Below are 71,309 nucleotides of genomic sequence, written 5' to 3'. Positions count from 1 at the left end.
TCCAAGACATCAGTGCTTGAGAGATGCTTTAAGAGTCACTTAAGAGGCCCTAAGTTCCTTCTGTGTGGCCAAGGTGTATGGTAAAGAATACTGAAAGGTATTCTTTCAAAACCAGAAACCATTCAACAGCAAGTCGCTTTTGTAACTTACTTATTTACTTGTTTGGGGGGAGGGGTGCACATGCCGTGCCATGCACATGGAAGCCAGAGGACAAACTTCAAGAGTCGGTTCTCACCTCCCATCTTATTAAAGCACGGTCTCTCTTTTGTCTGCTGCAGAGCATACCCCATCTCACTGTAGAAGAGCCGGGATTACAAATGTGAGCTACCACATCTGGCTTTTCATGTGTCTCTGAGAATCAGACTCAGAGTATCAGGCTGTATGGCAAGTGCTCTTAACCCTTGAGCCACCCGCTAGCTCAAACTGCTTTTTGTTGTCTCTAAAGCGCCGATGCTGACTAGAAACAGAATGATCTTTTTCAGTCTGTTTAATGTGTCCTAGAAAGCAGAATAGCAGGCAGGGGAGGACCTAGAAAGGATGTCTTCAGGGGGACTATCTCCTTAGCTCTTCCCAGATACATGTGGATAAAGAACATCTTTACTCAACAAGGACAAATCTGTGGCTAGTCAGAAGGTATGTTAGCTAGCTTCTCATAACTAGAATGAAATGCCAGAGACAATTAACATTTAAAGCAAAAGGTTTATTTTGATTCATGGTTTACAGGACTTTGCCTTAGACCTCTGGTGAGTCAGGACACTATGGTGGGAACATACGTCAAATCAAATTGTTTATATCATGAGCCAAGAAAGCAAAGAGAGGATGTAGGGGACTGGAGGGGCGGCTCAGTGGTTAAAAGCACTGCTCTTGCAGAAGACCTGGGTTCCATTCCCAGCACCCACACCAGGCATCTCACAACCACCTAGAACTCTAGTTACAGTGGACCTGACACACTCTTCTGGCCTCCATGAGTATCTGCATGCATGGTACACATATAAACACTAAGGCACAAACACGTAAAAGTAAACAAATCTTTTTATGGGAAGAAGATGGTCTAGGATCTAAAATCTTCTTCGAGGACATGTCTCACAGTGACCTAGCAACCTCCCACTGGGTCCTAGCTCCTGAAGGTTTCACCACCTCCCAACAGCACTGTGCTAGGAACACAGCCACCAACATGGGGATCTTTGGGAACATTTAATACCTAAACTGTGGCCAGAAGTGTTAATCTCAATCATCAACTTGACTGGATTTGGAATGTTCTGAACATATCTGTGAGGGTGTTTTCAGAACGTTCTACCTAAGGAACACCTATATGAGTGTGAGCAGCATACCCCACAGGTGGGACCCTGGTAAGCACGGAAGTCATCTCTTTCTGCATCCTGACCTCAGATGCTCATGTGCCTGCTGTCACGCATTCCCCTCCGTGATGAACGGGTCCCTCAAAGCAGGACCAGAAAGAAGCCCTGCTTCCCTGAGTTGCTTTAGTCGGGTATTTTACTCCATGGATGTGAAAGGCAATCAGTACAGAGGGTGGTCACGGCATAGATCTGTGGTTCTGATCTATGGCATCAGAGGGCTTAAGAACATCTCCCATTCTTTCAGAACTTGGGAATTATGTCTCACAACTGTTCCAATCTGCATCACATCAAATATTACCTGATTAATTAAAGAGGTAACAAAATAGAAAACTGCATATAGATACATGTGTGTGTGTGTCTGCGTGTATATGTGTGTATCTGTTTGTATGTGTGTGTCTGTCTGTATCTGTGTGTCTGTGTGTGTTGGGGAAGGCAGCCTTGTTCACTTAATTGACATTCTTTCAAGTCTCCAACAGATAAGCAGTGATGGAAGGTGGAAGGTAGGATGGAGGAGGTTCAGAGGTAGGTCAGCTTTGGTTCCTGCCTTCCAGATGCTACAAGTCCACAGGAGGAATAGCCATGAACAGAAATAAATGAGCTCACAAATGAGCTACACAAGGTCACTTTCACACTGAGATTTTATTCTTCTAGTCTATTTATCTATTCAATAAATACATATTCAAGGCAGGAAAATTGAAGCAGAGGTCCACATGGAGTATAGAGAAGGACAGAATTACTTTTAAATGTGGGTCTCCAGAAGGTTATGGTGTAGAGGTGTCTAAACCAAATCTTACTTAAATGATGAGCAGAGATTTGGGGGACCAATGCCTGCAAGTGTGCACATCATAGTAGCGCCATAATTTAGGGGCCGTAAAGTACAGCAACAGACATGGCGGTGGTTCAATAGCTTTTACGCAGGTCTGTACATTCTCCACCATCTTCACCAAAGTCTTCTTGTGGATATGGGCCCCAGAACGACAGGCTCAAATAACAGTGTGACTCCCACTGCCAGAAGAGAGTGGTGGCCAGAAGAGAAAGGTGGCTTTCTTTCTCGGGGCATGTGTGTCAGGAATCCACATGTGATGAGCTATCCTGAAGCCACTGGACAAGACAGGCTGCATAAAGACTCCGTATGGAGAGACAAATGCTGTGTGTTTCCCCAGCATCAAGCACAGACACAAATATCGGCACTTCTCAGCAGTTTATAGTTTCTGCCTTTAAGTCTTTGCACCGAGGCCCCAGACATTGTAGGGCAGTGATAACACCCTCCCCACTGAGTCTTGCTCAAATTTCTCACACACCAGAATATCTGCACATCATCAAAGGTCGTTTTATGCCATTGTTTTGAGGGTGATTTGTTACACAGTCATACTAACTAGTAAACGTTTTCTGAGATATAAAGCAGGATTGATGGCTTTCCTATCAATATGAACCTCAAAATGCATGTGAGAATTTCTGACTTACTTAGGGGCAGTAGGGGAGCCAGTGATTGGGTTTTGTTTGTAGGCTATTGAGACAGAGCCACATGTAGCCCAGGCTAGCCTCAAACTCACCATGTAGCTCAGAATTAACTTAAGTTTCTGGTCTCTTTGCCTCCCCTAACTAGTGATGAGATTACAGTCATGAGCGACCATGGTTTATACCGTCTGGAGACAGAACATGCATGCTAGGCAAGCACTCTCCCGGTGGGGGCCCATCCCAGCCCTCACTGACAGTTCTGGAGTAAGGCCAAGCCATCGTGATGACGCTTCCTAAATTGCTCTCCGATATTTTGTGAGCTTAACAATGTCTTCTTGAAGTCATTTTGTCATTGGCTAAGGGCAGAGGAAGTGTACCGCCTCTGAAGTTCATGACAGAAAAGTCTGGAAACACATGCCCATCTCTGTAGGTCTCTCTTACTTTCTAGGAAGACCTGGAAAATGTGGAAACAGCAGCCTGACAAGTGGGAATTTTTGAGATTTATCACTATGTAAATATCCATTGTTTGGGGATATGCATACTTTACCATTTCTTTATCCCACTTGTTTATCCTGTAGGATAAACAGAAAGTGGATTGTGAGTCCTACACGAACAGAGAATAACTCAATGATATGAAATGTAGCCCTCAAACTTTTTAAGTGTAGCTCTGCGCCCCCATACCTGCTATTTCTTACCTCTGAACCTTTTGTCAAGTTGCCCTATCTAATCATTTTCCTCTTCTAGAAAACTCAAAACACAGTTTCAAGCCATCTCATTCATTAATCAATTTACAAAATGTGGATGACAACTGGAATATTGTACCAAATGCCCATCTTGTAGTGGATAGACAGCCATGTAGAGAATGGATGCCCTACTGGACAAGGGCCCCTGGGAGGGATAGATATATCCAGATGTGCAAATGACATAAAAAAGAAATCTGCCATCCCAAGAAAGCGGGTGACAACTGTTCCCAACATCCGGAAAGAGATCAGACTATGTAGATAGACTGGTACACGAGGTGATCAAAATTCAGCCCTCTGGCTCTTGGCTCCTCGCCCAATCACAGGTAAGAGGATTAAATGTGGAGAAACACAGAGCACAGAGTGATAGAATTCATGAGAAAGGACTAGGGTACCTGGGTAGAGTAGAAGACAGAAGACGTTGGCAAGTTGAGAACAAAAGAGGAATAAGTAATACCTTTCAAAAACTCTAAAGGGCTTTCTTCTAAACTCAGCCGGTGGGGAAGAGGTTGAGATGAGTGGCTGGAAGAGTCAAGAAAACTCAAGAAGATATGCTGTGCAGAAACATACCAAAGGGGGTGTGTGTGATGGCGAGGTCAGTGTCCGAACAATACAAAGATCACAGAGACTGAGGACTGGGGATTCCGCCCTGCATTTACCAATAGGGACGTTTTCTGGGAGCTTCCTGTTGTTCTCAAATTAGCCTAGATATACTTCTTCCACAGTCCCTGAATCCTTAGGCATTTAAAATCATACTCTAATGAAATCGTCTCTGTGTGCCGACTCTGGCTACTTAAATTCAGGTATTTAATTAAAGTGAAATTAAACCAATGCTGCATTCTTTGGTTTCCCTTGGCCACATTTCTAGTATCAGCAGGCATATGTGTGACGAGCCTATTGGAAGCACAGATTGTAGAACCATCTCCACAGTCGGAGAAAGTCCCGTCACACAACGCAGCTCTGTCTGAGACAATGGCTGTGCCGGCAGGAAGTACACAAACCAAGCAGCCCGTTCTTAGAGGATTACTCCCATCCCTCCTCTTCTCCCACCATCCCCATTCCAACAAATCTTCATTCCTTGAGCAGCTAAAGCCCACTGTCTTGACCTGCACAGTCGAGACACAGACCTCACATAGGGAGCATGGCCGGCTATGAGGAGTGCTTACCAAAAGGCATAGGAAGGCTGGCTGGGGAAGGCCAGAGGAAGGAACGGTGGGGCTGCTGCTGATGGGCTACGCCTATGGAGCAGGGCCTCCTGCTCTCTCTAGCCCTGAAGTCTCGAATCCTCCACTCACTCGGAAGCAAGGGAGAAAGGCAAATAGCAGAGTCTTGGCCTCAGCATCACAGAGCAGAGCACTGGACGGAGGGATAGGGACACAACCAGCTGACCACTGAGAGGCCTCCACACCCACCCCCCTCCTCACCGCACCCAGCCTCTCTTCCCATAGCACCCAACTGCCACCTAAAGTCATTACACACATTTATTCATGATTTTACCTGTTTTCCCTCCTAAACTGTAAAACTCCCTGGAGCCTGAGACCCTGACTATCTTATGTCCCTAGTGTCCGGGACAGTGCCTGCCTCATGGAAGCTGCTCACTATAAACGCATGCTGTGGTGCTAGGGGGATGCTCAGCCGGTGAGGTGCTTTCTGCACAAGCACAGGGGCCCGAGTCCCCATCCCAAGCAGCCTTGTAGGGATGGCGGCATACGCCTGCAGTTCCAGCACTGTGGAGGTAAATACAAGAGGATCCTGGGACACGCTGGGATCCGGGTTTCTTTTGTCTCATGAATTTTATTCTCTAGGACAACCTTGGCTAGAGAGAATAATGTCTAAGGACCAGGAAGTGGTGCCTGTCACCTTCTTCCTGTGCATTTGGCCAGAAATCACCCACCCTGAGGCTATGTCAAGAGAAAAAGATACTGGATTTGATAACACATGTTCCTATGTATATACATCACACACACATCACACACACACACACACACACACACACACACGCACACGCACACGCACACGCACACGCGTGCGCACGTGCAAACACACACACACACCAGGTTTCCGTTAAGCATTTGCCATCCCATTTTATAGGCAGGTTAACTGAGGCTCTGAAAGACTAAGCCGCTCACCTGAACCAGCAGACAGGCCGTAGAACCGCAGTGCCCGTCAGATCAACGTGACTAGAGTCTCTCTCGTTCTTCTCGTCTGTGCTCCTTTCTCTCTCCCTTCTCACCACCTCCAAAGGATGCTTAGATCACTACGCGTCTTTACAACTAATTATCATCATCAGAACCACTGCCCAGTCAAGCTCGGGGCTTCACTCTGTGCTGGGAAACTAACTAACCCCTCATCTGTTTCGGTTTGCCCGGAAGGTGCTGCCGCTCATCCTGGCCCTGGACGCTCTGTCCAGGGCAGAAACCTGTGTTCTAAGCTGATCTGTAAAGACAGTTGAGCGACTCCTCACAATTTAGAAAGACATACAGGACTGAGTTTCCTCCTCAGTCTTCATGTTAGTGGTCTGGTTACTGTGCGAACTTCCTATTTCAAGACGAAGCAGGAAGAAAGAAAAGAAAAAGAAAGCCTGCTTCAGTCGATTCCGCTCTCGGTCAGTAACTCCCTGCCGATCGACTCTGTACTCCCAGACAGTATTTGTAAATTTCCCTTTCATTTCTTGTGGTCAATCAGACAGTATAAAATTATAACATACAGTTTGCATATAGTCGCATAATCCTCTCCTTTACATCATCCCTAGAGCACAGCTTCTTAAACTGTGAGCCAACACCCCACATAGAGTCACGTGGGTGGGCACTTGTGTGCATGTGTGCATGTGTGTGCAGGTATGTAGAAGCCAAAGACTGACACATTGGCTGTCTTCCCCGGTCTCTCTCCACGTCCTATTTATTTAGAGCGAGAACCTCACTGTGTAACATGGCTGGCCTGGAACTCACTATGTGGGCCGGTTGGGCTCACACGTACAGGATCGGCTTGCCTGTGCCTCCCGAGGGCTGGGGTTAGCGGCGTGCACCACTCTATGTTCTGGGGTAAAATTTTGACTCAACTGGAGCTCACCACTTTGGCAAGCTTAGCCAGCCAACAAGCCAAGGGCTGCTCCTCACGCTGCGTCCCCGGTGCTGGGATGACAGGCATGTGCTGGGGTGACAGGCGTGTGCTGGGGTGACAGGCATGTGCTGGGATGACAGGCGTGTGCTGGGGTGACAGGCGTGTGTTGGGGTGACAGGTGTGTTTTGGGGTAACAGGCGTGTGTTGGGGTGACAGGCGTGTGTTGGGGTGACAGGCGTGTGCTGGGGTGACAGGCGTGTGCTGGGGTGACAGGCGTGTACTGGGATGACAGGCGTGTGCTGGGGTGACAGGCGTGTGCTGGGGTGACAGGTATGTGTTGGGGTGACAGGCGTGTGCTGGGGTGACAGGCGTACACCACTTCACTCAGCTTTTGCGTCCAGATTCACGCCCTCATGCTCTTACCGTGAACACTCTACCTGCCGACTGGGGCCAACCTGTGCAGATCATGTCTGCTGGACCTGGGATCTGAGGCCCTGAGAGAACAAGGGGACCACAGTCTGATGCTGCAGACAGCCTACGTCAGTGTCAGTGGACCTTTGTACACAGATGTAACGGAGAAAGCAATGGTCCAAGGAAGGTTGTTTGAGTTTAGAAAAACATGTAAATAAACATCAGTAAGCATGTGCTAAACATTAATGGAGTAGCCCTTTCCCAGGACTTTCTCAGGACAGACCAATTAAAACACAATGCCCGGCATGTACTATATCTGGGGAAGCATGGCAGAAGACTGTACCCTGCCTCAGGGCACGCTGACCAGATGGGTTCTGACACCCAACAAGAATGAACTTGTCTGATAAACTGAATGTGAATGTGTGTCACAGGAGGCAGGAAATTATGTCCAACAGCACTCCAGGGAACTAGTGCACCTGAGGTAAAGGCCTTTCTTCCTGGAGCCTCTCTCAGTTACCCGGGCGTTGTGCCCCAGGGGTCATTCTCTCCACCGTATTCTGACATTGACCAGCCTTTCACATCGCATTCTTTAGAGAAGGACAAGAAGGCATCTGTGTGTGTTCAGCACACACATTTTTCCCTCTGACGTGTTTGATGCCAGACTTCCAGAGACGGAGGCTGACTGCAGGTAGCATTGACAGTCTACTGTGTCGCAGATACTGTGTAAAGGATTCATTCAAAGGTGAACATAACATGCGCCGACAAGGTTTGAGGCAAACAGCATTCACCATGGATGGCTCACTGTAGATTGTACTACACGGTTGGAAGGAGCCGCGATTGGCCGAGGGCAGAGGGGGTCGTGTGCATGAGGGTGAGGGCGTGTGCTTGAGGGCAAGGCGTGTGCATCTGAGCGGTGGTGCAGAGGAGAACCCTCACCTCTGGCTCTCCCACTCCATGAGCCAGCACGACAGCAACTTTGCTGGCAGACCTGTGCACTCAAGCACCAGCAGTCCTCAAGGAAGAGGCAGCTATGAGGGAGTCGCGGGAACCCTCACACAACACCCGGAGACTGGACACTCAAGAGACGCTAATTTCTGGCATGGCCCCTCCTGCTAGTGGGGAACAAACTCTCCAAATCCATCAGCCTGGAGTTAAGCAACCTTAAGTGAGACTTGGACCATCAGAGCGTTCATCACCATGGTCGTGGAGGTGAATTAGTCGTCCAACCCAACGAACTCACAGCCTCAGTGAGCAGCTTCCATGTACTTCCAACACCCAGGGCATGTGTGCTGCATGCTCCATATTTATCAGCCTGCCTTAAGTCTGTAGTTTATTGATCCACACCATGTACCTAGGACTCTGATCAACTCCTTTATGCATCATCTCTTTGAATTCCCTGACAAAATGCAAGGTATTCTTTTTTCCTAGTCAAAGTTCTTAGTGTTGATGATAGACATCTATTCTGAGTAGATCAGCAGATCTTTGTAGCTGATGGAATTGAATCACAGTCTTGATAGTGTTGTGCCCATGTCACAAGACCCCCAAGCAAGACCACCGCAGAGCCAATAACCGATGCAAAACACAAAGGGGTTTATTGATAACAAACAAGGTCGGGCTTGGTCCGTGTCCTACATCCGTGGAGGAGGACGGCCCTGAGCCCTCACTTTAAGAGGTTTATATAGGAAAGGTTTACATGCAGCTTGGGATTGGATGAGGGGGCTAGAGGTGAGGTAGTTCTTTGAAGTTATTGGCTGAACTATAAGCATGAGGTTACTGATGGCTAATAGGATTCAGGGTATCTACAGAGACACAATTTTTTTACTCCCTATGTCCTGCTTTTGTTGAACCCAGGATACATACATTCAGATTTATTGTTCCAGTCCTACTCTCCTCTGAGGTCAACTTCTGGTCAGTTGAGCCCATCACTCCCCATATCTTGTCTTGCCAAGTCCAGGATATATAGATTTATTGCCCCAGCCTTATAAGTTCAATGTCTGGTCACTTCTAAAACTGCTGGTCAGCAAAAACCTTTGGAGGAGGGGAGGGGGAAGTGTCTCTCAAGATGGCTACTAATTTTTCCCTTTCAGTAGCTCATGGACATAGCTGTGTGAAGACAGCATCTTTGAGGCTTGAGGAAGAACTAAAGAAAGGCAGGCATTGCTGAGATCAGGACACAGCTGACTGGCTAAGGATGTGATGGCTGGTACCATGGTTTTGGGTCCCTTGTCCTTTGCAGGGTCTGTGAGACTCATCCCTACCTTCCTGGGCTGGTCAGCATCTAATAGCACCTGCTTAGGTTTTGTGTCCGTGCAGTGGATGTCAGAGTCTGTGAAGAAAGAACCTTCCCATCCCAGCAGAACAATATTAGCCAGCTTGCCATATCATACCCATTTTGGTATGATGATGATTTCTATAATAAACGAATAAGTGAATCTTTGTGTGATGTTAATATTGTCAACTTTGTGAGATTTAGAATCACCATGGAAACAAATCTCTGGGCATGTTTGTGAGGAACTTTCTAGATTATGTTCATTGAAGTGGGAAGACCCACCCTTAATGTGGACAGCACCATTCTGTGGCCTGTACTGAATAAAAAGGAGATCGAAAGCTGAATACAAGCGAGTCCCCCCCACAACTGTAGCTGCCATGTGCCACCATACCTTCCCGGCCACGGCGGACTGTGCCTCCTAAAACTGTAAGCCAGAATCCACCCTTCCTTCCTTCCTTCCTTATCTGGGCTCAGCCCTGTGTGGAATAACTGCACACTGAGGGGAGCTGGTTACCTTCCCTGGTTTGGAGACGGCGTAAGCATGTCTGTAAAGGTGAAATAGAACGAGACAGAAAAGACCAATTTTTAGATACTGATTTATTAACTTATTTAATGATTTACTTAAAGTGTTGCTGTACTGTTCACTTCCAAACAGAAGACCTGAAGAAATAGCTGAAACGGTGGGCCATTACCTGTAGATGTAACCAACCATCTTATTAAAATAAGAAACACAGAACCAATGTAAAAGAGAAAGCCGAGAGGTCAGAGCTCAGAGCTAAAATCATACCTCCTGCAGTGGTCCTAGCTTCCCTGAAAGAGAACTACTTCCTGTGTGTCTGTCTTTAAATAGTCTTTCTGTTCTGCCTTCTCATTGGTTGTAAACCCAAACACATGACTGCCTCGTCACTGCCTGTAAGTACCGCCCTCCAGGTCTTAAAGGTATATGTCTCCAATGCTGGCTGTATCCCTGAACACACAGAGATCTACCTAGCTCTTCTACCAAGTGCTGGGATTAAAGGCGTGCGCCGCCGCTGCCGCTGCCGCCGCCGCCGCCGCCACCACCACAATATTGCTATGGCTCTAATAGCTCTGACCCCCGGGCAACTTTATTTATTAACATACAATGAAAATCACATTTCAGTACAAATAAAATACCACCATAGTTGCCCCTAACAACCTGACTGTAAAAGCTTACTCCTGTCAACGATAATATATGCCTTTAGAAACAAAAGACTGACTGCTGTGTACGCATCTGTAAAATCTCCCTTGCTTGCTCACCCCACCTTGTGGCTTTACTGTATAAAATGAGGATGCAAACTGGAGCCAGGACCAAGGCCTTTCAGGAGCTATGGCTTTGGTCCACCAGCAACATCTCCTCTCTTCCACTCCCACTGGGGCTGGAGTGTTTGTTCCACAAAGATTCCCACAACAAAGGTTTTGTGTATGAGAATGTAATCCCTACTGTGATGCTTAAGAACATGGGAACTTCACCAGACTATGGTGTTTAGGAGTGAGGAGCTTTGGCAGCTAATTAAGATTAAAGTCACTGGAGTGGAGCCTTTGTGAGTGGATTCGGGTGCCAGGAAGAGAGCATGGGGAACACTTTGGCTGTCTGATTTTGTATTTGAAGAAATGTGAACTAAAGTAAGCCTCCTTTGCAGCCCGTCCAGCCTGTGGTGTGGGGTTATCGGAAACAGAAAATAGACTGAAGTAGCACATGCGCCCTGAGACCATGCTCCATGCAGTCTGACGCCTGTGGAGATCAGGGCACCCAGACAGTGAGTGGCTGCGAACTCTGCATGCAAGACCTCACCTTAGCCCCCCACAAGCACTTCCTTCTCATTGATCTGTTCTTTGAAAACAACTGGTTAGCTGGGTGTATAAATTTTAACAAGTCATTCATCATTCAATAAAGAATTGGGCTTGAGTTTTAAACTTGGCGTGTAACTGAGCCCCAAGGCACAGGCTTATAACCCACCTTCTCAGGGAAGCTAAGGCCGGAGGCGCCTGTCTGAGGTGATTTCCGTTACTGTGAAAATACTGACCAACAATGTGGACAGAGAAAGGTTTATGTGGCTTACCTCCCTGAATCAATAGTCCACCACTAGGGAAGTCAGGGCAGGAACTCAAGGCAGAAACCTGGAGGCAGACACTGAAGCAGAACCACTGAAGAACGTTGCTTTCCAGCTTTCCTCCCAGCTCACTTTCAGTTACCCTCCTCACCCCTCCCAGGACCTACCCAGACACAGCACTGACCCACATCAATCATCAGTCAGGAAAATGCTCCCACAGACTTACCCACAGGCCAACCGGATGGAGGTGTTTTCTCATTTGAAGTTCTATCTTAGTTAGGGTTTTTATTGCTGTGAAGAGACACCAGGACCATGGCAACTCTTATAGTTGGGGTGGCGGCTACAGTTTCAGAGGTTCAGTCCATTATCACCAAGGTGGGGAGCATGGTGGCATGCAGGCAGACATGGTGCTGGAGAAGAAGCTGGAAGGCCTCCATCTTGCAGGCAACAGGAAGTTGACTGAGGCACTGGGCCGTATCCTGAACAAAGGAAACCTCAAAGCCCACCCCACAGTGACACACTTCCTCCAACAAAGCCACGCCTCCTAATAATGTAAATCTCCCTATGAAATTATGGGGGCCAATTACATTCAAACTACCACAAGTTCCCTCTTCCAAGATAACTCTAGTTTGTGTCTAGTTGGCAAAAAATTAACCAGCACAAAACTCAAGTTTAAGGTTAGCCTGGGCTCCAGAATGAGTTCAAGGTCAGCACAGATAATTTGAGACCCTGTCTCAAAATAGAAAATTAAAGAAGAGGGCCAGCTACACAGAATAGTTGTACAACACAAGCCTAGCAGATATGAAGCCTTGATTCCAATCCCCACTACTGGGAAAAAAAAGAAAGAAAAGAAAAACAAAACCATTTGTACAATTGTGTTGTGGTCTGTTGCATGAACCATGTGGAGGCCTCAAATCTTTCTCCAGGAACCATTCTGAAAGGCCTCCTTCTCTACTTCATATGTACACATACTGACATAATACAAATGTGCATACATATGTGTATAGGTACATTATGTGTATATTTGTGTTATGAGAGAAGCATAGACAGTCTCACACTGTAGGCTAGTTAAGAGCATTCCATTCTCCTTGCTTTCTTGGAAGGCATGGCCACCCAGGTACCAGGGCCAGGCACTCTACTAAGTAATGGAATGTGGCCATAAATATTCCAAGCACTCAGTTGGTGCCTAGGCTGCGTGCTGTTTTCATGTTGCTATGGAAACATGATCACCAGGTAAAGCTCTCTGCGTGTGACACCGCACACGTGTTTGTGTGTGTGTGTGGAGAAGCCGTGCAATGAGTCCTTCTGGTTTCTATTTTTGACCTGCCAACTCGGTGAGTCACCACGGAGGATGTTTCTGTTCAGCCGTAGCCTCACTGCCCTGGTGCGTCTGCTCCCCGTGTGCCCAGGAGCTCTGGGCAGAACCACTGTGAGGGGCTGAAGGGTCAGGGCTCTCTACTGTCACCTCAGAAACTGGGGGGTTACTGAAGTGGTGTAATGACTGAGCCACCGCTGGACAACCTGCAATTGTGTTCCAAGTGCTTTATGCCACTTTGGGAAAGGATATTTGTCAAATTTATCACCAAAGAAATGAGGGCAAAAGTTGCTTGAAATGAAAGAAAACTCCATCACGGCAACAAACTAAAGAATAGGGATCAATGGCCCCCTGCCCGGAATGAAGAACTGTAACACACCATACAGAGGGACCTTCCTCTACAGGGAAAGCTCCATTTGTTTTCATGTCTTTCAAAAACATGAATGAAGAGGAGACAGGAAAGCCATCTTTTGTACTGTGTTAATAGCCTATCTCTAGTCAGGCATAGTTTGGGGGACTTGAGATGGTGAGGGTAGTATTGTTGTATAGCAGTGTGAATGAACACACACTCACTGAAAACAAACGAGCTGCCGAAATGTGTAGCCAATCAATCTGCCCCTCTCCCCACCCCCGCCCTGACCAAGGTACCTCCTCATCAACCAGGTCTTTTGGGATGTGTTTCTTAAGTAAATGACTCGTGCAGACTGTCCCCAGGGTAAACCCTCTCGGGCAAAAAACGGCAACACCTTGCGATTGCTGCTCTGTGACTTGTGTTGGGAAGTTGGGTGTTATCCGGTGAGTCACATTTCTCAATGTTTCCCTTTCCTTGTCTAGGCTTTACATTTTATTTTAGAAGCTCTTGGGTGCCACTGGGTCTTCCATTTGATTTAAAAAGTGAAGGCCTTCACGTTTACTCACAGGAACATCTAGAAAACCAATGCCCAGTGGGCCAGAGCTGTGCAGGAGCGGAATGTCCTGGTCAGGAAACTGAGCCAGGCACCTCTTCCACCAGGTTTTCCGTGGCCCAGCGCACCTCAGACCCTGCTGGCCACAGCTCTCTCTTCACGCTGCCTCTCCTTCGAGTCCCACAGTATTGTCCAGGTAAGTGGAAAGAGATGCCGGAGCCGAGGGGGAAGCTCTGAAGTTGTTCGTGTTTTCAGTGTTTGTCAGGGTCAGGATCAGGTTGTGTCAAATGTGAACGGAGAACATTTGGTATGAAACATGACTATACTGATTCAGTTCAGTGGAATCCAGAGAAAACTGGTTTTGAAGTTTAGAAAACCGACGAAGCATCAGTTCATGGTCAAAACTTAAATCTTACCTAATCTTCAAAGCCAGGGGAAAAATACAAAAAAAAGTACCAATAAGGGGAGAGTGATTAATTTTTTAATAGACTTTATTTTTTAGAGCAGTTTTAGATTTGAAATAATTTGAACAGAAGGTATGTGGTTGCTGTTTGAACATCCAGTGCCTTATTTTCCAGTGTCTGTATGAGTCAGCTTGTTTTCTCTCCTCTGCTCTCAATCACGTGTCCCCTCAGTTGTTGACTTGTTCTCCTGTCCCTTAAGATGGATAAGGGACAAAAAAGAGATCTGAGTCCATTTAGCTTTTCTTCTTCTTATAATGAAATCACATCTTATGTAAGTCTACAAAAGTGAGGACATAAGGCCAAAATTTTTGTAGTCAAAATTTTCCTTAGAAATGGTTTAAATGACCTATTATAAAACCCAAGACACACACAGTTGTTGGGTTTTTGTCTGGTTGGTCTTCCCTCCAGTACTGAAATAGATATAGATTTCTTCAACTGACTACTGGATGAAATAGTAGATTTGCATTGCGGAGCAGGTTAAGGAGGGAGGTGGTCATGTAAACACTAGACTCTGAGGCAGGAAGATAGCAAGTTCAAGGTCTTCCTGGACCACAGAGCATGTTCAAGGCCAGCCTCGAAAACCTATCGAGACCCTATATCAGAAATAAAATACAAATAAATGAAGATCTGGAGATATAGGTCTGGGGTAGAGCACTTGCTTAGCATGCATGCAAGACCCTAGGCTCAATCCGCAGGACTGGAAAGCAGAACTCATATTCTTTGTGGGGAGACCAGAATCAGGTACATGACTTACGGGGTTCAGTGCAAAATGAAATCGCAGGAACCCCTTGTTCAGGAAGTCTTAGGAATGTCAAGATTGCTGCAGTGGGACATTAAACCAAGTGAGTGGTGATGGCCGGCTTTAGTCTTCAAGAATAGAGCCTTGCGCAAATGCATAGGTAGCAGCCTCAGGAAACTGAGAAGACCGAGAAGCTTGGAAGGCAGTTCAACCCCAGAAGAGAAGCCTCCCAACACCTGCAGGGGAAAACGGGGCTGACTCACTGACAGTGTTTCGTCATCCTTTGGGGTCTCTACCCCTTCTCCAAATTCTGCCCCAACCAGCTGTGAGTGTGTTACAGTTGAATTGGGGATTTTTTGATTTTCTGATTGCCCGCCCCCAGAATTCATTGTAACTTAGAACTCAGATTTCAGAGGTTCAGGACTTAGCTAGTTGTTTGTTCATGGCTTCTGGCCCCTAGCAGCATTAGGGAAAAAAACAACAACAACAAAACAAAAAGCAAAAAAAAAAAAAAAAACTCACAAAAAGGATCCCACCACTACCACCAAAAAGTGGGCAGGGACTAAAAACTTTTCAGAGGTGTAAAAAAGGAAGTATGGTCATTCAAGCAAAAATCTTGATCTGCTTTTAGTTGATGTTTTTGTTTGTTTTTCCAAGAATAAAATGTGTAATCTCTAAAACAAATTGTACTTTGGGGGAAAACAAAGTTATTACCATGAGTCTTCCTAATGGTTCAAAGCAGGTAATTTACAAATATGAGGTTCAAAGCTGGGTGTAATGGCACATGCTTGTAAACACAGCACTCCAGAGGCCGAGGCAGAAAAACCAGAAGTTTGTGGCCAGCCCAGGATACATAGCAAGGCCCTGTCTCAAATAAACAAATACAAGCCCCACATTAGGTGCAATTATAAGATTTCTTCAAATAAAGTTTTAATTATTTTACTTGCTAATGTGGTTTCCTTCTCGGATATTTGCTCCAAGAAGGTCATGAACATAATCTCAGCAGCTAGGACTTTATGGTGTGGTCTGTGATACAAGGCTTTTTGGGGGAGGGCAGGGTGTGTGTGTGTGTGTGTGTGTGTGTGTGTGTGTGTGTGTGTGTGTGTGAGAGAGAGAGAGAGAGAGAGAGAGAGAGAGAGAGAGAGAGAGAGAGAGAGAGAGAGAGAGAGAGAGACTGCCTTCTATTTAACAGCACAACCTAGGCAAGACAGCAGCTGGTCAGAAATTCTCCAACAGGCTTAAGGATAACAAGTTATTTAAATTAAAGAGACAGAAGATTTATTTCCTGTATCTTTTCTCTTCCTGGCTTCGCTCCTGAAGTTAGTACCCTACTCTATTCCACTTCAAGATTCTCACCCCACAACAGGCTGAATTGACTCACCCGCTTTGACAAAAAATTGCTCCCTTGTGTCTGTGAGAGTTACATGTTTGAGCTTTAAAAGAAGTGTCAAAGTCAGTTGGTCACCCAGGTAGACAGGACAGCTGTGCTGACTCATGCTCACCTGTCCCTGGTTAATGGCACAGCACGACACTGAGCACATTAATGCAAAGCTTGCAAAGCACACACTGTTTTTACATGTTATTGTCACATGCTTACCAGGAATTGAGATATTTTGGGTTAATCTTTTTATTGTGGTGTTTTTAGGGCAGTTGTGTGGTGGTGGTTATTTGGCAAGCCTTGAGACTAGAGGCTGCCATCTGCTCATTCCAACAAGAGATATAAATAACGGTGGGTCCATAGGAAAGAACCTGGGTACCAACAACATTTTCTCTTCAATTTCCTGATCAGTAACAGGTTGTATGATTTATTACTTTTTAGATTTTTTTATTTATGTGTATGTCTCTGCATGTTCGAGAGTGTACGTGTGCATATGTGTGTATGTGCACGTGTGTGTGTGCAGGTGCTTGAGGAGTCCAGGAGAGATCATTGCATCCCTCAGAGCTAGAGTTACAAGTGTTTGTGAGCCACCCAACGTGGATGCTGAGATCCATACTAGCTGTGGGCCTCTGGATAGAGCAGCCAGGGCTCTCACCTGCCATGGCTCCAGCTTTAGGTTGCGTGGTTTAGGAGAGTGACAGGTACATATTTATACAAATTACTAGGTAGGTTTGTTCAGAATGATTTGCCAACTAGTGTTAGTAGCTACCACTGAGTACTGCTGTGTAGACTGCTGTGGATCCCTCCATTCTCACAGCACCTCAGGGAAACAGAACTATTGCTGTCTCACTGAACAGGAGCTCCTGGGTAGGTGAATGTTAGGGACTGGGTTTTGAACCTGTGACCAGTCCATGCTGTACAACTGTCTTTCTACCTTGTTTTAAAATATTGCCTGCTTTTGTTTTTCTTCTCTCTAGAATGATGGTGGCCAATTTGCCTCCACAATCTAGATATGATTTCAGGCCTAAACAAAAATATTTCAGCTTACATAAAATTTATTTATTTATTTATATGAATACCGATTTATTTTTATGAATACAAGTAATGCCGATCTGTACCTGGTAGAATAGTGGTTCTCTGTGCTAAGGGGAAGACCGTTTCTTTACATCCAAAAGCAAAAACTCACAAGAAGTTATGCTTAGTAAGCCTGACCACACAGAGCCCCTCCCAGCACGTATTTACATTAACCCAGGTCGAAACTTCTCCCCAAGATAAGCGCTGCCAAAAAGCCCTTACTTAACTTTATCTTTGCATGCCAGCGAAGCCTTCGGAGAACTTGGGTAGGTGTGGCTCCTAGAAGCCAATCACTTGATTCAAGGGGCAAATCAGGACCCGTGTTTACGAGAAAAAAAATGTAGACACCTGTGGATGACGCGATTGGTCGCTGATGTGCGTGGGACAGCCAGTTTGGAACGCTGTTGGCTCCCTGGACCCCGTGTGTGTGGACAGTGTGAAGTTGGGCATCCAGCTTTCACAGCATAGAGCGAGCGGGCACTACACGTTTGTCCGCTCTGTTGGAGCTAGCCAGCGTCTAGCCAGCCGGCGAACTAAAAGAAGTAGGATTGGGGCTCCACCTGCTCCCCCGCCGGCCGGGCCCTTAGACAGTGGCCCCGCCCCTAGACATCAGGCCCCGCCCCCAACGCTTTAGGCCCCAGCTCGGCCGGGACACCCCCGGCCATAGGCTCCCCCAGTTCCGTGTACACTCCTCGCCCCGCCCCCGGCAGGCTCGGGTTGTACCACCCGAGAGCACGGGGGAGTCTGTCTTCCCGTGGCCAAACGGCATTCGATCCGAGCCGTCCCCGGCCTTCGCGATGCAAGCCTGAGGAAGTTTAAGTTGCTGTAGCACACTCTGAGGGTTCAGCGATCTCAGCTCTGACTGGATCCTCTGGATCCCCGAGCCGCGGCGCCCTCGTCCCCCCTCCAGTCCCTTCACGGATGGTCTCGCCCAGGGAGTACCTCGGGACCCTTTAAATACCGCGTGGGGCTGCAGGAAGGCTCCAGAGTTGACAGGCCGGCCAGTCCCCCCGTGTGTGCCGTGCTGGGTGAGGGGATACGCAGAGCCCCGCGACCCCGGCCACCCAGCCCTCCTCAAGCCTCTGCGCGGGATCCGGGGGTGCGTACCCATCCCAGGGGAGGGGCCGTGGGATCTGAGGGGACCGCCTCTCCTCAGGGCGGCGGGAGGACTCCTTGTGCCATCCGAGGTCGGGGCACTGGACCCCCGGGGCCGCGGTGGCGGTGGCGCCCAGGCGGGGCCGGGGCGCTGGGCCGCGATGACATCCCTTTGGGTGCGTGCCAGCGACTGCGCTCGGGGCGCGAGGCGCTCCGGGCTCCCCGAGTGCGGCGGTGCCCGCTCCCCCGGCCCTGCAGAGTTGGGCTGAGCCGTGGTGGGGCCGGGCCGGGCCGAGCCGCGGCCTGTGTTTGCCGCTTGTTGCCGGGTTTCTCGGGCGCTGGGCTCTGTCCGGGCAGTCCCCTCCCCCAAGCGTTTGTTTTGACAGGAAACGTGGTGCTGCTGGAGGGCGGGGCGAGCGGGGAACGTGGGCGAGCGGGCGGGACTCCGGGGACTTCCGTTGGGCTGGACGGTCCCGGAGGCTAGCTCAGGTCACATCTGGGTCAGACCCTTGCCTTCTCAAGGATGACTTTGTGCCCAGGGTGGCACCACAACACATAGCAGCGAGATTTGGTGGCACGTGGATGACACAGTTACGTGTGTTTACGTTAGTAGGGGAGGAAAAACTTCCATTAAAACGAACGATTTCGCAACGACGTGACGTTTCCTTTAAAAATGACTGGGAATGAAGTTTTATGGGAGAGCACTTTCTTGGCATGTCCAGGACTATAAGGTTCTGTCCACCCCCGACCACTTGAAGCCCAGATCATGTGTTTTAATGCAAAAATCCTGTCAACCAAGAAGTGTCTGTTAAACTACAATACAAGCAGAGGAGAGGAAACACTTAAGAGTGGTTCCCCCTGCGACTGAAGTGAAACATACTCTCTCATCGTTGTCTTGGTACCCTAACGTGAAGAAACCAGACAACTTGCCCTTCTCCCTAGAGAGCCGCTCAGCACTCAGGGTGTCTAGCTCAGAGGTCTTGGTTTTCCTATGTCAACTGATAATGTTCTTATGCTGGTTCCTGAGCTAAGAGGCTCCCTGCCTACCCGCCTTTTCTTCCCTTGGATTTCATACATTGCCCCATTTGACGTGGCCCAGGGCTGAACACCCAGTCATGTGTACAGGCAGCTAACTTGAGGCCCCCGGAGTGTGTTTAATTAGGAGCAGGGATGGGCAGAGAGTGCTTTCCAGGATGAAAAGTGCCTAGAAACCTTCCCTGGTGCTGTAATGACATGTGACTCTTGGATCATGGGCACTGCCTTGTAGACAGTGGCCAGCTTGTTGGCTTTTGTCTAGTTCTCTGTAGGCTCTGATTTGATGAGGACCAGTATTGTTGCAGGAACTTTCCCTCAGTCCTATGGTTTTTCTTTGCTTTGGGCTGGTGCTGAAGCACCATTTGGTAGAAGATGGAAATTTTCTAGCATCTGCAATTTTTTTCATCAGAGTTCAGTGTTATATCCCACCCCCTCCCCCTGTCCTGTGGCAGGCCAGCTCCTACCATTATTTTCACTAGGGCCTCGAGGAATGAGGGATAAGAGACTTAGTTAGAAAGAGAGGGGAGAGAAACAGAGAGAAAACACAGGATAGACTCTGGTGGGCCTGGATCCTTATCCACCAGCCCTGAACTTTATTCCAAAGGTCTATTTATAACAATGCCAAGGGGTGGAGCAAAAGACCTCCCCCTTGCTAGTTACCATCAAGTGCAGACCCTTAGAAACTCCTGCTACTCAGGCCCGTGGTCCGATCAACCTTTTATGCAGCCCTGCTGGGTACAGCCACTAGGAAACGTAGTGGGCTCCAACACTGTCTTATGGGTGCCTTGTGCCTGACTTCAGTATGGTCTTGAAGGAGGGTAGCTACTAAGTGTCTCTTGACATCTCTTTTTTCCACAACCTAGCCTTAGCTGCATGGATTTCATTCTTCAGGGCCCTGTTGGATAACCTGAACAGTTTACTTCAAAATGTTTATGACTTGGCTAGCTGTAAGCAGTTAACCCTTTGGGTAGTGCCTGGGTTTTAACAAGGATTTTGCAATACATAAGGAATGGCATAGAGGGCTTTCGTCACTATAGTGGGGTGGTTGAATGTTACTGTGCTGAATGATCTCTTTCAGTGATGTCCTTCACGGTATAGAGCTTGAACAGCTGTCCCAGGATAAGGTCATCTTGCTTCCACATGTGCAAGTGCCCATGTGATGATAGACAGATCAATTTGGCAGAGAGGGAATGGAAAGAATGAGCAGCACACTGATTTCCTCCAGCCGCCCTGGAGCAGTAGAATGTGTGGGCTTCGGGGTTCCAGGCTGCTGTGGCTGGAGCTGAGCCTCTGCTCTGCTGTAAACCTTTGGGGGAGTAATACTGTCTCTCTGACCCATACGTTCTTATTTTAAACAAGAGTAACACCTACATAACACAGTTACGATGCAGATTTGAGGAAATCAATTCTTTTAAGCACCCACAGAGTATTATTGAGGTCATGCTAAACGTCCATAACTGTTGGTTGTAGCTTACTCTTTAGTATTGGTAGGGTCTGAAGAGGATAGTGGTACAATGTGCATGTTCTTTAGGCTCCTGGGACTTTGAAGCTTCGCTAGCCTTTGAATTGTGTGGATATAGGAACTGGAGACTGGAAAAGGAAATACTTCCTTTTCTACATCCATTTTAAAAGTTACTGGGAAGGCAGAAATGCATACTGTTAAACTAACTACATTAAGTGACTTCTTGATGAGCAATATGATCCAGGCGGACAGATTGAAAACTCCAGTTGTTTTCTGAGTAGACATGGGGCCAGATTTGTTCATATGAGGATACTCACTTGGTGAGCAGTGTTCTGACTGCCTCGGGGACATGTATGTCAGTGCTAGTGTCTTTTTATAATCCTGCACCAGGACAGGTTATTTATAGAAATAGTTTTCTGTAGAAAGGAAATAAGGACATGAAGTCAAATATAAACTGAAGAATCACAAATTAATAACTGATCTCCCTGTTCTCTGTGCTGAGACACATGGCTGGCTCCTTTAGGTTCCTGTATCTATTTCTTTGTCTCTAAAATGTTAGCAGTAAACTGTCATTACTCATCAATGTATTTAATTCGGCAATAAATCTTTACCTGTTGACTGGTCCTGAGAAGGAGTGGCATGATGCTGAATGTTAGAAAAGAATGGAATGATACATACAATCTGCAGTTTCTTCAAATAGTGACCCGTTGTAATAATGTTGGAAACTTTGCTTGGAGGTATCGACTGTCTTTACCTTTGGCCAGTGAGTCCTCAGGGTGGTGTTCCTGCCGGATCACTTGATTTAACTGGGAGTTGCTTTGGTGGCCAGCAAGGTGGATCTAAGTTTGTCAGTAGGAAAAGCAGTGTGCTTCTTTGAAACAAACAGCTTTATTATCACCAGTCTAAGAATCTGAAATAGTTGAAGCAGTCTAGTTACCCTCAATGTCTTCTCGGTCAAGTTGGTTGTCCCAGAGGACCCATGTGGAAACTCAAGATGGAGGAAGGGAAGGATTGGTATGAGGGCGCCTGCAGACGATCTCTCTCACTGGGACAGGCCATTTGATAGTTTCATATTTCAGAAAAGCATGTAGTTCTGTCCTGGGGTCACTGCCAGGCTTGTTTTTCTGCAGGGGAAACATGATTTTGTTCTCCTGTCTTAATGGCCAAGGTGATTGGACAGAAGCACACAGTCACCCGTGTCCTGTTGTCTGTGTCCAACACTGTCCCAGCCCCTCTCCTTAGTCACCAGGTGAAGTTGCACTCCAGCTCCACATGTTAGGCATTTGGGGTTTACCTACATACAAAATAGACAACTCTTAACAAAGTGGTTAGCGCCTTGCTTCAAAGACAAGCTTCTGCTTGCTTCTGCTTGGATACAGTAAGTCCCGGTTGTAACATGGATGCTTCTGCCCACTAAAGAGCTTCTAAACAGTGTGATACTTTTCAATTTTCTGTTATAGCTGAGTGCCTCAGATTCTACCTCCAGTGACAGGTTGATACAAAACTTAGTTGCATACAATTAAACATGCTTGCTGTATGTTTGCTTTTTTTAAAACATCTCATACTGTTTCATGGAACTCTGGTTTGGAGGAGCATCTTATCAATTTCTGGCTGAAAGAATCTGGAATTAGTCCACCTCATGGTCTCCTGCCCCCGAGAAAACAGCTGTGCATGAAGTCACACAGTAAGCTAGTGACAGACTGGGTTTTAGCTCTTAACCTCGTGCTTCTTACTTTTTAAGTCTTGTACCTGACTTCCTTGTTCAAGTAATTATAACACCTACCGAATGCGCTGTCCAGCTGGAATATAAAATGAACCGGTTCATAAATTCCCATAGATGAAAGCTTTTATTCATTTTTACTGAAATACCCTGTTGGTGTAAGGCCACTGCAGTAGAGAAAGCAGGAGCCAGCCCAGGCATGACAAGACCTGGGGTTTGGATTCAGTAAAGAAGCTGGCATAGATGGTAGTGTCTCTGCTCTAGGGCTGCACTTGGCAGCAGCGGGCATGTGAACGTGTAGGGCTGTTTGTTTGCAGATGTTCTCCTTGAATCTGTTCCAAATAGGATCCAGTGACTGTGATGTAGCTGACCCTGAATATTTGTCGTGAACTTGGTGCTGGATGAGGCACTGTGTCTCCCTTACCAAGGAGAATCAAAAGCAGTCACTGCAAGAAAACAGCTGCAGATGCTTTTTGGGGGTGTGAGCATGCTGAAAGCCTGCTTCGTCACCCCACCCTAGTTCCTTGAGACAGGGTCTCCCACTGCACTTGGAGCTAGGTAGAGGCCAGCAAGCCCCAGAAGTCCCGCTGTCCCTCCCCGCGGCCATGGGATTACAGGTTTAATCTGGGCTTTGGGGACTTGAATTGAGTTCCTCATGCCTGGTACACAGATGTTTGTATTCACTGGCCCATCATCAAGTCCTTTTGTGGAGATGAAGGGGACGTGCTACAGAGCTGCTGAGCAGAGTGCCATGTGGTGGAGGACAGCGGGAGGCCTCCTTGGAATGAAGCATTTTCAAGTAGTGCCAGCAATGGGAAGTGAACTCATGGCAGAGAGTGACAGCAGCTCATTCTCTCCTGTCCTCCCTGCCTCCCCCCAGGACACTGTAGTAAATGCTCAGGTAAAAACCAGTTTTCACGGGACAGAAGAACTTGCCACCGAGGAGCCAAGAGTTCGGGACTATTTTATAGCCCATGTCTATGGTAGTCAGCTTTGGGATTCTAAGATAGGGTGAATGCTTCCAAGTGGCAGTTCCCCACTGCTCAGTGCCTTTCTATCTGCAGAAACAATTCACAATTCTCTGCCTGCTCAAGTTTTGACCTGAGCCAATGTGCATCTCTGTGAGGGTCAAGACTGAAGAAAGTTTTGGTTGAGACCAGGTGGAAATGCCCTTTGGCCTTTTTCCCTTTTCACGACCTCCCCCCACCCCCACTCCCAGGCTCATCCTTGTTACTGTCAGCACCCAAGAGATGCAGTTTGCCCTATATCTCACAATGATGTCTGGGTCTCTCCTCTGTACCCCTTAGTGCTTCTCAGCAATACCTTGTCTCCAGATGGCTCACACAGCTTTATGTAACCATACTTGAGAACAGGACAATGTCTATTTTGTTCAGTTACTTTTCCCAGTGCCTGGTGCACAGTAGGCTGTAAATATGAACAGATAGATTCATTTAAGAACTTGTAGAGGCATTCCCAGTCATATTATGCATTATTGATGGCTTCTCCTTTTTTTTTTTTTTTTTTTGGCATTTGTGAAAAGTATCCCATCCCTCACTGAAGTGAACTCTATTTTTGTTGCCTATCCAGGTTGGAAGTGCCTTCTCCCTTGGGCAAAATCCCTTTTAGTGTCAACGATACTATGTTCCTATCAAGGCTGATTTCCTCATAGCCCTGGCTGGTGTTATGGGCCCAGGGCTGGCATTCATATGCCATAGTCTTTCTTGGTTGTGCTAGGCCTGTCCCCTTCCTTGGGATGCTCTGTGATGTCCCAGAGAAAGCACTTGACTTACCGTCCAGGGGCTGGTTCCATGGTGGAGTAAATAAATCTTGTCCCTCTGAGTCTGTTTATCTTCCTAGGTGTTGGGTAAGTTGTGCTAGGGGCTTTGTGAATTGTTAGGTCCAAACCAAACAACAGGTCTTGGTCTTCGTGCTGGGACAGTTCTTATGGAAATGGAGAGACCAGGTAGTCCAGGAAGTTTCTTCAGTCTTTCATTCCCTTGAGAGGCTCACAGAGGTGCCAAGAGTGTGTTGAGCATCCTTATTTTCTTTGTAAGTTTCATTCTTTAAATTTACCCTGTGTATGTGTATAGGTACATTCATGCTCACAGCACCTGTAGAGGTCAGAGGACAGTCTGTGGAATTGGTTATCTCCTTCTATCATGTGGATTGCAGGGATTGAACTCAGGTCACTGGGCTTGGCAGCAAGTGCCCTTACCCAAGCCATCTCACCAGCTAAACCTAATTTATTTAAAACAAAGCGGTAAGAACAGTAACTGTGTTTGCGTGCTGTGTGAAGAAGCCCCGTGACGCAATTAATCCTCTTCAGTCTTGACCAAGGCCTGGAAGGTCAGTCTTTGAGCCTTGCTTTCCCAGAGTCAGGTGGTTAAGTGACTTCCCAGAACAGAGTAAGAGTCTGCCAAGGAACCCACAGAGCCTTACCTCACCAACCCAGGAGAGAGCATCTGCGCTCTGTGTGCATTTTAAAAGGATTTGTCATCACTTAGAGCTGCTCCACATTTGCACTGGATATGGAAGGAAGTCTTGATGATCTTGCAACAGTGTTGGTCAGGGTGCTGAGGGAAGGGGGAAGTAATTTCTTGGGGACCTTTGTTCCCCTCTACTGTCACACCTGTGGGCATTATATTATCCATGTTGGAAAAAGCATGTTAGAAACCATGTTGATTCAGGGTCTCTCTGTCTGGGCAGGTTCTCGCTGTCTCTGTCTCTCTCACGCTCCCCCCCATCTCTCTCCCCTCCCTCCCTCCCTCCCTCCCTCCCTCCTTCCCTCCTTCCCTCCCTCCCACCCCCTTCCCTCTTTTTCTCTCTCTCTCCATACCCAAGGTGATACAAGATGCCTTTGAATGATGAGAAGCAGTGTGTGAACGAGGACCAGCAGAGTGATTCAGAGTCTTCTCGGTTCTCCGAAAGCATGGCTTCGCTCAGTGACTATGAGTGTTCCAGGCAGAGCTTCACCAGCGATTTCTCCAGCAAATCCAGCTCTCCTGCCTGTGAGCAACAGGGAGCAAGGCAGGGGGTGGCGGGTGCTGGCAGTGCAGGATGGTTTTGAAAACTCAGAAGTGTCTCCCCCTCCTTTCTAGAGCCCCCAGAATAGCGTGTCGAAGGCACTGTAGCTGTCTGCGTGTGTTCTTAGGAATAAGCCTGGAGCCTGCTCACTATTTTATGTTGAGCCTTGTCTCCTGGAGCCTGCTCGTTTTATTTGAGCCTTGTTGTCTCTAACCTGAGACTGAACCCCATCCTTAGCCCTGCCTGTTTTGTCTCCCAAATGGTGGCAACACCCCTTCTTGAGATTATCTTGTGCAGATTATGATGAAGCCAAATCAGTCTTTTCTGTTTCACATTGAAGGAAATTTGCCTTTCCGGAAGGGTTGGACAGGAAGTGAAATAATCTAAAGAGAATTTCCTTGCTGATTTTAAACACTGTTGTGCAAATCCCCCCAGATCAACCCACAGGGAGAATTACTACACTGTGGGTTGTGGGAGAGCCAGAAGAGTGGCTGTCACTGGGGAGACAAACACACACACACCCCACCTCCGGTCTGTGGACACAGGACGTGTGTCAAGCAGGCTCTTTTTTTCCTTCCCCTTCCTTCCACAAGATTTCACTCTGTAGCCCAGGCTGGCTTTGAACCTGTGGCACTTTCCTCCTTAGCTCCCCCACCACCACCAGGGCTACAGATACAGGTATGAACTACTTGACTTTGCCTTTTGTTTTTTTAAGTTTTGAATTAGCATTTTGTCTAGAAAGTACAGAACATCTAAAACTACCAAAGCTAAGGTAGGAAAAAGCAACTGATGTTCAATATGATCAGATGCCCACTTCAAAACAATTAGTTTGTTTATTTCAATTTTTACATTTCCAGCTTTAAAACTTGGAAAATGTATAGTATAGAGAAAAGAAGAGATGGCCTGCAGCATCACCCAGACATGACAGCCAGCTGCCAGCACTGCCAGACCATCGTCCCTCACACTGATGTGGACTCTTGCCCTTAGTATCGTAACCCAAACACATACCTACTCATGATAAACACTGTCCTCAGGACCACCTACTATGTCGTAGAGTAACAGACATTTGTACGTGTTCACTGATTTGTCATTGGGCAGTCATTTCCTACCTTGTGTTGCTCTTTTATAAATGGGGTTTTATGAGCATCCTGATGCACTGAGACTTTCTGGATGTCACTGGTGATTGGACCAAAGACTACAGGTGTTTTTAAGGAGAATCTTGAGGTAGAGAATCCAGAGCAGCCATGCACTTCTGCATCTTTCCTCATTCTTGACACCATGTCCAGGGTCTCTACATCTGATATCATGGTACCCAGGCATTCCGAAGAAGGACTTGGCCAGTTCCCAGGCATCATCTTTCTCACCTTCCTCCACTTAAGCACTTCCTCTCCCACCCGCCCCTAGAACAAACAGTTACAACAAATGGAAACAATGGAAAGTATTGCCTATCTGTGCCTTTATTTGAGGTCATGTCTTCTAATTAACTGAAGCTGAGATTTTTTCCAACAATGATTTTGTAAACTTGATTTATTAGAACAATTTCTTAGTATAATATCTAGAAATAACTCTAATTCTTCACTATTTTCCTATTGAGTAGATAATCTACCCTCTCAAATATATTTTGTTATGATTTAATTATGTATTGAGTTCCTCCTATGTTCTTACTTAAATTGCTCAACAGTGGTGGTGCACACTTTTAATCCCAGCACTCAGGAGGTAGAGGCAGGCGGAACTCTGAGTTCAAGACCAGCCTGTAATCTACAGAGCAAGATCCAGGACAGCCAGGGCTACACAGAGAAACCCTGTCATGAAAAAACTAAAAAGAAAAAAATTAATTGTCTTAATTAATTGCCTCAGAGAGAGCCTGTTAAGAGGCTAATATATGTGTCAGTGAAGTCAAATGAACTAACAAATGGCAGAAATGGGAATGAACTTCAGCCTTACACTAAACTGTATATACAGTGAGGAAGTACACAACCTCATCTGTCAATCTACTGTTAGTACATGTAAACACATATGTCAATAAACATGGAAAAGAAATTGGATTAAGTTTTTAAAAGTTATAATAGGCCTATATTAAGGAGTTTGTCTCAGGAACATTTGAAAATTCATTATAAATATGGAAACTAAAGCTGAAGAGGGAGCACTTCGATACTGAAATCTTTGCCAAGCCCACCTTTCTTTAGTGTGTGCTCTCTGACTTGTAGAACCGTGATATTTACCTGAGAAAGAGCCTGCCTGGCACTGGGGACATTGGATGTCAGCTTCTCTCCTACCGCATCAGCTGACTTCGCTTTCCTTTCAGCAACAAGCCCTCCCGGGGGTGTGACGTTTGATGACGTGATGGCTGCTGCGAAGAACTTATCAGACATGACTCTTGCTCATGAAATAGCTGTGAACGAGAACTTCCAGTTGAAGCAAAATGCCCTCCCAGAGAACAGGTAACCTGGAATCCTGTGTGTATGTGAAGGATGCTAAAGATTGTGTGTGTGTGTGTGTGTGTGTGTGTGTGTGTGTGTGTGTGTGTGTGTGTGTGTGTGTGTGTGTATGATTAAATGTAGCGAAGAGTTCAGTGGGAATGCACTGATTCTTGTGAGTGCTTCCTGGGAAGTCTCCTATTTCAGCAGTTTATTCCTGGCTGGCTTTAAATGGGACATCTGAGTAGAATGTGGCAGCCATTCAAAGGCATGTCTCCTTGGGACCAACCTGTTCTGTCCCTTCCATGCACGCTCAGCTATTGAAGAAAGAGCAATGCTGTTGATATCTTACCCTAACTACAGAGCAGCTGTATAGAAGACTGTCTACTAAGTCATGATGTGCCTTCTTAGGACAGAATTTTTTGAAGTTATTAAAAGATATGCTAAGGAAACATTTTAGAGTTTAGGGCAAAACATGAATCTCTAAATGAAAAAAATGTATTATATTGTGCATATTGGTATTTTTTTAGTATTGATTTTTATTTGTGTGCATGTGTCTATCTGTTTGACTATGTGTGTGCATGGAGGCCACAAGAGGACTTTTGATTCTTCCAAATCCCCAGGTATTTGTAGGACACCTGGTTTGTTAAGAGGGTTCTGAGAGCCTGTCCTTGTGATTCCACAAGTCTTACTCACTAAGACATCTCTCCAGCTCAGTGTTTTTATTGTCTGAAAACATTGTTCATGCTCTGAACAAGGAAAATAGGCTAAGAGATTAATCATGGGCTTAAGGGTAAGCTAAGTTCTGGGTTTTTTAAATGTATTTTCTAAATATCTATAGTGAACATGTATCTTTCAATGCTCATTAAAACTAAATAGTCCATTTTTTTCCCTATAGCCTTGCTGGTCAAGTGAAGCGTGTTGTTCACCAGGCCTTCTGGGATGTCTTGGAAGCAGATCTCAGTGCCGAGCCCCCCCAATATGAATATGCCATCAGACTGTTTGAAGAAATCAGAGAGGCAAGTTGATGTTGTTCCATTAGTGCCTTAATCCCTGGGGTCTGTGTGATGGATACCGTAGATGGATAGCTTATAAACAGTAGAAATTCCTCAGTATTAGAGGCTGAGAAGTCTAAGACCAAGACACCAGCACTTTTGCTGCCTGTTGAAGGCCTATTTAGAATCCTTCTTTCTTTATCCTCACATGATGGGGGGCGGGCAGGCAAAGGAGCCTTCTTGGGTCCCTTTCATAAAGGCATTAATCCCATTGCTGATGAATCTGCTCCCATGACCTAATAATTACCTGTCAGAATTGGCTTTCAACATAGGAACAGGAATGGGTGTGTGTATGCAATACATTGTAGCAGTTGGTTTCCTCTCCGAAGACTGTTTGGTATCTTTGTATCATCTTTCACTTTAAAAGACTGTCAGATTCCAGTAGATTCTTCTGTGAACCTCCTATCGGTGGGTGGAATTAGGGAAACAGCAGCAGATAGAGCTCAGGGTAGATAGAGCTTTGAGCACAAAACAAGACCTTGGAGTTAGACCTGGCTTTGGAATAGGCTCACCCTCTAAAAATGTCAGCTTTTTGAGTGTTCACAGGGTAGTTACAGGAACTCAGTGAGAAGATGGCAGTTCTTTTCAGTGACATTGACAAGATGCTTGCTCTTTACCGTACACTGTTGTATTTTATGTGCACAGTTCTCTAACTCACCCCGGTTCACAAAGCTTTGAGGTCAGAGGGATCTGAATTGAGACTGTCAGGCTCAGGGCTTGTTCCCCAGCCATTACAGTGTACATGAGCTTGGAGCCAACCCGTGATGAGTACTCAGTTAACCACTGGCTTGTATAGTATTTGTGTGTAGCGTATTCTTCATGGACTTCCCAGGGCTTTTCCGTCTACTCCTGAGTGGTTTTGGAGCCACGGTGTGCAAGCCGTTCCTCCTTCCTCGCGGAAGGCTTTGGAAGTGTTCAGGTTCTGCGTCCTTGTCAGTTGTGTTCTTCTGAAATGTCAGTCAGTCACCACAGTGGTGGCTTTGCATCAGCAGAGGGAGCTTTCTTCTCAAGGTGGAGACACTGAGTGTTTCTGACCCAGTACTTCCTAGGCAACATCGGGACACTCGGGTGTGAATGAATGGGGAGCACCTCCTTTGGTAACTGTGCTGCTGACTCTTCTTTCCCGCGCAGACTCTCCTCTCTTTTCTCACTCCTGGTGGGAACAGGCTTCACAATCAGATCTGTGAAGTTTTGGACATTGACCTCATTAGACAGCAGGCCGAGCACAGTGCTGTTGACATTCAAGGTCTGGCCAACTATGTCATCAACACGATGGGAAAGATGTGTGCTCCTGTGAGAGACGAAGATATCAGAGAGCTGAAGGCTACTACCAACATCGTGGAGATGCTGAGGTTAGCCCTTTTGCTGCATCCATTTTCTTACAGTGTCTTCACGTTCATTCAGAGACCTGGGAGCGTGGGGGAGCATAGATAACTGGCCTTCCAGAGGAGTTTGTGACACAGAGAAAAACAAAAAAGCAGGGATCCAGTCAGTCCTTGACAGAGTGTATAGAATTTTCTAGCCAGGTTATTAGTCTGCCTTCAGTGGACCCTGAGGATACAGTAATAAAAACTGAATTCCTGGCCCCAGGGGTTTAGAGGGAGAGAGACTTTGAACAATGCACTGTGCTAATTAAACAGTTGTTATTGGTGCTATTGAAGGAGGCTTATAAGGTTGTAGAACTTCCGGCAAGTGGATTCTAATGTAGTCAGGGTTAGAGGAAGCCATCTGCATTGGGAAGAGTCATTAGCTGCTATTGAATTCTCAGGGATTTTGTTAATAAAAAAATTGTTTTGTACTAGTGTCTGACTCTGGGAGTATTGGTCAGCGGCTCTCCACTTCCCTTTTGGGAAGCCAGGCTCTCCTGTTCTTGGTTGTCCCTCACCAGCTGGTGATATTGCCTCCATTCAGCTACAAGAGGAAAGAGACTGTGAGACATCAGTGTGAGAACGCAGCACCAGAGGGGCAGGTGCCCTTGACTTTGTCTCACCAGACTGAAGCAGGGCTGCAGAAGGGAGATCCTGTCTGGAGATACTTGCCATAGCCTCAAATCTCCAGCTCTGCTGCAGTTCCTCCTAGGGTGGGAGGTTCCCATTGATGTGTGAGCATCTTGTTTATCTCTGGTGGCAGTCACTTCCTCCTAATCCCAGAGGACATACTGAGAACCAAGTTTCATGTTATAGTTTTAGAAAACAAGGAGATGGAAACTGGTCTATATATAGAATACAGAAAGTAATTTCATTTGTAGCCTGTGGTAAATTGACAGTTTGTCAAGGTGATGCTTCACCTGTCTGTAAAATTGGCTTTATATGTCTTTAGAAATGTCCTGAGTTCTGGAAGATTACAGAAGCTCTTCTTCTAGCCACCAATATTACTGGCATATGATGTCAGATCTCTAGTGTTTATCTTGGTCATGGGTACCTACTGGATGCCACTTTTTTTTTTTAATCCACTGAGTTTAGAGTTGCTTGTATAAACATGGTGGAGGCTGTTTGCTGGAGCATGTGTAACTCACGAGTGGCAATAGCCACTGAAGAAAATGTCACCCCCTTTCCCAGCAACCATTAACTGCTAGTCGCTCTTAGGCAGGGGTGGAACTTCATGGATACCTCCTCTATCCATGATAGAGTATTGAAAGGTCCAGTCTCGTGCCCTTCACTCACTGTAAAAAGGGACATCTCTGTCTGAGGTTGAGAGCAGCACTGATCTATGAGTATAAACATAAATACTTAGAAGGAAGATTGACAATGTGTATTTAGCCAAACAACAATAGTAGGTCCCCTCTATGGCCTATGGCCTCCTAAGTCACAGGATGTTGATTTAGCTTACAGTATCAGGTGTGTATTCCTTTCTGTGATGTAGGCCTTAAATGCAATCAGAATGTAGTTGGTTACCCCACAAATAGCCATGCCACTGTTGCCCAGAAGGTCTGTTTTGTAGCCCACAGGGTTCACAGCTAGATAAAACCATTGGTGGATTATCCACACCCCCAGCAGCCTGAATAGCACTTTCTGACACTACATACGCTAGCAGCCAGGGGAGCTGCCCTCTGAGATCCAGATTGATTTCTCTATGTCTGACAATCAATAATGTGTAGCATCTTGAGCAGTAAGCCTAGTTTTCCTTTCTTATTCTGGTGGGCAACAAAGAACAGTGGCAACTGCTGACGTTGTTTTGGAGAAAATTTTGGGACCTCTCTGGGCAACAACTCAGAGGAGATGTCCTATTCCTGACACTGATATTTTTGTTTAGAGACCCATGACTTCTGGGAGCGGCATTACTCACTCATGTAGGGTTTCTTCACTCCTAGCTTTTTAAAAAAAAAAATTAGGGGTTTTTAGTTAGCTTTAAAGAAGTGGGTTTTTATATGGATTTTTTCATGCATCTTTTGTTTTTGTTATACACCCCCGCCCCATCCCTGTCTAAACCTTTTCACACATCGTATCTCCCCCTCGTCAGCTTTCATATTCCATGCATCTTACTGTCTCCTGTGTCTTGGCCTTTACAGACACTTTACAACACAGACATGCACCTCTCAGAAGTCCAAGCTGGGGTCCTCACATGAGAGAAGACATGGAAGTCTGTCTCTCTAGGTCTCAGTCACTTCACTCAGTAGAATGTTTTCCAGTTCCATGCATTTTTCCACTTGCCTGTACATTTCATAATTCTGGTTTTTAACATTTGATAAGATACTATAGTATAAATCAGTGTTTCTCAACCTCTGGGTCAAACTCCCTTTTTCACAGGGGTCACCTAAGACCATCAGAAAACACAAATGTTTACATTGATTCTTTGGGGGAGGGGTGTTTGTTTTTGACAAGGTTTCTCTATGTAGCCCTGGCTGTCCTTGAACTTACTCTGTAGACCAGGCTGGCCAGGAACTCAGAGATCCTCCAGTCTCTGCCTCCCGAGTGCTTAAAGACATGCACCACCACTGTCCACCTACATTATGATTGATAACAGCGAAATTACAGTTATGAAGTAGCAAAAAAATAATGTTATGGTTGGAGGTGACCACCACATGGAGAGCTGTATTAAAGGGCCACAGCACTAGGAGTGTCGACAACCAGTGGGCTAAGTGGACTGTATTTTCATCCACCCATCAGTTGACAGATAACCAGGCTGTCCATTTCCTGGCTATTATACAAAGAGCAGCGATGAACACGATTGCTTCCTGAACTTCTGTCTCCATTATCTCACTACTGTTCATGACACACTTCAAAAGGGATGTCCTCTCATTTGGTCATGGAAATCGGAGGCATAAGGACCCCGAGGAAGTGTGCATGAGCGTAGGCCTGGTGAGTGGAGAGGCTGGGTTTGAGCAGGGCGGCTTTCTTCTCAGTGCCTCACCTTCTGTCCTTTGATTTACACAGATGCTCTCCTCCTTTCCTTAGAAGTGGAGTCCTACGCACTGTGTTCAGGCTCCTTGAAGTTACAGCAGGCTGTGGGGGATGGGCGGCTGGTGTACAAATACTGCCACAGTAGGTGACTTTGCAATGTGTGGAGGAGACCTGTGGAACACACGTGTATAACTTCCTTGAAAAGTGACCCTGGGGAATGACAGTTGGTGCCTCAGCACCGTTTTCAGGAGGTTTATCTTATCCAGCCTGTGACACATAGGTAGTAGTCCTCAGTTTCAACTGAACTTCCTAACTAACCACTTCTCGTTTCAATTCTGAAATTTTTAGACAAATATTCCGTGTTTTGGACCTCATGAGACTGGACATGACGAATTTTGTCATTAGGAATATTAGACCTTACATTCAACGTGATTTGGTGGAATATGAGAGAAACAAATTTCAGGAAATTTTGGAAGAAACTCCAAGTATGTATAATACAGTGTGTGCTTATGTCAAAATTAGGTCAAAATATGGCAATGTAACTTTCGCCTGTTTGTGTTGTGTTAATGTTAAAACATTTTAAGCCTCTTAAAAGTTGAAATCACAAACTTGTGGTTATTTTTGTTTTGTCCCAGGAGATGTGCTGAGCACCTTTTAATTTTTCCATTTATTTATTCCATAAAGGTTTATTGAGCATCTGCTGTGTCTTGTTGGGAAGGTGCTGTGGTATGACAATAGACAGAACAGTATGAAGTTGTAGTCTCCAAGAGGCTGACATTCTAGTAGGCATAACAAACAAGCGTAGACTATCACATGGATTATTCGGGAACAAACAGTGGAAGGACAGGAATGAGGGTGGAGGCCACCTGTAGGAGGAATGAGGCAAGGCTTCTTTAGTAAGTAACATTTGAGCAGAGTTTGCTTAGAACTCTGGAAAAATGCTGGGGGGGGGTGGCGCACGTCTTTAATCCCAGCACTCGGGAGGCAGAGCCAGGCGGATCTCTGTGAGTTCGAGGCCAGCCTGGCCTACAGAGTGAGTTCCAGGACAGGCACCAAAACTACACAGAGAAGCCCTGTCTCGAAACAACAACAACAACAACAACAACACACACACACACACACACACACACACACCTACCTCTGGAAGGGCAAGCACAGGTGTGAAGGAAAGGGGACAGCTAGGACAGCCCTGAAGAGACACTGGCTTTGGTTTGACAATAGCCAGGGCAGATGTGCCTGAGGGAAGCCGGCAGGGAAGAATGGGGCCGTGGTGGAGAGGGAGACAAAGGCAGATCGTGTGATAAGATCGTGAGCAGTCCAGTGTTAATGAAGAGTCTTGAGAGTCTTGAGCAGGGAAGCAGCGTGTGATCGTGTGATTGTTACTTTCATGGATATAAACATCAGCATGTTTATACTATATAAAGCGATAGAAGTAGAGTTAACACTTAAAAAGTGCTTAGCACATTCTAACTAATTTGCTTACATAACTAATTTAACATTACAAGTATATGAAATTGCCTCCCACTTTATAAATGGGGAAACTGAGGCATAGAAAGGTTAAGTCATTTGCTTCTATATCACAGCTTATAAAGTACGCAGCTGGGCTCACTGAGGCAGACCCACAGTCCGTGCACTTATTCTTACTGCATGGGTTAAGACAGCCTTAGGGAGTAAGTGTGGCTGCTGAGGGGATGGCCTGGGACGGTGTAGCATCTAGAGGTGACATGGGGAGGATCAACAATGGTGACTTGAGAGTAGCCAGGGAAGTAGACTGAGTCAGGAGGGTTCCTACAGTGTGGTTAGGGGAAACATGAGTGGATGTGACAGGACCTTCTAAGTTATCAAGAGGGACGAAGCCAAGACTTGACCACTGGATTTGACTAGCGAGGATTATTGATAATGGTGATGGGAGCTGTTTTAGTAGGTTTATGACTGCAGAGGGGGCAGAGAAGGATGGAATCAAGTAAACACTCCCTCCATCAATCAAGTGCCCAGTGAGCTGGGTCCTGGTACCCTTCATTTTTCCAGGGGAGAGCTTGAGGTGCCATGGCAGCTAGCAGGTGGCTGTGTTGATTGGGACTTTATTAGCTGTGGTCTGAGGCTGTTGGGTAGCCTACCTCCCCTCTGGCCCACCTTTAACAGACTGAGCTTTCCCATCACAATGATAACACAGTAGCACTGTGTAAAATGGGCACAATGGCCGCTGCTTTTAAATGGGCCCCTGCGCACTGGAGCACACCCAGTGTGGAAGATAGATTGTGGAAGCCACGAGAGGAATGGTCATAAATTGAGGCATGTTCTGCTGGGTAACAAGCTTGTAACACCACATTCTCCTTTGAGAGCAATTTAGGGACCTTTCTTAAGCTCTGTGGGGCAAATTAAGATCTTCACAAGGAAATAGTAGACGGATGGTTAGATCTTCTGATAGTTGGAGCTGTTTGAAGTTTGGGACAGACCTCTCTCTATTGCTGGTGGTGACACTGTGACCTTTGTCAAACTCATTCCTTGACTGGTTCATTCAGGTCTCCCTGAAATCCAGAGGTTGGAGGTATCATTGCCCTCTATTTGCATATGGGGAAACTGAGGCTAAGTTACAGGCCCTGATGAGGTCAGTAGCTGGAGAGCCTGGCCACTCAGATGTTCTCTGCCTTAGAGCATGTGCCAATTCTTTTCTCTTTTCTGTCAGTTTTTTGGGACATGGTTTCTCTGTGTAGCCCTGGTTGTCCTTGAACTCAGAGATCCCCCTGCCTCTGCCTCCAGAGTGCTGGGATTAGAGGTGTGTGGCACCATGCCCAGCAAGCATGTGCCTTTTAACACTTGGAGCCCTGCTTCTCCTAGAACAAGATACTGACTCTTAGTGGCACACATTGCAAAGGGTCACCTGGTGGGTGGGACTAGATGATTGTGGTAATATATTGTGTACTCTAGTAAATTACCTGAGGATCAGAGGACAGAGCCAGCCACTAGCTTAGACATAAAGGCCAGACAGTAGTGGCACACACCCTTAATCCCATGGCTCGGAGGTGGAGAGCATCTGGATCTCTGTGAGTTCAAGGCCACACTGGAAACAGAGCCAGGCAGTGGTAGCACACACCTTTAATCCTAGGAAGTGACATGGCTGGGCAGAGAAAGGTATATAAGGTGTGAGGCGATAGGAAAAAGTTCAGTTCAGCTGAGACCCTTTAAAGACTCAGGATTTCAGTCAGAGGATTTGTGGAGCTGGTGAGGTAGTAGGTGGTGACTGGGGTCTGTTCTGCTTCTCTGATCGTTTAGCGTTCACCCTGATATCTGGCTACAGGTTTTTTATTATAATACTGTTTAAGATCGAACAGCAGATGATCACTAAAGACTCTTTAGTGATAAAGTTCTGTGACTTCAAGGATTCTGTTAGCTCCAATTGTAAAGGAATTGGGGGCAGGGGAAAGTCCTTTAATCTGAAGCCTGAACTTGACTGTGTTCTCAGCATCGGCTCCCTGAGACTCAGTGGGATCATGTGTACCTGTGTGTGTGAATATATGCATTTAAATGCAGTCAGACCTTCAATCCAGACAGCTGCAAATCTTGGGCAAACTCCTTCATACATAGTTGAATCTAGCTTTGTTTATCTCAAATTATTTGCTTATTTTTCACCTTTCATGTTGACTTGGCTCTTTCCCACAGACTTAAGAATACAGCCAAGTCAGCTATGCTTAGAGTTCATTTTTGCCCAGCTAGAGAAATCAAGAGTACAGGAAATAGAGTATAGGTCAGTTGTTAATTATATCCCTAGTCACTCTGCCAAAAATTGGTCCCTGCCCTAATATCAAAATAAGTCTTTAAAAAAAAAACCCAAACCATTAAGATCTGGGTGTTGGTAGCACAAGCCTTGAATCCCACACAAAAGACAGCAACCAAAACAACAGACAGACACTGAAACAGAAAAGGAGGGGAGGCACTGGTGCTCTGCGCTGACCTCAGAGTGGTGCCCAGTAAGGAGCAGCGCTGCTGGGAGCCCAAACGTCTCTGCGATCCATCCCTTGCTTTGTGTTTTTGCCCTTTTGTGTTATATATGTTACCTGGGTTGTGTTACAAGCAACAGAAGCCAACTCTAGCCAGCATAGAAAAAAACAAGTGGATAGAAGGATGAGGAGTTCTCAGACTAGAAAGAGCAGCTAACATTCACCAGGACATATCAAGGAAAGCCAGACTGGGTGGGCAGACAGACAAGGGCCTAAACACTGGTAACACTGAGACCCCAAAAGGAGCCCAATGGGCATAGAGTTAGCTGAGCCAACCTCTTATTAGGGAGGCTGGGCCTCTTAATTGATAGTTTTAAAAGAAGACATGAAATAAGGGAACACAGCAGAACAAAAAGAGTACATATCATGGATAAGGAGACGTTTTTCTAAAGGAAAGTTGGAGTGACTAAAGGTCACTGTCATGACACTGCATGTTCTTGTGTTTCTGCCTCCCAAGAACATAGACCGTGTTTACTCATCTGTGACTCCCCAGCACTTGGTACAGTACCCATCACATACAAGGTCATCAGTAGCTGGATGGCAGTGGCACACACCTTTAATCCCAGCACTCGGGAGGCAGAGGCAGGTGGATCTCTGTGAGTTCGAGGCCAGCCTGGTCTACATGGCAAGTTCTCGCCATCCAGGACTGCACAGAGAAACCCTGTCTTGCATAATAAAAACAAACAAACAAACAAAAACAGGTCATCAGTGGTTACTATTGAATATATGAGCAAATGGAGATACTCTTACTAGTCTCCCCAAGACTTAGGAAGGTTATAAAGTACCTCACCTGTTGACCTACTTTTGGGGCCACATGAAGCAGTCAGTGTACCACCATCTTGGGGAGTGAAATCTCAACATACAGCTGAGAGAAATGCAGGTGTTGCACCGTAAAGCCTTCTGCTTTCCTGGTTCTGTGCAGTTCTGAATGTGTGCTCACATGACCTGTGGTCCTCGAACACCGGTGCCCACGCCCTACCTTAGACTGACGAAGTCACCAACTCCAGGAGCTGCTGGGGGCTGTGCTCAGGATGGTGGTTTTTAAAGTCCCTGGATGATTCTAAAGGCAGCTGGAGTTGGGCTCCCCCAAGCCACACTGTTGCTTTAGTTGGTGATAACTAACTGGGCTTTAACTATGTCAGCTCTGATGATTAAACATACAATGTAAACGCTGATTAGCTGTCACATGGCACATCTCCCTGGATTTCCACTCCACGCTCTCTGTTGGATATCTTTTAAATAAAAGACCTTTTCCATCTTTATACACAGAGCTAGCAAACCAAACAAAGTATTTGCCACTGAGAAGAACCAGAACTTAGATTGGGGGCGGGGGTGGCCTTAGTGTAGCACCAGTCATGAGTTACCCCTGTTGAAGTACCCCTCTCCAAGGAAGAACTGCAATCTGGTCTCTATTTCTTTCCTTTGTTGTTGTTTTTAAATCTGCACCTGTACTCAGTTTGCTCCTCTTGGCAATTGCTGCCCTATAATATCTACCAAATGGATGCTTTTATGAGAGCTGTGATACAAAAAGCAATTGCTTCTAGTGGGAAATCTTAGAACTGGGTCTAATGTAAAACAAAGTGAATTTTGCCCTAAGGCCAACAGTGCAATAGAAAAATTGCCTCTAAACCTAAAGCCTCTGGACTAGTCATCAGTGTGATTTCATTTGGTTTATGATGTAGGAGATAGGGAATTCAGGGTAAGTGGAAATCTGTGAACAGAACGTAAATGGATACTAATTGTTAACTAAAGCAGTGCTCTTCATGAGGGGTAACCTGCCTGGCCCCCACTGAATCCTGTCTAGGGACTTTTGACTGTCCTGTTCTGATGGTAGGGGTCATGGTATTCTACTGGAATCGAGCAGGGAGAGAGGTCAGGAGTGCCACTAAACATCCCAGAGTGGTCAGGACAGCGCCCCACAGCAAAGGGTTATCTAGCCTCAAATGCCACTGGTGCTGAAGCTGAGATACCCTGTTGTAGGTCAAGAGTGGAAATGAATCTATCTCATGAGCTAACGGGATTTCCTTGTGCTTTAAGAGAGCTGGGTCTCCAGTAAACAAGAAAATCTGATGGCAGGCCCTTGGGATGGTTTCTTGTCTGAGGCCGTCTTGTGCTCTTCACACCCTCATCTGTTGTCTGGCAGAGTCAGCTCCACTGAAGAGGTGGTGCTTGCTAATACACTTGTAGACAGCAGTAAGTTCCATATGAGATGCAGGTTCAGGGACACTCTCTCCTGTCATCACCACTTCCTTCTCTCATCCTTCGTTCTGAACAGTCCCTGCCTGACACGAAGGATTGTGCTGGGTAACTGGATTTTCTGTTCTGTCATATTTCTTATATAGCATTCCAGAGGAGAGTTGAGTTTTCTTTAAGGGGGTCTGCTGAGATTACACTTTCTCTAGCCAAAGCCCTAATTGGTATGTAAAACAAATCCACATTCTTTATGCCTATGCGATCATGCTGTCTGAGGTAACTTTACCATCAGTTCACACAGCTGATCTATGACAGAGAAATGAGTTCAGACCTCATGTGCTTCAAATACCAAACCTAGCGCAAGTAGAGACAGTCTACCCCACTCCCTGAGGTGTCTGTAGCTGGATGGGTGAACATCACAATTGCTAACCCTTATTAGACATTTCCTACTTGCTAGAATGAGTCTCAGAGAATTGCATGTATTCATTTCTTGAACCCTTACCCCAGCTGCAGGAAGGGACTCTTGTTCTCTATGTCCCATTTACAGATGTGGACCTGGAATAGCAGGTGTGGCGCTGTATTAAGTAAGTTGGCCAAGGCACAGTGCTAACGAGTGAAATCAGGCTGACTTGAGCAGCATCTTGCTCAGAAGCCATGCTCCCAAGCAGTTCACTGGCCACTTATCCGGCAGGGGAGAGTGTGATACACAAGTTCTGAATCATGCCTCGATTGCTTTGGTATTAGGCTTCCCTTAATTGAGGTTTATTAATCTGCAATGCAGATTTGACTCTACAGTCATGTTTCTGCACTCCCTGTGTGTTGGGAGCAGGCTGTTGCAGCTCAGCCCTCTACTGGACATGACGTTTGTTCTCACCAAATCAATTGCAAGGAAGGAGGTGCCTCTCTGCTTGCCTGTGTGCTGTTTGGAATTTCAGAAACAGCTGTAATGTGTATGGACAGCACTGAGTAGGGAGTCATTCACTGCTTACTGGGATTGCAGGTGCCACCACCACGCCTTGTCTCTTGAGAACTTTCTTCTTGGCTTTCAGACACCCATCTTCTTTTTGAAAGTAATATTTCTATTTTATGTGTATGGTGTTTTGCCTGCTTATATTTCTGTGCACCACATGCTACCTAGTGCTCATGGAGTCCAGAAGAGGGTGTCCGCTGGCCCTGGAATTGGAGTTAAAGATAGTTTAAGCTACTGTGTGGATGCTGGGAATCAAACTCGGTCCTCCAGAGGAGCAAACAGTGCTCTTTCAAATGCTGGCACATCTCTCCAGCCCCTCAGATACCCTTCTTGCTTCTTACGTGTCTGAATTTCAGTGTGTACATGTGGAAAGAGAGAGTAAGCTGATTTGGTCTCTGAGAAAGGCACGGCACTATGGGACGACTCTGCCCTTGTGACCGCTTCTCAGTTGATTAACTTCTAGAGGCTTCAGCTCCAAGTCCATACCCTGAATTTGAGTTAGGCTTCAAAATACAACATTTGGAGGAGAATCAAGATTCAGACATTCAATGTATTTGTATTCATGACTTGCTTGATTCACTCGATCCATGGGTGCCAGAGAGTAGGCTTAGGGTAGGAAGGCAGCTATTCAGAGGTAACATGAGGGAACTCGCTCTTTCTCTCTCTCTCTCTCTCTCTCTCTCTCTCTCTCTCTCTCTCTCTCTCTCTCTCTCTCTCTCTCTCTCTCTCTCTGTGTGTGTGTGTGTGTGTGTGTAAATGGATGAGTCAGCCCTGGTGTATATATTAAATCACTTCTATGATGTGTTGCCTGGAGGTGTACACACACATAAAGAATGCATTAAAAACTGATGAAATCCGAATAAAGCCTACATCTCAGTTAGTGCTGTTGTGCTTGTTGTGCTGAAGTCATCTTTGTTTCCTGGTTTGACAGGATGCTGTGGTTATTTACGATGTTGCTTGCCGTGGTGGCAGCTAGGTGAAGAGCTTGCAGATAGCCTGTGCTGGTTTGCTGGTTTTTCACTTCTCACGGCTTGAACTATTTAAAAATTAAAAGGTTGTGAGGTTATTTTGAAAGTTTCCCCCACCAGGAGAAATAATCTATGAATAGTGACAGCATGGGTAATTTCAGAAACGTGCTAGGTACTAGATAATTCCATTTACAGGGGACTACAGGAGGCAAAAGTAGCCCCTGAAGTCAGTAGTTGAGAGCAGAGAACAGTGACTGAGAGGGAGATGAGAGAACTTCTTGGGGTGATGGAAATCGTTTTCATCTGGTTTGGGATAGTTGTTACACAGATCATAAATGGTCAAAACTGACCAAAGTGAGCACTTTACAGTGGGGCATGTTACTTCATGAAACCGTATGTCCACGTACATATATGCATTTCTATGTGTGGGAAACAGAATGATTTTTAAAAGCAAAGGTAAGGAAGTCCTGGGCGCCTGTTGCTTCCTAAGCATCTTCGCCTTGTCTGCAGCTGTGACAGTCTCCACACCTGTGTCCTGATGACTGCCACACTGTCCCTTCATCCCTCCCACCTGCTCTTTCCCACGAGGACATCCAAAGCAGGGGAGGATGAGGCTCAGAGAGAGAGGGCTGGGGCACTTCTGGGTGAAGATGGAAATCATGACCATGAGGAAGACGTCTAGGGGGACTGGAGAGTGACAGATGGACACAGGCTAGTTGTCCTGGGAAGTGTGTTTAAGGGACAGGAAGAGAACCCCAGGTGTGATTTGTGATATTATTCAAGGAAACCGGGGATGAGAAATCACAGACAGCAAGAAGAGAGAGGGTTCCAGGGGGTGTCCTCGGATGAGACGCTGTCAGAGTAGACTGAAGAGCTAGAAGACAGCTGGTAGCTTTCAGAAAGTTGTGGGAAGACTGTATGTTGTTCGTCCTCTAAGCTGTCCTTTTTATCTCAGGATATGGCACAATCATTCATTCTGCAGTCCTCACAGGGACATGGGAGTAATCCTACAAGCCTTTCATCCTTTTTACATTTAAGTGGTCCTCAAGACCCGTGGACACTGCTTCTAAATAATAGGGTTTCTCCTTTCCCACAATTCCTCTCTATTTTCTTTTCTTTTTTGGGGGGTGGGAGGGATTTTCGAGACAGGGTTTCTCTGTGTAGCTTTGTGCCTTTCCTAGAACTCACTCTGTAGCCCAGGCTGGCCTCAAACTCACAGAGATCTGCCTGGCTCTGCCTCCTGAGTGCTGGAATTAAAGGCGTGCGCCACCACCGCCCGGCTGATTCCCATTTCCAATGCCTTTGTCCATTCACTCTCGATTGGACCACAACAGCCTGCAGTCTTCTCGTTTACCCAGCCTTCCTCTCAGTGATTTTTTGTAACAATTCTATCTGATTATATCAGTTCCATGTTGAAAAGAGCTATGCAAAGAGTCTTTATTTCCCATAGCTGATGTTTGTAACCGAAATCTAAGAAGAGAATGGAAATTATTCAGGAATGTGGGAACGTAAACATGCACATGGATCTTGGCAAAAATATGGCTCTAATTAGACACTCAAATCAAAGCACCCCAAAGGGTTTAATATGTTGAGTCCAAACTCAAGGTCATCTGTGAGCAAGTTTGGGGCAAGCTGGTTTCTGACTGCCAAACCAATGCCTTCAGGGGCTGTTCTTCTCTTCACTAGCCCCTTAAGGACCAGCAATACATATATGATGGGCAACTTCCAGAATGTGCTGTACGCTGCCATTTTAACGTCTTTATGTGTGCATTCTCCTTGCTAGCATGCCAGGCAGCCTTTTCTTCTCTCTGCTTCAGGTGTCACTTGGAAGTTCTTTCTCTGAGCACTCTCGAGTAACCCTTGTTCTCTCCTGCTCTCTAGCGTTCACTGTACCCCATGAGGAGCAGTAGTTATTTATAGATAGGTCTCCCCATATGCACTTGGGCTTGGCTGTGTTGTTTCATTCATGCCTGGGACCTACGTAGAATCTGTCATGTAGAATATATAAACAAAAGGACTGACCTACTAAGGAGTAACTGTATGGCTTCTTTTGCTCGTAGATGCCCTTAGTCAAACTACGGAATGGCTGAAAGAGTCAATGGATGAAGAATTCCTTTCTGAGACTGCTGTAGCTCCCAGAGCTGAACAGAGTCCCACCCCAAGCCTAAGCCCTCTGTTGGTGCTGAATAATTGTTACTTGAAACTACTTCAGTGGGATTATCAGACAAAGGTCTTACCAGAGGTGCGTGGCTTTTGCTCCACCAGGATGTCTAGCATTTTAATTCTTGAGTTTTGACCCTGAGTCAGATGGCCTGTCTGTGTTGCATATGATAAAAACGAGAATGTGGATATGACATTGCTTGTTTTACATGTTCATGGCATTGTGCTTCCTTTTCTATTTTTACATTTTAAATAAATATGCTAGACACTGGTGACAGATGGGACACGACTTCAGGAGCTGACAGAGAAGCTGAATCAATTGAAAATGATTGCCTGCTTGTCCCTAATTACCAACAACATGGTGGGTGCTGTCACAGAAGGCCTGCCTGAGCTTGCAAACAGGCTCAAACGGATCTCAGCTGTTCTACTTGAAGGCATGAATAAAGAGTAAGTTCTTCATGTATGTATCTGCTCCCTCACATTGGAAGGTTCTAAATGTGGATACATGGCCTCATGCATAACCTTGGCCATGAGGCTGCCACAGTCACCACTGGCTTTAAAGTCTCTCACCTTCTTTCTACGGTGTTTTTAAGCATCTCAAAAGTTCTAGCTGAGATGTGTCCCATGACACATGCCAGGATGCGTGTCGCGTTTCCCCTTTCAGTGGTGTGCACAGAAGCTTTTCTGTGACGGTGCTGAGGAAAAGCAAAAGCAGAATCTCCGGAACTGCTTTGTCAAAGTGGACTTCTAGATCGGATGGGGTCTACTCTATCCTTCCTCTCTCATGAGACAATAACTGACTTGAATGGATCCAACCTATGAAGGTTTTAAAATAGACACAGTTCTGTCTAATAGAAGCCTGATGAAAGTTTTGCGTTTGCTAAATTCACCTCCAGTCTTGCTCTTTCATTGAATGTTAGAATCCCACTTGGATTTCTGCCTTCAGGTCTATCCCACGGAGACACTGTCTTGTCAGTGTTCCTGTGGCTCTCACACAGGTCAGCTCCCCCGCTGCTCTGCCTCTCAGTGTTTTTAGGCCTTTGTCCTCTGTTCTGCCACTGAAGGGACATGCACTTGTCTTCCTCTGTTAGAAAGAACATAAGCCATGTGATAAAACCTAGAGTAGGAATCTTAAGTGGCTTGGGATCCACACTTCTCATTTTAGGCTGAAACTCAGAGGAGAGGGTTTGTCTTGGGCTGTGGGGGGAAATGGGCAAACTGAGGCTCAGCTTGTCTTACTCAGAGGCCTACCCTTTCTCCTGACCGATACCTTACTGTTGCCACACACCTTAGTTCGTGTTTCAGGACCCAGGACCCATACAGAAACAGTATCTTCCTCTGTCGTTGTATCTGTGGTCTGTCTGCACATCTCTTCACACTGGGAACTGTTGCTTTCCAGAAATGTTTACTGAGCATCCAGTGCTGCCAAGTGTTAATATGAAGCCTATAGAAACAACATGTAGAAACTAAGAGGACAAGCTTTCAGATCAGGTGACCAGGTCACACTGAGCTCTGTAACTGCCTTGTCACGTATGACTGAAAAGTTCCTGAGCCTTATTTTCTCATGTGAAAAGAGAATGATAGAGGCTAGGAAGCCCCTATTATTATTATTATTATAATAATGTATATATAATGATAATAATAATAATAATAATAATAATAATAATAATAATAATAATAATGGCTCAGTGGGTAAAGTGCTTGATTTGCAAGTGAGGGCCTGAGTTTGGCTCCTGCAGCACCCATGTGAAAGTCAAGCATGGAGGAATGTCTGTAATCCTGGGCTGTACAGGTCAATAGAGAAACAGATCCTGGGTACTTGCTAGCAAGCCAGTCTATCCAAAATAGCTAGCTCCAGGTTCAGAGAGTGACCCTATCTTCAGAAATAAGGTGGAGAGTAATAGAGGAAGACACCTGAAGTTTACCTGTGGCCTTGACATGAACACACATGAGTGAGCGTGCACACACACACACACACACCCTAACATACACATAGCAAGGAGAATAATAATCTTCCCTACTTTGGAGCTGTGAGAATAAAAGATGATTAATAAGAGAATCTTTGCACAGGTGTCTGGCACACAGTGAATGTTAGTTATTAGTAACTGTTTTGGTGTTCAGGGATCCTCCTTATAGCTTTATTTCACTGTTTACTGGCTGTTTCACATAATATAAAAACATTCCTTTATAGGAAATGAATACATTCACTGCCCAAATACTCATGTTATAGATGGAGTAACAGCATTTGTAATGTAAAACAAGTAGATGACCTCAAGTCACTGATGGACCTACATGTCATATGGTTTGGTGACATGTCACACAGACAGGCAAGGTTTTACCTTTATTGTGAATAGGAAGCATTGGCCCATATTAAAATTTAATTTTTTCCTGTAGCCTACAAACATTCTGACTAAAAGCAGGAGAAAGCTAAAATGCTACTCTATAGTGGATTAAAACTTTTCAGAAGGAAAAGATTTTATCAAAACAGTCTACCCTTGGGTTATAGAACCCCAGAGGTAGGTCCAGTGTGATTGTACAACGGATTCCAGTTAAGGCAGAACAGCAATGATGATCTACCACTTCCATGCTTTTCTCACAAGTGTCTACTGTTCACTTGACATCCTGCTAAAAGCTCACTCGGGCACAGAGCAAGTCCAGCGGTGTAGCCTGGATTTGAACCAAGGTCTTCCCCACATCAGACTTAAGTCCTAATTTACTCTGTTGTGCTACCTCCTGTCACTAGGTCCCCTCTCATTCTTTAGTTCACATTTCTCACAGCAATACGTAAGAACCTTTTCTATACAATGAGATACCATTTTTCAATTATTCTTTAATAGTGCAGATCTAAAAACACCCTCACTAATTCTCTTTATTGATTAACTTACTCCTTAATTTTGTAATGTCTAGACTGTGTTTGGGATTATTTGTTAATTACTGTAAAGGAGTAATAGGGAGTTAACTGCCTTTGGTCATGATCAGTCTAGAATTTCAGGTAATTTGGTCTCAATATTTTTGTTGGTTTTGACTGGTGTTATAGATATACTGCTATAGGCACAGAAAAATCAATTTTTTTCTACTCAACTTCATGAGCTCATTAAAAAATATCTATGAGATGGTTAAAAGCACTTGGCTGCTTGGGTTCAGTCCCCAGCACCTACCTGGCAGCTCACAACTGTCTATAACTCTAGTTCCGGAGGATCTGATGACCTCTTCTGGGCTCCATAGGAACTGGGCATCTATATGGTGTACATATGTGCATGCAGGTGAAATATTCATATGTGAGATAAAGCTTTCAAAATGTATATGAATGAATCCACTCATATCAGTGGGCTTAAGAAGTAAATGGATATTTTCCGTCCCCTTTGCTAAACCTGTGAAAATGGGGTTTTACATGTATACATTTGCTTTTCTGTCAGACATGGGGTACACAATTACATGGTTTTCAGCACTTAAAAATCTATTATGTGAGAGCAATGGTAGTTGGGAGAGGCACTATTTCCTGTTCAGTCTATAAAAACAATTTGTATTGCTGTAAGAGAAAATTGGCATGCATCTGTAGTAAGTATATTTAAAAACAAAACAAAAAGATTCCTGAAGACCCAGATTTGGCCTGATGCAATTTGCTCTGTTTTCTAGGACCTTTAATTTGAAGGAAGCCCTGAATTCTATTGGTGTTCAGACTTGTGCTGAAGTTAATAAGGCCCTGAAAGAGAGAGGCTCGCCCACTTTAAATGCTGAGGTCCAAGCTAATCTTGTCGGTCAGTTTTCAAGCCTTGAAGAGAAGGGCAATCCTGTCTGCACCTTGATGGGTGAGTTCTCTTTATTTTTAAACCAGTTTCTGCTTCAGTTCAATTTGCTTTGACCTCTGGTATCTGACAGTGTTTACCTGTCAGTCTCATTTTAGTGTTAAATGCAGTACTAATTCAGAATTCAGATTTTGGATTTTCAGATTAGGGATGTGTAATCCATCACATCCATTCCAGTGTTCTATAACAAAACAAACAAAATGTCCAGCAACATCAAAAACACCTGTGATACACCTTGAATTTTAGGTAAAAGATACTGCCTTACTATTGCTGTGTGGAAATACCATGACCAAAAGCAGCCTGGGGAGGAAAGGGTTTATTTCACTCACAGTTCGTCATCAAAAGCAGCAAGAGCCGAAACCTAGAGGCCAGCTGATGCAGAGACTGTGGAGGAATACTCTTACTGGCTTGCTTACATGGCTTGTTCAGCCTGCTTTTTTCTAGACCCCAGGACCACCAGCACGGGGTGGCCCTACACAACGGTCTAGGCCCTCCCTCATGGATCACTAAATTAAGAAAATGCAGCCAGGTGGTGGTGGTGCAAGCCTTTAGTCCCAGCACTCCAGAGGCAGGCGGGATCTCTGTGAGTTTGAGGCCAGCCTGGGCTACAGAGTGAGTTCCAGGAAAGGCACAAAGCTACACAGCGAAACCCTGTCTTGAAAAACCAAAAAAAAAAAAAAAAAAAGAGAAAGAAAAGCAAAGAAAATGCTCAGCCGGATCTTACAGAGGCATTTTCTCAATTGAGGCTCCCTCCTCTTTGATGACTTTAGCTAAGTTGACATAAACCAGTCAGCACAGATACTTAACATTTACTTTTGGAGGACAAATATTAAAAGTATAAAGAAAATTGATGTTTTCATAGGTCTCACTTCTCTGTTGAGCACCTATCATCACTGTCCAGCCAATGGACTTTATGGAGACAGTGTGGCGCTGTGGAAATGCTGGGTGAACGTGCAGCTCAAGCCTGCTCTCGGCACACTCACAGAATGAGGCACTGGTTCTGCCATGAGCACACTGAGAGAACGGAGATCCCTCCTCGGTCAGAGTTAGAGAGTGAAGGGCTGGAACCGGGAGGCATCCTGGCGGGCTCTCACTGTGCTTTGCTGTCAGGCTGGGCTGCAGAATTGGCAGCATGGAGCATGCACTGGGACTCTTGCAGCCACCTGTGACTGGTTAAAAGGGGCAGTTGTTTCCTCCTGCAGCCCAGAGGGCCAGGAATGGGGCCGGCTGCTGACGGAACCAAAGGGAGACTTTGGTTCCCCCCCCCCCCATCTCTCAGCACTGCCCCTCTCCTGGATGCCTACACACTAAGGTGGCTTGCTCTGCCATTGGCCTGCCATGCTTAAGTCACACAAAGCCAGGAGTCTCACCCCTGTTAGCTAGCAGTGGCCCAGCATGGAGTCCCATTGGCTGTAAGTGGCCAACCTAGGTCAGGTTCTGTCCTTGAATTGATCTTGGTGATGAGAGCAAAGACTTAATCTTGAGATGTGTCCTCACTTCGGGCGCAGTCTCTGAACCTGAGTGTCAGTGAGCGTGGAGGAGAACTGCTCCCTACACAAAGCAGGGCGCTGTTACCATGAGAGAAGACAGAGGCGGTGCTGTAAAATGTGCTCAGTTGCTGCAGGGGCTGAACAGGAAAGCCTAGGGGGAGGAAGAGAGGACATTCTGGGATTAATCTGTGAGCTTCCCAAGTACACACTAACAGTGTGGCACATTTTATTGTGGATTGAGGGGCTCTGCGATGATTTTTCTTATTCTTATTCCTGGGAACATAGGATATTGGAAGTTCAGGCTGCACAGGCTACTTAGCTGGACCCCAGAAAGGACAGTGCCAGGGTACCGTGGCAGCAGAGGCTGCTACCAAGAGGGGCAGTTGATCAGGATAATCGGCACAGCCTCTCATCACGGCCCTTCCCTCCTACCTCCACGCCGAGCTGCTCCGCCCTTTGTTTCCAGAGGAGCGGCTGCAATCAGAGATCTTGCTCCTGCACGTGCTGCTGCCTCCCCACTGGTGTGCAGACCTCCTGAGTACAGGGCATGTTTGCTGTCTCTGTTCCTCCACATGGGACTGAGTCTAGATAGGGCATTTAATGCATACTATAAAGTGCCCATGGCTAACTAACAAACAGGGCAGTGCCCATACACAAATAACTAACAGAGGTAGCGTTGGGATTCTTTGCCTGTCTGGCTCCAGGGTTCATATTCCTACTTGTGTTTCAGGCAGAGCTGGAGCCCTGAACTCACATGTGTCTGTGCCCTGGATATCAAATGGGAAGGGAGGGGGCAGGAGATGCCTCTTAAAATCTGGGAAAGCAGCTTTTGTTCCCAGCTCTCCCCAGGGCAGCTTTGCCTGTTGTTCTGCACATTGAGAGTATTTTTAATCTTATTCAAAGTATCGTTTCCTTAGCTACTTGAGTGGCTGTCTTGAGTGTCTCTTTTGACTCTGGAAGACAAGAACAGCCTTTGGCAGGGACTCCATTTGGCTGCTTCAAGATGAACAAATGCTTCTGTAGTCTTGGCCTAAAAACCTGACTTGTCCAAAGAGGAGGCAGAACTACTTGTTGACATAATAACCATTTTGAAAGGATTTCATTTTTAGGCTTTCTTGTGACAAAGTGCTTGGATTGTGATGAAGTTAGGCCCAGGTCTGCAAGAGACAGAAAATTCACAGGGTGTTTGCATGATGAGAAACTAGCATAAATTAAGCACTTAGATCTTGGCATATAGAAGGCTCTGCCAGTGCTGGCCATGGCTCTCCCTGTGCATGGCGCCCGTGCCAGTGCTGGCCATGGCTCTCCCTGTGCATGGTGCCCATGCTCTGCCAGTGCTGGCCATGGCTCTCCCTGTGCATGGCGCCCATGCTCTGCCAGTGCTGGCCACAGGCTCTCCCTGTGCATGGCGCCCATGCTCTGCCAGTGCTGGCCATGGCTCTCCCCATGCATGGCGCCCATGCTCTGCCAGTGCTGGCCACAGGCTCTCCCTGTGCATGGCACCCATGCTGTGCCAGTGCTGGCCATGGCTCTCCCTGTGCATGGCGCCCATGCTCTGCCAGTGCTGGCCACAGGCTCTCCCTGTGCATGGCGCCCATGCTGTGCCAGTGCTGGCCATGGCTCTCCCTGTGCGTGGCGCTCATGCTGTGCCAGTGCTGGCCACAGGCTCTCCCTGTGCATGGCACCCATGCTGTGCCACCCTGTGTTCTCAGTTGATGTGAGTCCATTTGCCAAGGGCATTGCACCTCTCACCATGCCATAACCCTTTGAAACAATAATTAGTGAGTTTTCTTTCAAACCAAAACTTTCCCCAATATATAAAAAAACAGGTAAAAACTATCTATGGATTACATGTATATATGCATGCCCATAGCCATTTGCATTTTTGAGAGCTGATTTTCAGTTGCCTAAGTGATACATGAATAATTTCTCCTGTTGAAGCATATAGGTGAGAATTATTTTGTCTATGCTTGCCTTCTCCAGGCTCCCTTTCTAGGCTTCCATTGTTTTCAGTTTGGTATTTATAAACTTTTTTCATCCCATTTTCATTTTAATTGAGTCAGGATTTATGTGCCGTATGTAAGGCCAGAAATATAGAGATAAAGCTACCCCCAAAGAGCTCCCTCTCTTAAGACAGGAGAAAGCCACGCACACTGGTGTAAGCTGGCATGTGAATCTGTAACCATGGTCAGAGGAGCCACCGAGAGAAGGTACCTTAGACTCAGCACTGAAGGAGGTCTAGAGAGAGGGGATGGGACAGGAGTTTAGAAGAGCAAAAATTCTAAGACATGGATATTGGAAATTGTCAAGTTCTGGGGTCAGTTGTGGCTAAAGCAGAATTTGTGGGAAATGGTGTTTGAAAATAAGAGTTTGGTTAATGTCAAAAGCTAGGCATACTACCACATACCTGTAAATCCTACCACATGGGACATGGAGGCAAGAGGATCATAGTTCAGCCACACAGTATGTTTGAGGCTACCCCAGGCTTCATGACCTTGTCTCCAAAGGTGAAAGAGTTTCATTTAACGTCGTAACTGCCTGTGCTCGGTGGACTGTTATTAGTAAGCATTATTTATGAGGGTTTTGTTTCCAAAGCTAGAGTCTTTCAAGCTGCACATGTAGTCAGTCCGGTTGGCACTACTAATTGTCTGATGTGACTAGGCGAATCTATGCATGCATTTGCTTGTATCTAGTGGTCACAAGGTGAGATGCAGTGAGGCAGGAAGGGACGGTCACTGAAGGCAGTACTGTGGGAGCAGCCCTTCCTCAATGCCTCCTGTGTAGAATGGCTGGATAATTACTTACCAAACCAGGGTGCTGTGCACAGTACTGTCTGTAACTATACCAGAGCAATAGGCGTGAACTTCACTGTCTCTGGAAACAGATGTTTGTGGCCAAACTTCCTCTGTATTATGTTGAAGCCCCAAGTGTGCTGGGTTTCTAGATTTTTTTTCTTATAGAACCAAAAATTTGGATTTCAGTGTGAAATCCCCAATTCTAAAATGCTTCTATAAAAACAAAACCCCAAAGAAATATGTTTACTAAATTGACAGTGCCAGCTTCAGTAATGATTGTGGACGATGGGCATGACTTTTGTAAAAAAAATTCTACCTCACAAAAGCACTGTTTTTCTCATCAACCATCTCTAATTATACATAAGTCACCCCAAAGCTCTATAGAGTTTTACTTATTTATTTCTCACAAGCCTATAGGTCAGCTAAGTAGTTCTTTGGCTTTGTCCAACTCAACTCATGTTTCTGTGGCTTAGGTTGGTAGCCCTGTTGACCTTGGCTGGACTCTTCCCAGGAGCTTGGGAGGTGGTTCCTCTAGAATGCTCTCCCATAGATCTGGGAGAGTTGGGCTTCTTTGTCCAGTCTTGCCTCAGCAGTTTCAGCCTTATTCACATGGTTGATAGTAGAGTGGAGTCAGTCATGCATCTTGAGGCTTGGGCATGCATCTGGCATCCTGGCATTTCTTTCACATTGTGCATTAGCAAGAACAGGTGATAAAGCCAGTTCAGACTTGAGGAATGAAGAAATATTCTGCATCCTAAATGGGAGGAACTGTAACGCCACTTGAGTACAAGCATGGGTAAATGGGAACCTTACTGTTTATTATTAAAGATACCATTGTTTTTCCTTTAGATAAACGGATCCAGATGTACATGAAAAGCTTACTCTGTCTTCCATGTAATCCGAAGAGCATGCCTCCTGTGCCAGGGGGCCTTGGTGTCATTCAGCAGGAGCTGGAAGTGCTTGGTTGTCAATATGCAAACATCGTGAACCACAACAAGCAGGTGTATGGACCATTTTATGCAAATATATTCCGACAGCTGCTCTTCCGGAATGAAGCTGTGGGGAAGATAGAGACTTCACTTCCAGCTAACTGAAGAGAGGCTGGCACTGGAAAAGAGTTGGAGATCAGCACTCGGTACACTGTTTCTGTTAGTGGCATTGTAGATGGCACATTCTCAGTGCTGTCCCTAGAGTACTGTTAGACAGAATCTGTGTAATCCGGTCATGTTAGCATCACAGAAGGGCCATATATCCATAGACTCCTTTGTGTATCATTTTCAAGTTCAAGGCAGACATTTCTAAGGAAGAAAAGTAATTTGTAATGAATTATATCACCTATACAATACTGGTGTTTTCTTAAACATTTATATTGAGTATTTCTATGTGGCTTGTTCATTCAACCTGAAAGGAGTTGGTTTTTGTTTATATACTTGATTATACTGCAGTTGCCTGAAGGGATATAATGTGCAAACATTTAAAATTACATTGAAAATGAAGGGCATTCTGCTTCATTCTTTTGTTAAGTGGCAAAGGAAATTTGTGTCTCAAGTCTGGATTTAGCCAACTACATTTATTAGGATTTTTAATCATAGTTCTTTGCATGTTTATTTAGTTATTACTTAAATGTTTACTTCTACTTTTAAGACTTTCCTAACATGGTTGTTTTGTAATAAAAATTTATTAAACAGCTGACATGGTCTTCTTTCATTCTTTTGCTGCTAAAACATGCATTGGTCTTACTAATTGTGTCCTAAAATGCTAAAAATTATTTCAGGACAATTAGTACCTCTGTTTTCCAACCTCTCTTAGGGGCACAGAATGGAATGTTGGGCATTTGTTTTTTTCCATTTTAGACAGGATCTCACTCTGCAGCCCTGGCTGGCCTGCAATTCAATATGTAGACCAGACTGGCTTTGGACTCAGAGAGATCTGCTTGTCTCTGCTTCCTTAGTGCTGGGATTAAAGATGCCCTGGGCCCTTTTCTTAGTTAGCCCAGGTTGTGCTGCTTCTCAGAGCCTTACAGACATGGCGTCATGTCTGTTCATTCAATTAACAAGCACCTATGGAGCATCCACCGGCTATCAGGAAGCTAGTATTTCTACTGCTGAAATAAGCACTAAAATTGAACCATAAAGATTAGCATAGCCCTACACAAGGGGGATGTGACAATTCCTGAGATGATCCGTTCTTTTAGAGCAAAGTAAGCCAGATTTAGAAAATCCTATGTTTTTCCTCACGCAGAATCTGTGTCTGAAGATATAAAAGGACTATTTAAAGCCAGGTGGTGGTGGTGGTGGTGGTGGTGGTGGTGGTGGTGGTGGTGGTGGTGGTGGTGGTGGCGGCGGTGCGGCGGCGGCAGCCTTTATCCCAGCACTTGGGAGGCAGAACCAGGTGGATTTCTGTGAGTTCGAGGTCAGCCTGGTCTACAGAGCAAAATCCAGGACAGGTACCAAAACGACACAGAGGATCCCTGTCTTGAAAAACAAAAAAAGGATTATTTAATGAAATGAAAGAGGAAGGGAACAGTGGAGGAGTGTGGAGTGACAGCTGGGGGTACCGCCTGCACAGTGCCAGCAGCTCAGCAGGAGGCAGAAGGGTCTCAAATGCAAGGCTAGCCTAAGCTACAGAAACTCTGTCTTTAAAAAAAAGATAAAATTGAAACCTATTAGCATAATATATGTTTAAAAAAACTAATTTGGGTTTTTGTTTTGTTTCTTTATTTTGAGACAAGTTTCTCTGGGTAGCCTGGTTGTCCTAGAACTTCTGTAGACCAGGCTAGCCTCAAACTCAAGAGATCTACCTGCTTCTGCCTCCTGAATGCTGAAATGGAAGGTATGTGCCACCACCATCCAGCTAAATAATAAAATTTTAAATACTCTAGTCGTGAAAAATAAGGGCATAAAATAGATGTGATTCATGCTAGTAAAGATCACTGAACTCTCCCATGAGGAGGATAATTCTTGGACTAAAGCCTCAAGGACATGTAAGAATGGGCCAAGAACCAACAGGGTTGGAGTGGACACAGCAAACTCTGGCTGAGCAGTGAGTCCAGTGGTTAGGAGAAGCAATGAATCCAGAAAACGGAGAAGAATGAAGTGATGAAAGCAAACCAAAGGTGCAGTGTTTCTTGGGGCCATAATCAAGTTTCTTCCTCTTTGTCCTGAAGGGGATAAAAATAATCACTGAATGTTTTCACAAGAGAAGACAAATAAGACAGCTATTGCAGCAAAAATTCCTGTTGGTGGTGATGTCACAGTCTTATATGTGGTGTGTGTGTGAATGCACATGCTCACAGGAGCACATGGTATAAGCAATAAAAACATCTGAGAACAAGGGTTGGGGGGGGCGGCACATGCCTTTAATCCCAGCACTTAGGAGGCAGAGGCAGGTGGATTTCTGTGAGTTCAAGGCCAGCTTGGTCTACAGAACAAGTTTCAGGACAGGCCCCAAAGCTATACAGGAAATCCTGACTAAAAAACAAAACAAAACAAAACAAAACAACAATCTGAGAACAAGTGGTGAAGGAATTGGATGGATACCAAGTATCTCACAGAACCAGCTTAATGTGAAGAATCAGTCTTGGAGAACAGACTGACAGGGACTGAGTAGTGTGAATTGCAAGGCATCCGGCCACACGGACAACACTCTGTGGGCTGCTTTGCCTCACTGAGGTAAAGTCTGAAGTTCCTGACACCAACACTCACTTGAGTGAGTCTAGACGTGGTAAATGTGAAACAGGGGAGCAGCTGACTCCTATTCCCGGGGCCCCACTAAAGTCAGGCCCAGGTCTAACATTTTCCACTCGCTGTTCAGAAAAAGCAGGATGGGACTGAGCTCACAACATCCAAGTTTGAAGCCACCCCAAAAATTCCATAGCTATATAAGTTCAAACCATCTTTTAATCTTCATGAACCAGTTACTCACCCTGCCTTCCCACCAGACTACTCATCTGCCTCACAGGATGAGGCTCAAATTGTCTGCCAACTACAGCATAACGTAACTCACATCTATTACTTGTAACTGTGATTTATGAGTCCTAAATCTCTTTCAAGCTTCAAGGGGCTTTAGTGTTTTGAGAAATGATGGCTAAGTGCTTAACTACATAACAAAATTTGTCATTTCTCATCTGTAACACGAATCTTAAAGGGTCTTAATTAAAAAAAAAAAAAAAACAAAACAAAACAAAAAAAAAACATGGGAGCCAGATACTGGGGTGAACACTGGAAGATCAGAGAAACAGAACAAGCCACAGCCAACCTCGCCTCGCCAATTCCTCAGCTGATCTTGTTTCCTTAAACTGGAAGCCTCTGAGTCCTCATCTGAATGGATCTCACCTGAACTGCTGCTAAAAGCCTAAAAGCTTAAAAGCTTCTAGTTCCTGGTCCTCAAGCCTTATATACCTTTCTGCTTCCTGCCATCACTTGCTGGGATTAAAGGTGTGAGTCACCATGCCTGGCTGTTTCCAGTGTGGCTTTGATAGGATTAAAGGTGTGAGTGTCACCATTATCTGGCCTCTATGTCTGTCTAGTTGCTGTTCTGTTCTCTGGCCCCAGATAAGTTTATTAGGGTGCACAATATATTGGGAGACACAATATCACCACCCTTATCAGAACCACAACTCATTAGTCCCAAAATTGTCACTGGCAGAAAAACACAAGGTTATAGAGGCTATAGAGGTAGTCCTTGATGTCAATTCAAAGGCTGCTGACAAAAGGCAACATGCTCTCGATTCATTTAGCGATCACAGAGTTTATCCTTCCAAAAAAGTTTTAATGACAAGCTTTGTGCTGTCTCCTTTGCGCCTTCGGCAATGAAGCCTTGTTTTCATTTCTAAGCTTACAATGTGAGCCTCTTTAATACTTAAGGGACAGGAACAGAGGGGCTTACTGTATGGGCTTTTGAAGAAAGAATACTCTGCAGGTGTGATAACCACTGGGAATTCACCATCTGGCAGGTCTACCCTGAGCATCTTATGTAGGTGCACAGCACATTGTGGGCAGACTCCTGATCGTTTTCATATGTGCGACAGCTGATGAACTTACCCAGGGTCACAGAGCTGCTCCTGGATTCTTCCAACCCAAAGCATTTTCCGCTCTTGTGCCGTGACCAGATGCTGACGGCATTTACCTGCCCTCTTGTGTTGCTGTCTTTCCTCTTGGCCAGTCTTGGTGTTCTGGGAGAGTGGGATTGAATTTGTTCCAGACAGAAAATACAGGACAGTCTTGAGAGGGCCTGACCTATGCCAACGGGCCCGGACTGTTTCTGCCCCAGGGTATTTATAGAAATGCCAAGGGGTGGAGCAAAAGACCTCCTCCCCACAGCATCAAGTGCAGACCATCTCAGATACCTGCACTCAGGCCCGTGGTCTAATCATCCTCTCTATGCAGACAGACCTGCTGAGGAAAGCCACGAGGAAACCAGAAAATAGGCTCCCACAGGTCCCCCTTTCTTTATATATATAAACAACTCCTCATTAATAGCTTACAGCAATCTCCATAGCTGTCACACATCCCAGTATGGGAGTAGAGGATGATAAAGATGGCATTTCTCTTTTGGATTGGATCCAAGGTGACTACAGCAGTCTTTAGCTGCATCCAGCCCTTTCTAAACCAAAACTCTTAATGCAAGTGCAAACTTAAAGAATCCTGTATTTCACCATTACCAGTTAACAGGTTAACATAAGTCTTGCTATACCTAGTTACAGTTCTCTCAATCTTACATCTTATATCTCAAAGCAAACTCTTAACAGAACCATCTGAATTAACATAAATGGTGCTATATATATAGTTACAATTTTCTCAGTCTTACAACTTTAACTCTTAATAGAACCATTTGAATTTTCTTGCTAACGGAACACAGGAAAAACTTCTGATGTTTTCATGTTAAACTTAAATATTTCCTTAACTTCAAACCAGAGTGCATTAATATCAATAGGTTAACATAATTTCTGCAAACATAATTTAACCTTAATTCACTCATAACTCCTCCTTTTCTTTATAGTTTTTTAAAACAAAATCTTGAACCTAGTTAGAAAAACCCAAACTTACACAATTCCTACAAACCCATATTGAAAAGCAATATCCTAAATCTAACCATTAACACTTTGAAAACTTTTAGCAAAACATCCAAAAAGCTCTCACAACTCTGGGATTTAGTGAGTGTTGCTAAACAGTACTGTATGCATTTCAGATCTTTTATAAAAACTCTACTAAGAGCTATCTCAGTTTACAGAAAACCCCAAAAGAAAGAAAACAAGAGAAGAAAAGCCTTGTAAGGAATATTCTGTTTCTGAATTGCTTAGCTGGCAATTCAACAGTCTTCATTAGCTTCTTAACCCCTGATGTTATTATTGTTAGCAGTTGTGATATTTAGCACTGATTTCTTATAAGGAACTTTCAGGTGAAGCAACTCTGTTTTTTAAGACAGATTTTCTGAAGTTTGTTTCCCATCTATAAAGCAGTCATTTTTTTTGAATGCCTGTTTCCTTGTCTCCTTATTAGATTTGCAAAGGAGTCACTCATTGCAGGCTGTTTGTTCAAAAGGCAAAGAACTCTTTAAATTTCCCATGTATTTCTTCTAAAGCAATGTTCAGTGTATGGACTGCTTTCTCTTGCTTTCTTGAGGATTTTAAGATGGCTTGTTGACAAACGGTTTCTAGTTAGAGGCTGTCCCTTTACCTGAATTCCTAACAGCTTCTCTGTGCCATAAATCAGACAAACCCTTCTGTTGTAGCAGAACTTTCAGTTTGCTCTACAAAAAGCTTCACTTCAGGATGATGGTGAAATTCCCATTGAACTACCATAGAGCTCTAAGCAAAAATTTCTTGAATAGCTGTTAGGGAAAATTAGGTGTTTTCTCAAGGAGCCCGAAACCGTGAAGCTCCGAGTCCGGTATTCTTACATTTTTTTCCTTGGAATTAACATTCAACAACTCTGAGGCGATTTTGCTCCTTCTAAATCTTTTTAAAAGCTGTATTTTACGTTTACTATGAATGTCTTTTCAAGCTGAAAAGTTTTTCCAGGTCTGGACACACTTCCTGCACTCGGTAGAGCTCTGGTAAGCTAGTTTCAACCTCTCCCTCATGTCCAGCTTAGATGGCTGTTTTTGTGGGGAACCTGACCTTTTGGGTGAGGGAGAATGACGTCCTATACCACAAACCAGGGCTTTTCAGAGAAGGGACTGTGGGCATGGAGGTGAGTGAAGACTTTTGAGCTGCTCAGTCGTGTTCTGGGTATGCAGCAACTTCTGCCCCTGCTCTCCCCGTCACTGGTGACAGGCTGAAGGGTCCTCCACTCTCCAGCACTGCTTCTGGCCTCCTCTGCCTCTTTGAGACTCAATCCATGGACCGAGAGCACTGGAGGTGTTTTCCTGCAGCTGAAATGTACTGATAGAATGGACTCGGGTGCATTCTGCTAAAGTCTCAGAAAACAGCTAAGTTCTTTAACGTGACACGAAGGCCGGGAAGTGGCCCAGCCCTGCTGGCTCTTTCTGGTGTCACCCAACAGACTTGTCATTGGCAAGCCCTGCATAAGTACCACATTTAACTGCCAGAACATAGAAAAATGTTCTCGTACTGAGCCCTACCTGTTGGCTCTGTGTTAAAATGTCTTCTGCCTCCTTATGCCTTTGCTGGTTGATGTTATGATTGCATAATTAAAAGCATTAGGTGTCAAAGAAACTCGAGTTTGAGACCTCACAAAAAGCATGGGTACTTGAGTAATTATGGATTTAAATTCCAACTGCAGTCAGGCAAATTTCTTAATCACTGTCTTAGCTTGTCAAGTGGAGATCTCATACTTACCACCAAGGGTGGATCTTTAGAGAATCTACTTAAAGAAGGTATTCAAATGCCTGTGAAGGAGCAACGTTCAAACTGATGGACACTCTTCCTGGTGTCCCAGGATTCCAATCACCTCTCCCATTACTAATGCCCCTCAATCAGCCATTCTTGCCCCATGGCATTGGCCAATGGCTCATCTGGCTATCACACACCTCATTCACTCTATATAATGAATGGGGCATTACTGCAGGATCCGAATCACTTGTCCTCTAGAATTTCCCAGACCTCTACACAAGTCACCAGGCTTTTAGACTAATACCTCAGTAAGAGGGTGTGGTAGCATAAAACTTTTCCCCCCTTGCTTCAAAAGTCTAGCCTCCTAGAAACCTGAAAGAAGTCATGGATTTGACCTGGGGTACAGGTCTAATGAAAAAGGCTTACAGGGATTGTGATCTAATAGCCAAGACCATCACTGCCAACCAACTGCAGCCATGGAGGATTGAGACTTACTTCTAACAAAGTTTCCTATATTTAATGAGAAACTTAAAAAAAAATCAGGGTGACATCCAGCAATTCACAACTGTCTGTAACTACTGTTTCAGGGGATCTGGCATTCTCACACAGACATACAAGCAGGCAAAACCCCAATGTATATAAAAAATACATCTTTAAAGAAAACAGGGTGAGCCGGTGGTGGTGGTGGTGGTGGTGGTGGTGGTGAGCAGCAGCAGCAGCAGCAGCAGCAGCAGCAGCAGCAGCAGCAGCAGCAGCAGCAGCAGCAGCAGCAGCGCAAGCCTTTAATCCCAGCACTTGGGAGGCAGAGGCAGGTGGATCTCTGTAGTAGGAATCTCGCCAGTTCCTCAGCTGATCTTATTTCCTCAGACTGGAAGCCTCTGAGTCCTCATCCGGAATGAATCTCAGCTGAACTTCTGCTCAAAAGCCTGAAAGCTTAACCAGTCAAATGCTTCTAGTTTCTGGTCCTCATGCCTTATATATCTTTTTGCTTTCTACCATCACTCCCTGGGATTAAAGGTGTGAGTCACCATGCTTGGCTGTTTCCTTGAACAGATGGATTTCTGCCTCTGGAATGCTATGATTAAAGGCGTGTGCTACCACTGCCTATCCTAAGTATCTAGTGGCTTTTCTGTTCTCTGACCCCAGATAAGTTTATTAGGGTACACAGTATTTTGGGGAACACAATTACCACCACAGATGTCTGTGAATTCAAGGCCAGTCTGGTCTACAGAGCAAGTTCCAGGACTGTCAGGGATACACAGAGAAACTCTGTCTAGAGAACAACAAAAACCTTTAAAAAAAATCAGGGTGAAAAACAGGAATATAATGTTAAATTTATTATTACCTATTGTGGTTTCATTTTCAAATTATGTATTCCACACAAACTTATTAAGGAACAAACAATGCACTAGAACCTAGGAAGCAAGACAATTCTTGCTCTGGCGCTCACAGCCTGAAAAACTGGGCAAGTACAGAGGTTATGGCATTAGGTTACAGTAGCAGGGAGTCTGACAGAGATGCAGGTTTACAGCTCCAGCCTACCAATCAGAAAGCTGAGGTTTCTTTCTTTCTTTTTTTTTTTTTAGCTCTCCAGGTAACTGTGATCTATGCTACAACTAGAAGAACCATTGTCACAGTGGAAATCAAAGACAACTTTGGAGAGGCAACACACCTGAGCCAAACTGGCCACCCTCTGCCACCTATAAATCACATTCACAGTCCCTTCCAGACTACACTCTAAATAGGATGCTCTCTGGTAACTAATTCACAAGGATCATTCAAGTATATCTTGCTTCTCTGAGTAAATTTTAAGAATTTAAGGGTAGGGGTTGATAGTTCTTATTTTTAAGTGATTTATCTTATATACAAGTAAGATCAGAGGTCGCCTCTCGAGCTGTTCTCTCCTACAGTGCGGGTCCTGTGGAATGAACTCAGGTTGTCAAGCTTGGTGGCCATGGCCTTAACCTACTGAGCCTTCTTGTGGCATGCTTTTTTCCTTTCTTCACCTACTTTCAGAAGTCTGTCAGTACAACGTTTAGAAGAACGAAGTGTTGAAATTTAAGTAGCTAACTCAGTAAGGAAACTACCTTGGGGCCAGAGGGAAAAAACATCAGAAAGCTTATTCTTAAAAAATTGAAGAACTTCTTTATAACGGTTTCAACTATTAAATGGTGCACACAGTTCAGAAGCACTGTGCACACTCACATATGACACCATCCATCTCCACAACTTCTGTATTTTCCTTAACTGGAACTGTCGGCATCGTTTACATTTTTCTTCCCATGGGATTTTTTCTTCCCATTGGATTTGCATGAACTCATTTTTAAATTACAGAGGCAAATCCCTTTGCCTTTCTTCTACTAACTCTGTGTGTTAAACTATTCACAGAGATTTTTTAGCAATGTGTTCTGAAATTTAAATTTTTTTTCATAGAATGATAAAACTGTAAAATTCTATTAGCAAATCTTATGCTTTCTCTGTTTTCATCCTTGAAATCTTTCACCAAGTCAATGTTATTATTACATTCTCTCTTCTTTGGAGACAGGGTTTCACGTAGCCCAGGCTGGCCTCAAACTTGCTAGGTAGCCAATGATGCCCTTGAGCTTCTTCTGATCCTCCTACCTCCACCTCCTAAATGCTTATAGGTCTGTGCCACCATGATGTGCAATCCCAGGTTTATTCGCTGTGGTGGGGACCAAACCCATGGCTTGATGCAGCTAGCAGGCACTCTACAAACTCCACCTCTTACATTTTCTTCCAATGTTTTGTTAACATACATTGAAATATTTAATCTATATAGGGTTTAGATATATTTTTCTCCCAAATTGCTAATTATTGCTATTCTAATATCAATTATTGGGTTTTCCCTACTGTTAGGTCTCAAATCCTGGGAAAAATAGGCACATCTAACAAATCAAAGCAGACTTGGCCACCAGCTTCTCTCAGCCTCCCTCCGTGTCTATTTGTATAGGGTATGGCTGGCTTAACCCGCCCTCTCCCCTCTGTCTCCTCACATGGCTCCTGGGAATGTCCACTCTAGACTATCCCTCCAGTTATGCTCTCCCTTTTAGCTGCCATAAACGTTCTCCTCCACCATACCTAGGAGCAGTCATGTCCTTCCTCCCCTCCCCTCCATTCACCTACCCATTTAAACGGGTAAATCTTTTCATGCTAAACTTTTGAGCGGGTATTTTAATCTGAGATCTGCATCTCCGAGTTTCATAACACTATCTTGTTAGGACTTATTCTCACTACAGTGCATTTCTCTCCACCCTATTATGGTTATTCTGAAGGCGGTTGATGACTGTCCAGTACACGCAGGTACCACCAATTATTTAACCACCCACTTGTTACTAGACAGGTTAACAGTTGTGGCTCTTTGTACTATGCAAAACACAGTTTTTGACTGAGTTAAATGAGTCCTCTGCTTCAGGGGTTCATGTTGTGGCCACTATCATTTAGTAATTCTTCGGATTAGTTACACTGTATTTTGCTGTGCTCAATAACTCTGAAAGGGGAATTGGCAATAAATCTGTCTGTTGGGGGTCTAGGATTAGCAAGGCGAAAACCAGGGAACTACACCAGGAGGCGCCGTTTCTCACATCCGGCTCGGTCACTTCCGGGTTACCGCAGGTTGGAGCGGACCAGCAGGCGGAACCTTTCGGAAGCGCCTCCGGTAAACAAGCGCAGCGGGGACACTCTAGGACGACGCACGCCCGTCTCCGCGTGCTGTCGGCTTGGAGCAGCGCGGGCGGATGTGAGCGTTCTGTCGACTCCCTCCTTTGCCGTGAGTGGAATGGACGTGCTAGCGGAGGAGTTCGGGAGCCTGACCCCGGAGCAGCTGGCGGCGCCGATCCCGACCGTAGAGGTAAGCGCTGTGAGCGCGGGCAGCAGAAGAGGCGACTGAGGAGGCGTTGCCGGGAGCGCATTGGTGCTGGCGGGGGCGGGCCCTCGGCTTCTGCGCATGCTCGGCTGCGCGCGTGCGAGTCTGCGTGGTCTGGATCTCGCGTGTGGGGGGCAGCACGAACAGGAGTCTGGTTTAGAAGCTCCGCGAGTGGCTCTCGGCTGAAGCCTTTCTAGTGCTGGTGTGCACTGGCAAGAACTGGCCCTCGGTGTCTTGCCCGGGGAACCAGTATCATCTTGGCGATGTTCATGAGGTCCCACAGCCGGCTTTGGTACCAAAAGTAAAAGTGAATCCCGCGCTGGTTGGCGTGTTCCTTTTAACCCAGAGTTTCTTAGGACCGCAGACGTATTTTAAGTACCTTAGATATTTCCCCCAATTTTTGATCTTCTATTTTCTGAAGGGCCCCTATGGCTCTTTCATCAGATTCTCAAAAGTTAAAGGATAATTGCTCCACGATGAACTGCCTGATGAAGTGCAGTTATTGCCATGATTAAATCCATCCTGTAACAAAAACAAAAATCCCCCAAAACAAAAATCTTAATTCTTTTATAGCTGGGCGGTGGTGGCACACGCCTTTAATCCCAGCACTTGGGAGGCAGAGCCAGGTGGATCTCTGTGAGTTCGAGGCCAACCTGGGCTACAGAGTGAGTTTCAGGACAGACTCCAAAGCTACACAGAGAAACCTGTCTGAAAAACCAAAAAAAAAAAAAAAAAAAAAAAAAAAAAAGAAAGAAAGAGAGAAAGAAAGAATGAATGAATAAGCAGTGGTGGGAAGAGGCTGGAGAGATAGCCCTGGGCAGATTTTGATTTTTCCTGTGTTTAGTCACTGATCTGTTGCTATGAAGAGACACCATGACCAGAGACATCTCTTCTATTAGAAAGCATTGAATTGGGGCCGGGCGGCAGCGGTGGCACACGCCTTTAATCCCGACCTCTGTGAGTCGAGGCCAGCCTGGTCTACAGAGTGAGTTCCAGGACAGGTACAAAACTACACAGAGAAACCCTGCCTAAACACCCCCCCCCCCCCCCCCCCCGCAAGAAAGTATTGAATAGGGGCTTGCTAGCAGATTCAGAAGTTGGTCCACTGTCATGATGGGGAGCATGGTGCTGGAGAAGTAACTGATAGCTTTACATCCTGGTCTGTATGCAGGCAGATGGAGAGAGACTGGGCCTGGCATGGGCTTTTGAAATCTCAAAGGCCACCTACAGTGGCATATCCTCCAACAGTGCCACCCCTCCTAACCTTCTCATACTTTCAGACAGTTCCACTCCCTGGTGACTAAGCATTCAAATATAGGAGCCTCTGGGTCCATTCTTTTGGCTGTCTTAGAACTCACTCTGTAGACCAGGCTGGCCTCTGCCTCCTGATGCTGGGATTAAAGGCTTGGGCCACCACCCAGGCTCTGAGTCCATTCTTGTTCCAACCACCACACCCTAAGTAAGTGCAATGGGCGGTGCATTCCTAAATTTAAAAGTATTTCATGGAATAATAATAATGTTTAGAATTCCACTACCAAGTCTATGCTTTCTCTCTGTAACCATCCCTGAGTTACTGTTGTTGATGCATTCTCCCACTTTTCTTTGTGGAGACAGGGTTTCATGTAGCCCAGGCTAAACTTGAATTTATATAGCCAAGGCTGATCCTGAACTCCTGATTCTACTTCCATCTCCTAATTGCTAGAGCTATAGACCTGAGCCACCATGCCTGGCTCAGAGGTTTGAGTAGTTTTAAGAGAAATAGCCAGTAGAGAGGGTGATGGAGGACACATCCAGGAGGTGGGGTGATGAAGGAAGAGGGTTTCCCATCTTTCTAGGGGAGACCAGAAAGTCTATGTTTGTGGCCGATAGTGAGCTTTCCACTATGGACTGTGGACTCCTGCCTTGAGACAGGAGGAATTTCACTGGGCACCCAGGGGGAATTTTGAAATGTGGGAGCAGAAAATTAAAAAGTTAGTTGAAACAAGTACCACAACTTAAGAGCATAAAAAAGAGGTTTAATTTCTCACATTTCTGAAGGCTGGAGGTCCAAGATCAAGCTCAAAGCAGGGCCTGGGAACAGTTCCATTGCATGCCTCTTTCCTAGTGGCTGCTGGTTTACGGACAGTCTTTAGTGTGTCTTTTGCATGCAGAAGTATCACTGTGACCTCTGTCTTCATCTTTACACGACACTGTTCCTGAATGTGTCTGTCCAAATTCCCCTTTGTTCTGTGGGCAGCAGTCATCTTGGATTAGAGTTCATCCACTGACGTCTTCTGCACTGGTCTACATCTTCCACAGTCCTGTAGGCCAGGTCACCCAGAAGTCAGCCCAGGAATTTCATTCAACCTGTAATTGTTTGTTCTTTTTCTGTTTAATCAGGTATAGTGTAACACAATGTTGCACAGAGACTGAGTGTTGGTTGCTTTGGTTTTGATACTTGCAGATACCCAAACAACTGTTACCCAATATATGCTCTAGAACATTTTTTCACCCCAAAAGGTTCTCTTACAATCTTTTCAACCCTCCTCCCCCACCCCCCAAAAGCAAACCAAAAACCATTTTTGCTTTCTATTATCAAAGACTGGCTTGCTTGCTTTCTGGGCCTCCCCACATCCTCATTTCTAGATGTTAGAAATTCTTGATATCTCTCTCTCTCTCTCTGTCTCTCTCTGTCTCTCTCTGTCTCTCTCTCTCTCTCTCTCTCTCTCTCTCTCTCTCTCTCTCTCTCTCATCCGCACCTAGCATCCAGAGTGATCTAGTTAAGATGCAGGAGACTATCATGTCAGAACTTTGTAGTGCCACTCAGGTCTCCCAAGTTAAAACCAGTCTCCATGTTTGCCATACAGCCCTGGGTGTCCATAGGCCTTCCCTGAGATAAGTGGAAAGAGGCTGTCATGGTCTGTAGTGGTCTGGAAGGCAAGTCTTAAAACACTTAGGAGTCTTTCAGTGGAGGAGCAAACACCCATGTGAGCTGACCCCTCCAGAATCCTTGAGGTAGCTTGGTAACTCTGATTCTCCTATCACATTCAGACAAACTACAGGCCTCACTTAAGATGTTCTGTAAGAATAAATGTGAAAAGTATTTGGGATCTTGTCATTAAGCAGAGGTTATATGTAGGGAAACCTGTGAGAACAATATTTTATATTATAAAACTTGGCCCTTTGGTTTACTTCTTCCTGTGTACTGTGATAAACTTGGTACATCAAACTAATTGTGTTTTGTAGTTACTGCCACAGAGTTCTCATGTTCTTGTTGTTTGATCCACAGGAAAAATGGAGGCTGCTGCCAGCGTTTTTAAAGGTAATTATTTGTTTGACATTTAATGATAATTGGTTATTTATCACATAATAAGTCACTAGATGGTCTTGTTAATTTTTTTCCTAACTAAATGCATTTATCATTCTTTCCCTTACTTGTATTTGGGAAACATCGCCAGTTACCTGTGGCCAGAGTGACTCTGTAACCTGCACCTTACCGCCATCCTCTCTTCTCTCTCCATTCAGGTGAAAGGCCTTGTGAAACAGCACATAGACTCCTTTAACTATTTCATTAATGTAGAGGTAAGCATCCAGGATGAAAACTAGACGTAAATTGAGGACCAGTTGGAAGTCAGAGTTCTGTCCCTAACCTTGTGCTTCCTACTGCAGATTAAGAAGATAATGAAAGCCAATGAAAAGGTTACAAGCGACGCTGACCCCATGTGGTACTTAAAGTAAGAAACCAGCTACTCTTAAATAATGTTCTGAGCGCTTGCCTAGCAAGCACAGGGCCCTGGGTTCGGTCCTCAGCTCTGGAAAATTAAAAAACAAAAAAAACCAACAACAATGTTCTGTTTTCTAAATGCTAAAGTTATCATATCTCTTATATAACCATTATTTTATCTGTTTAATAAACTAGTTATAAAGTGCTCATATTTAGCTTTTAATTATAAATTATTATAAGTACAATTTTAATTGAAAAGTTACTAAAACTGTTTTAATTCTTCTAAGCAAGCTTTTCTTTTGATGAGTTTTAGATATGGAAAAGTTGTTAAAAGCAGAAAAAGTGCTCAGTATTCTTTGCACAGCATATGTTGCTACATTGTATGTGATCAGACAGCAGTCATCAGAACATAAAGTTACATTGCTGGGGTGCTGCTGGCTGAACTTGAGGCCTGACTTGGTGTTTCCCATTTATGTCCTGTTTCTTGTACCCGAATCAGTCCCTGGCCCCATGTTAGCCTATCTTTCAGTTGTTAATTTCACTGAACAAGAGTAAAGACCATTACCCAAATTCTTTGGTCGAATTATGCAAGCTTTATTTTCTGTTAGACGAGGCTGTCTCCCTAAAGTGGGGTTTGAGAAAATAGCATCGAACGTCGGAGAAAGTAGGGTTCATATGGCCCCCAAAACTGCAAGACTGGGAGGTTTTCAAGGGTTGGGCGATTTCCAGATGAATTTTGGTTACTTAGTAACTTGGCTGAACATTTCAGAATTATTTAACATAACATCTTATCAGGGTGGGGATCAGAGTATAAGGTGTAGAACATGTCAGATTCCAGGAAATGGGCCAAGACCTGATCAAATCCAAGTTTTAGAAAAAACAGGGATGAACTTATTTTGACTTTGATTAGAAAGAGGGCTTCTAATCTTCAGATGGATTCCCGATGTTCCAGGTCCACCACTATTTCTGTGTGTGTTTGTGTACAGCTGAGTGCAAGTGCCCTTGGAGGCCAGAAGAGGGCATCAGATCCCCTGGAGCTGCCTGGGGTGGGGCAGGGGACCCAACTTTAGGTCCTCTTCAAGTGCTGTTACATTGCCAAGGCATCTCTCCAGCCTCGACCTTGTCTGGTCTCTTAGTCTCCGGATTCTGACAGTCCTCGGTGTTGCCTGGTGTCTCTTGGCCATGATACTTTGAACAGTCTGACCATATTTTGCAGCGGGCCCTTCTGAGTATTTGGTACTTGACCATCATTAGAGTAAGTTACGCAATTTTAGCAAGAACACCTAACGGTGTTTTGTGCCATTTTTAATGATTCATGTCAGAGGATACAATTGTCAACATCTTTTATTGCTGGTGATTTTAACACTGTTTTCTTGGTTAATATAGTGCCTGCCTTTGAGAATTCTCCATTGTAAAGATACTCTCTTTTCTCTTTATGTTAAGTACCTATGGGGAGATCCTTTAGACAATGCAAATATCAATATTTCCACCACTAATTTTATTTAATTCTTCAAAAAAAAAATTTACTGTGCCTAGGATTGAACCCTAAACTTTGTGTTTTCGAAACAAATGTTCTACACTGATTTTAATGTACATTGATTCTTATCCATAATGGTTACTACTATGTGATAATTCTAAGTCTCTCTTCCATTATCCCTTCTGTTTTTAATATTCCCATGCCCTCATTGTACCTTTCTGTATATTACTTTATATGAGTCTAGGCTCATAGATATTTTTTTTCTGTTGTTATTATTCTCTTGCTCATATTCTCCTAGCTTTGCCGTAGGGAAGTCCTTCAGCTTGACTCCATGCCTTTTCAAAATGTGCTCTCATGATATTTCAACTACTTCTGTACCTTCTGGAACCAGAGGATATACTTTGTATTTGTTTGTCTTTCCGTGTCCCCATCAGGTGCCTATTCTGTTATGAGAAGGTAGAGTACTACTTGTAGATCAACATATGGGCACTATGGCAGGCAGCATGAGCAAATACGTGTACCTGTACTAACAACACAATCATGCACACATCTACTATGTCCTGTCCATTTTGTTTATATTAGAGACTTCAGACTGATGCCCCTGGTTCTCAGCCAGCAGGACCCACTCATCCCAACAGTCTTCCTTTCCTTATTTCCTGACAGTGAGAAATGTGGCTCATATATCTATAATTTTCTAAAATTTCAGCCTCGTGTTATACACAGAGTAACCTCAGGATCACTGATAGGTCTGCAGGCAGAGCGTTCACTAGCTGGAGGACAGGTGTACACCATTCTTCCTGTCGTCAGCTTGACAGGATGCAGTCAAACTGCTGTTTCCAAGGATTCTGTTCTTCCTTTCTGTTCTAGTGCAGTTACATTATTCCATGGTAATTCAGTCATGTTTGTACTTGATTCAGGGTTAATTTCAATCATGTGCTTTTTGACTGCATTAAAATACTGTCATTAGAAGAGTTAGACCTTTGGCAAACAAAGTCTTCAAAAGTCGTTGCTTCATTCCAAGTTTTTTTCACCCCGTTTCTAACCACTTCTGGTGGCTAAGAACATCATTAGTTTCCCATTACCCTCCCTCCTTTTACACCGATGAACATGTATTTTCATCTCTTAAGTCCTCCTTTTCATTTAATACAACAAAAACTTGAATGCCCGCACAGCACAGGCAATGCCTCTCACATTGCTGTTTCAATTGGGCATTACTTATATAGAACCAGCTCTGGTATTTTTCTAATGAAACCTGCATTATCTTTTCTTTTCCTTTTATTCTTTGTGTCTTTCTCATCATGCATTTCTATCTCATTCATTTCCCCATCCCTTTGTATTCACCCTCTGCCTTTGCAACCTCCCCTCCAAAATAAAATAAAATTTAAGAGAAAAAAAATCAGTCTTGTCATGGAAACTGACACAGTGAGTTACACGGTAAACCCTTTTATCCATATATTTTTATTTGCAAGTGTTATCTGCTTTATCTTTTAAAGGAGAGCAGAGGAATTGTTATGTGGATAGTGTACTGAATTTGGATCCCAGGCCCTCATGTAAAAGCTGGGTGCAGCAGTATATACATCTGACCACAGCACTGAGGGTATGAAGACAGGCGTGTTACAGAGCTTGAATGTAACAGTGGGTTAGTTCATGTTCAGTGAAAGACCCTGTCTCAGAGAATAAGGTAGAGGAGCTGGAGAGATGGCGCAGCAGTTAAGAGCACTGATTGTACTTGCAGAGGACCTGGGTTCAGTTCCCAGCACCCACACTGTGGCTGACAGCCCTGTGTAACTCCAGTTCCCAGGGAGCCAGTGCCATCTTCCGGCTTCTGCAGGTACCATGCATGCACACAGTGTATTTTAAACAATAAATCTTTAAAAATACATAGGGTGAAAAGCAATGGAAACAGCAGCCCAGCATTAATGTCTTGTTTCCAGAGCACCTGTGCACACACGTATGTGTACCCCTCTCTCTCTCTCTCTCTCTCTCTCTCTCTCACACACACACACACACACACACACACACACACACACACACAGTGCAGAAATACTTTGATAGCATTTCCTCTCTTTGTAAAGATGTATGAACTACTACTTCAAGAAGATGTCAGTTCTCACTTTTGTTGGTCATCCTCAGTAAGGGAGGTGCTTTTCAAAGACTGATGGACACTTGTGTGTGTTCTTTAAAGACATAAATTGATGAAATAAAATTGCTTTTCAGATATCTTAATATCTATGTTGGACTTCCTGATGTTGAAGAAAGCTTCAATGTAACGAGACCGGTGTCCCCCCATGAGGTACTGTGCATCTTACCTTACTTGGACTTGTTCGTTTTGACCTAGAGTCTGCTCTTAATGTATATTCTTGAGATTGTTTTAATTGAAACTGGGTCCTCTGGAAGAGCAGCCAGTGCTCTTAACCCCCAAGCCATTCCTTCAACCCAAAATAAGCAATTTTTATTGGTCAGGAATAGATAGAAAACTTAAAGTTTAAAATCTCGGACATTGTTGTAAAAGTTAAAAGAAACTTAAACCTGACTTTCAGTAGAAGCCACAGACGAGATTTAACACCAGGAATTCTGTGGCTAATGTTCAGAGAAACTCTCTTTTGAAGCTATAAACCACCACGTAACCGTCAGTATAATAATGTGAAGGCACTGGAGAGTCTACGTGTGCTTTCTTGTG

The 71,309-nt window shown here is 45.1% G+C and overlaps 2 protein-coding genes across 3 annotated transcripts in view; both read left to right on the top strand.

Moving 5' to 3' along the window:
* Positions 1–18,204: 18,204 nt before the first annotated feature.
* Tcp11l2 (t-complex 11 like 2) lies at positions 18,205–53,463 on the top strand. 2 transcript variants are annotated; one of them, XM_006986978.4, is made up of 10 exons: positions 18,205–18,342; positions 25,397–25,563; positions 27,885–28,020; positions 28,895–29,015; positions 30,183–30,403; positions 33,740–33,876; positions 43,581–43,762; positions 43,946–44,127; positions 47,317–47,489; positions 52,621–53,463. In XM_006986978.4, exons 2-10 carry the CDS (start codon positions 25,407–25,409, stop codon positions 52,863–52,865), a joined length of 1,554 nt encoding a protein of 517 aa, XP_006987040.1. In that variant the 5' UTR covers positions 18,205–18,342; positions 25,397–25,406; the 3' UTR covers positions 52,866–53,463. The 2 variants fall into 2 exon arrangements, with proteins under 2 accessions (XP_006987040.1, XP_076410578.1); XM_076554463.1 differs by lacking the exon at positions 25,397–25,563 and having other exon boundaries at positions 18,213–18,342.
* A 9,735-nt stretch (positions 53,464–63,198) lies between these two features.
* Polr3b (RNA polymerase III subunit B) overlaps positions 63,199–71,309 on the top strand; it is a 127,641-nt gene continuing 119,530 nt past the window's right edge. The window contains exons 1-5 of the mRNA XM_006986977.4: positions 63,199–63,434; positions 66,718–66,750; positions 66,954–67,010; positions 67,098–67,162; positions 70,847–70,922. Of these exons, the coding sequence (XP_006987039.1) occupies positions 63,363–63,434; positions 66,718–66,750; positions 66,954–67,010; positions 67,098–67,162; positions 70,847–70,922 (303 nt within the window). The 5' untranslated portion in view covers positions 63,199–63,362. The remainder of the gene's footprint in view (positions 63,435–66,717; positions 66,751–66,953; positions 67,011–67,097; positions 67,163–70,846; positions 70,923–71,309) is intronic.

Source organism: Peromyscus maniculatus, chromosome 18 (assembly GCF_049852395.1).
Source record: "Peromyscus maniculatus bairdii isolate BWxNUB_F1_BW_parent chromosome 18, HU_Pman_BW_mat_3.1, whole genome shotgun sequence".
Taxonomy (NCBI): Eukaryota; Metazoa; Chordata; class Mammalia; order Rodentia; family Cricetidae; genus Peromyscus; species Peromyscus maniculatus.
The sequence above is the reverse complement of the archived record's forward strand: the minus strand, read 5'-3'. Positions and strand labels throughout refer to the sequence as shown.

Coding starts and splice junctions, on each gene's coding strand:
- Tcp11l2 (XM_006986978.4), top strand. CDS start 25,407: ATGCCTTTGAATGATGAGAAGCAGTGTGTGAACGAGGACCAGCAGAGT. Junction 44,128..47,316: donor CTTGAAGGCATGAATAAAGA/GTAAGTTCTTCA, acceptor TCTGTTTTCTAG/GACCTTTAATTTGAAGGAAG. Junction 47,490..52,620: donor TCCTGTCTGCACCTTGATGG/GTGAGTTCTCTT, acceptor TTTTTCCTTTAG/ATAAACGGATCCAGATGTAC.